The following is a 71,414-nucleotide window of genomic DNA, read 5'->3' on the forward strand; positions in this document are numbered from 1 at the left end:
GTTGGTGGATTAGAGAATCCAGCCAAAGGCCCTGGGCCACTACTACCTTCAATCTCCACTTCCTTTTTACACTTGGGTAAGGTACAGGCCAGAGGCTGGGGCTGGAACACACAGTGAAGGATGGGGGTGCACAGTAGCTGCTCAGGTGCTCACAAAGGATGAGAAGGGTCATGTGGATGACTTTCATGTCTTGGCTTCTAAGCATACAAACACCATTCCTATAACCACGGAGTTCCCCACCATGTCAGACCTGGGAGTGGGAGGCTGAGCTATGTCCCCAGAATAAGCTGGAACATCAGCCGGCCTGTCTGCTTTCCTGCCTTCTTGGCAGCCACCACACGTGCACATGTACTGGTTCAAACAGAGGCACATGTTGAGTCATGCACTGAGAACAGGTGATAAAAGAAGCAGACATGGAGGTACTTAGAAGTGAGAATCTTCTCCTGCAGCAGTGGCATCGATGGCTGTGGCGTCTACTTCCAGGAGGGGAGTGGAAGTAGTGTCCAAACTGGCAACGTTGGCTGGGCAGCTGTGGGATCTCTGTGCCTAGAGAAAGCAGTGGTATGCTCTGCTGTCATTTGAGAGAAAAATGCTTTGGGGCAGGATTTGTTGAGGAATGAGTGTTCCCACAAAAACTCTAAGCAGAAGGCTAGGGAGGACAAAGTATCATCTCATGTGGAAGAGCTAAGGATGTAACCTGTGATTAAAATATGAGCAGAAAAATGGATGAGGCCCATTAAAGGTGATTTTTTTAAAGTAAGTTACTGCTGGTGGAGAAACTATTAAAGAGGTATCTGGACATCTTGCCCAATAAAAGAAGGCACATTCTTAAGGACATTTCCATAACGATTAGGGAGTGTGGCCTTCTATTTCCAGAGGTAGCAACATTTGTGCTGATTCCATTGCACCTGCCAATATAAGGAGTGCTTGGAGTTTCGTGGGGAATTTGGAACCCTGTGAAAGCCAGTGAGGGAGATAGTTGCGTGCTTTGACTGCTGTTTCTGTGAAACTCCTGTCATGTTCTGGCACCTCCCTATTTGAGACCATCTTTGAGATTTGATGAGTGACACAGCTGGCCTCCTACTGCAACAATGGAACAGACCAGAGGGTCACTTTCCTTCATCCCTAACACCTGGCTGCACTAATTTGCTCAGCAAATGTGATGCTCCCACTTGGCACCTTAGATCTCTTTCAAGTGAATCAAAGCAGCAAAGATGAAGGGGTATTCTCTGCCAGCAATAGGTAGCTTGGTCATCCACAGCAATGCCTGATTCCAGGGCCGTGGGTGGCAGAGATGATCGTCCAGGACCGCAGCAGCCGTGTCCACATCACACAGTTGCTGAACGTGGTTCTGGCCATGATCACGCTGCCTGCACCTTCTTATTTCTTACAATGCCCCTGAGCATGAAACTTCAGGCTTCCCATAATTATGAGAGCCATTTTTTGCTTCTTGGGTCTTCCAGGAAACTGGAGCTGAGACAGGTAAAACAAGTTTCATTGCGAGGTCAGACCTGGGAAAGTGAAGGAGAGGAAGCAGGACTGGGCAGAGGGAGCTGTCGCCATGCTGAGCTGACCACATCCCTGCCAGCCCAGCAGGGAGCTCTGGAGCAAGGATTTTCCATCAGAGGAGTCCTCCACTGGGCAGAAAGGGATAGACCCTTGTGTCCCAGCCTCACTCTGCCCTTGGCTGGGGGCCCCTGGGTCTGTGTGGTCTGAGCCCAATCACCGAGGAAGTGCTGAAGGAGCTCCAGCTGGCAGTGGTCAGCTGACCACACTCCCCTCAGCTGGGCAACCAGGTGCTCCTTGAAGGGGGCTCTCGGCAGTGTCTCTCCCTGCCAGCCACAGCACTCACTGAGTGTGGTGGGAATTCAATTGCCACACACACTGGGGAGCAGCTCCTCGAAGTATCTGGTGTGCTCTCCTTCTGTGGGAAACCACAGAAGACAGAGGGGGCTGGGACACACGACAGCCCCAGCCTTGGCAGTTGGTGTCAGGGCTGCACCTGGTCCTGAACATCACCGTCCCCATCTCTCCATTCTAATATCCTCCTGCCCTCAGCTACCCTCAGCGCTACCCTCAGTGGTATTGGAGAATACAGAAATCCACTCTGAATCAGAAATTCACAAAGTGAAGACAAACTTGGAAAAAAAAACCAGGGAGATATTTTAAAGGGCCATTGGATTCAAGAAAGATAAAATTATCTCTGAAAAGAAGGAAAAATTACAAGGAGTGAATAGTTTCCAATAAAAAATTTTATAAGAAATATTAATGAAAAACATGAAAACAGCCAATAGGATGAAAGTGACATAAAGAAGGAAAAAGGGGCAGAGAGAAAAAAGTAGAAATGGCAGACAGGCAAGGAAAGAATTACATTCACATTATTGGAGTTTTTGAAGGAGGAAAACAAAACAATACAATGAAACTAAAAGATACAACTCTAATGCAATAAGGTTCTTCAGAATTTTAAAAAAGCGGAGTGATCTAAAATTATATATTGAAAGGGCTCAACGGGTACTTGTGAAAATTAACCAAGAACAAAATTAGGAAAATTAACCAAGAGACAAAACTATCGTATTTCAATGGTAAAGAAAAACTCCTCAAGGCTCCCAGGCAAAAAGAACAAATAATTTACCAAAGCAAAAAAAAAAAAAAAAAAAATAGATTAGCATCAGACTTTTAAAAATCCATCACAGAGTAAGCCAACTATGGAGTAGCATTTTTTTAAACCAATAAAAGTATGAATCAAGGATTTCATCTCTAGCCAACATGTCCTTCAAATACGAAGGTATTATAGAGAACATTAATCAACTTCTGTTTATCCCATAGATATATACAATCATTATGTATCAGAAAACCAGTTGTCAATGTACAGAATTTAGGGAATTCTGGATACATCACTCCTTCTTGAAGAATGTAATATAGAATGAGCTTCATCTAATCAAAAGGTGACTGGAAAACTTCAGCAACAGGACTGATAATGACCATTTAAAAATACATGAATGTAGATGGAATAATAAAACAATGGTGGATATGGGGATGGAAGACTAATATACAACTGTTATATAATGTGAAAAAGTAAAAATATTGCAATTTCAATGGGCAAATTGAGAAAGAGGGAAATAGGGAAAGAGACAAAGTTCACGTTGAACGTTTGGTGAATGCTAAAGTATTTGGAGAAAAACGCCTGATAAATCAGATAGCAGATGTTAAATAAAGACCATGGGACAAATGGCAATAAAAAGAAGGATAGAAAGGCTGTCACAAGAACAACAGTATAAACATTCCTAAATGCTCTCCTAATTGTTTAAACAAAAAAGCAAAGAATTCACATTTGATGGAGAAAGGAACATAGTGAATAAAACAAAATGTATGTGTTATAAAACATGACCGACAAGACCAACTATATAACTCATAGTAATAAATGCGAATGGTAGGAATTTACCTATTAAAAGAAAACTTTTCAATTTGGCTCACAAAACAAAACCTTACCATCTGTTTACAAGAGATACATCTAAACACAGTGATTTAGCAAGGCTAAAAATAAAAATATGGATGAAAAAATGTCAGGTAAATGGAAAAAGAAAGAAGACATGGGTAGCAATCCTGATATCAGGCCAAGTAGAACTTAAGCACCAAATTATGAAATATGGAAAATAACTCTTTTTTAATACTAAAAGTCATAATCCACATTGAAGCTATAACACTACGAATATTCATGCACCAAATAATACAGCAACCTCCTTTATGAAGCAAAAACTATAGATGATAAGAGACAGAGATATAAACAACCTAAAAACTGGAGCATTTACTATACCACTCTCAGGAAAAGAAAGATCAAGTGGACAAAAACTAATTAAAGAGATAGAAGATATAAATGACATATTGAATAGGGGAGATCTTACAATATGTACCAAACCATATACCCTTGTAATATAGAGTAGACCTATTCATGGCACATACACAGAAACTAATTGTATGCTAGGTCACAAAGAAAATAGTAGCTTCTATAATGTAGAAATATTATAAAAAACACTGATCACAATGTGATAAGAAAAGCATTTACTAAAAAAATAAAAGCAGAAAGACTCTTCCACATGGAAAAATTTAAAAAGAAGCCTATTAAACTACTCTTAGATGAAAGGAAAAGTACCAATTGGAATGAAACAATTTTTAAGAATAATGATATTATCATGTCACCAAAAGATCAGAGTAAGAAATGCCAAAGTCTTTTCCTCCATAAAAACAACAACAAATAAAGGGGGAAACAGTAAAAATCTACTGTTTGGAAGTCTAGAAGCTACCCCAAATTTTGCAGCAGCTGGGAAAATACTTAATCAAGAAAAACAGATTGAATCTCAGTAAAAACAGTGAGATCTGTGATGTTTTAACTTATGCTGGTCCTGTCCTTCATGCCCGAGCCCAGTGATAAACTTGATAAAAAACAGGCCACATTCCAGGTACTGACACTAGTAATGGTGGAAGCAGAATGGACTTTATTTGTAAAGATTTATCCTTAGTTGATCTCTCTGCTGGCTCCCCAGGAGATCAGCTTAAAAGTCTTGCCTTTATCTCACCTAACTTGGAATTCTCCCAGTGCTGCCAGAGTACGTTTATCAAAAACATTTATGAATAAATGTACTAGTTGCTGCTTCTAGAAAGAATGATTAACAGTAGGAAGAAACAATAAACTAACCAAAAACCTTGGGAAGAAAGATTGAAAAATAGATGCTTTGGGAATCAAAGTTTGGAAAATCTCTAATATATTCTTGAAAATCTAGAGACCACCCACATGTCTAGGGCTATGGGCATGTTCAAGAATGACCTGAGAAGGTCCCACCTCTCTCCTCTAGCTGATCACACAGCAGGGGCACGGCAGGAAGTGAAAGCTAAGACAGGGTTGAAATGTGCCAGGCTAAGTGGTGAAAGCATGCCCAATACACACACACAAAATTCATCTGCAAATAGCAGGAGATACTAAGCACGTAGAGAAATCTCTCTCCAATCAAAAATTTTTGAGAAAACATATGTTTTTAATTCTCATCATAGGTAGCTGTGGAATTTCTGATTTACACGGTAACTCTAACATTTTGAGAAACTGCTGGACTTTTTCCCAAAGTGGCTGCACAGTTTACACTTATGTCAGCAGGGTATGAGGGTTTCCATTTCTCCACATACTTGCCAACACTTGTTTATTATCTGTTTATTTTATTATAGCTATCCTAGTTGGTGTGAAGTGATACCTCAATGTGGGCTGTAGTGTTTCCCTGATGGCTAAAAATATTGAGCATCTTTTCACAAAAATCCTGACTTTTTGGGAAAAAAAAAGAGAGGTAAACCACCAGCTAATTTTACAAAAAAGAAAGAGAAAGCACAAATAAACCAAAAACAATGACAAAGGCAAAATTACCATTGAAACATAAGGAACTTAATATTATAAGAAACTAATGTGTAGACTTCTATGGAAACTAGTTTTAAAACCTTGAAGTAATGACAGGTTTCTAAGGATATACAGATAACCCAAACTGAACCCCACACTGCTAGAAAGCTTGAACATACCAATTTACAAAGATGAAATAAAGAAAGTTATTAAGAAATTATCCTCAAGAAGGCACTTGGCCCAGATGCATTTACAGGTGAATCTACTAATCATACAAAAGACCATATAATTCCAGCATTCTACTAATTGCTGCATAGTATGGAAAAGGAAGGAAACTTTCTATTTCATGTAATGAAGCAAATATAAAACTTATACCTAAACCACATAAAGATAGTTTGCAGAAGAAAACTATGAAACAATACCACTCATGAATATTAATGCAAAAATTCTAAACAAAATATTAGCAAACAGAATCAATATAAAGAAAATAATACACTATGACCAGCAATGCACCATTGGTTCAATACGAAGAAATCCATTTACCAGTGAAGCTATCTGGTCTTGGCCTTTTCTTTTGGAAGAGGCTTTTAATTACAGATTCAATCTCTTTATTTTTTTGTAAGTCTGTTCAATTTTCTGTTTTTTCTTGAGTCAATTTTGATGTATGTTTTTAGGGATTGTTCCATTTTATCTAGATTATATAACTTGTTGGTGTACATTTGTTCATAGTAATCTTTTTTTTTTTTGAGACACAGTCTCACTCTGTTGCCTGGGGTGAGTCCCATGGCGTGGCGTCAGCCTAGCTCACAGCAACCTCAAACTCCTGGGCTCAAGTGATTCTCTTGCCTCAGCCTCCTGAGTAGCTGGGACTACAGGCATGAGCCACCATGCCCGGCTAATTTTTTCTATATATATTTTTAGTATATAATTTCTTTTTATTTTTAGTAGAGACAGGGTCTCAGTCTTGCTCAGGCTAGTCTTGAACTCCTGATCTCGAGCGATCCTCCCTCCTCGGCCTCCCAGAGTGCTAGAATTACACATAGTAATCTTTTATAATCTGTGTTATTATTGCAAGGTCAAAAATAATGTTTCCACCTTCACTTCCGATTTTAGTAATTTGAGTCTTCTCTCCTTTTCTCAGTTTGTCAATTTTGTTAATCTCTTCAAACATTGCCTCTTGGATTAGTTGATTCTTTATTATTTTCTATTCCTGATTCCTTTAGTATTCATTTAGATCTATATTATTTCCTTCCTTTTGTGGCTTTGGGGTTAGCTTCCTTTATTTACTTAATTTTTTGTTTTTAGTTCCTTAAGATGTAAACTTAGCTTATTGATTTGGAACTTACTTTTCTTTCTTTTTTTTTTTTTAGACAGAGTCTCACTCTGTTGCCCAGGCTAGAGTGCTGTGGCATCAGCCTAGCTCACAGCAACCTCAAACTCCTGGGGCTCAAGCAATCCTCCTGCCTCAGCCTCCCGAGTAGCTGGGACTACAGGCATGTACCACCATGCCTGGCTAATTTTTTCTATATATATATATGTTTTTTTAGCTGTCCCTATAATTTCTTTTCTATTTTTAGTAGAGACAGGGTCTCGCTCTTGCTCAGGCTGGTCTAGAACTCCTGAGCTCAAACAATCCGCCTGCCTCGGCCTCCCAGAGTGTTAGGATTACAGGCATGGGAACTTACTTTTCTTAATATAAGCATTTATAGCTAAAAATTTCCCTCTGAGCATTGTTTTCATTGCAACCTGAAAGTTTTGGAATGTCATATTTTTATTTTCATGCATCTCAAAGTATGTTCTAATTTCTCTTGTAATTTCTCCATCAACCCATTGATTGAGTATGCTATTAAATATCCACATATTTGTGAATTTTCTAGCTTCCTTCTGTTATTGATTTCTAGTTCCCTTCCGTTGTGGTTGCAGAAGATAGTTTAAATAATTGCAATCTTTTAAGTTTATTAAGTCTTGTTATTTGACCTAACATATGGACTACCCTGTAGTTCAGGTGCATTTCTTGAGGAAAAAAATGTGTATTTTTCTGTTGGAGGGTGAAGTGCTCTTTACAAGTCAGTAAAGTTTAGTTGATTTATAATGTTGTCCAAATCTTCTATTTTCTTATTGATCTCATGTCTAAATTCTTCTATCTGTTGTTGAAATGGGGTAGGAAATCAACCATTGTTACAGAACCATCCCTTCATTATATCAGTTTATGCTTCACATATTTTGGGACTCTAATGTTAAGTTTAGGTTTATAATTGTTATATCTTCTTCATTAATTGCCTCTTTTATCCACATACAATGTCCTTCTTTGTCTCTCCTAACAGTTTTTTTCCTAAAGTTGTATATTGTCTGATATTGGTGTAACCACTCCATCTCTCCCATTGTCTCTAGAGAATGGCACTCATTGTCCCACAGCTTGTAACACAGAACTTCTATTGTTGTGAACAGGAGTTATCAATCCCACAATGGTCCTGGGGAGTCCCCATGTACCAATTCTAAACATTGGGATATTTAAGATTAATTAATGACAATTATTATTAAATTTTAAAATTATTTAAGAATTTAATAACTCTTATTAACTATCTACCCTATTTAATAAGAACTTACCTTATGATGTTGGTCCTTCAGGTAGTGAATGAGTGACAGGTTTACATAGATATTGATGTTTGATCTTGGTTAGGATTTTGTATCCAGTTATGATCACTGTCATCTCTAATAATTACAATATTAAACCTCTCTTGGAATCCCTCTTGGTACAGTCTTATTGTACACAATAGAGTAGGTCTTGTTCTCTACTTGGATATTGGCCAAGCAGTCCATTTGCATTTTGACCATACCCCTGATCTTGATATGGACTTTGTATCTGGTTTTGATCCTTGTCATGTACTGACTGCTCTGTTTGGATAGGAAAACTGCATTGGGGTTTATCTTGCTGTCTCCCTTGTTCCCCATGTTCAAGTTTTTTTTCTTTTTTTCTACTTGGATATTGGTCTGGCATTTCATTGGCATTTTGGCCATGCCCTTGAACTTGATTGGGGTTTTGTGCCTGGTCTTGATCCTTGTCTTATACTCAGGACTCATTTTGTGTAGGAGAAATGTCTTGGGATCCATCTTTGGTTTTGTCTTACTGTGCATGACAGAGTGGGACTTGTCCTGTTCAACCCGAATAGTAGGTAGATAACAATGTTTGCTATCTTGAATGTTTCTCTGACATTTTATTTTGATGTTGGTCATGCTCTTCATCATCTTAATTAAAATTTTGAGTCTCATTTCTTAATTAAAATTTTGAGTCTCAGTCATCTACTAACTCTTCAGTTTGGATAGGAAAACTGCCTTGGGATCCATCTTGTGGCTCACCTTGTTGCTCATGCTAGAGTGGGGTTTGTTCTTTCCTTGGCCCATGATCCAGTGGACTCTTCTGTATTTAGATGTTGGCCTGGCAGTCCCTTTACTTCTAGGTAATTCCCTTGATCTTGATCAGGATTTAGTATCCCATTATGATCACTGTCATCTACCTGCTGTACAGGTATAAAAATGGTCTTCAGATCCATGCTTCTGTCTGCCTTGTTGTTCACAGTTGAGTGGTTCCTGTTTTCTAGCTGGATGTCACCCTGATTTTCTCATTTCATGTTGTGCATTCCAATCATATTGGTTATATTTTTGTTTCCACTCATGACCATTGTTATCTACCCACTGTTCAGGTTGAATAGGACAATACAAACTGTAAATTATCAATGAACATGTGTCAGATAAAGGGCAAATTCATGATCATATTAAAAATTCCTTCAATACAATAAAAAATCCTCCAGTAGAAAAGTGAATATCAGAGATGAAGAGAAGTAGTCAATTTGAAAACTAGTAATATGAACAGTTAATGCATGTATGAAGTCAACTATAACCTCATTCATAGTTAAAGGAATGCAGGTCGATAAGAATACAATTCCCTTTTTTGACCTCTGAGACTGATTTCCCACTACTGATTTCTGACAAGTTCCTTTTATCTGTGGCCTCAGTTCTAGTTATCATAAGTTGAGCCATTAGTCATCTGACTTGGTAACTCTTGTTCTAGAATAACAGTGTGAGGAGCTCCATAGAACCACTCCGCACCAGACAATCATCATCAATACAAGTTCTTTTTGAAAATAATCATTGGAAGTCTCTGGCAATTGTCCTAAGGGCATATCTTTTTTTTTTTTAATCTACTGACCCTGCAAGCAACAGTGACAGTCTAAGTCATGTGAGCCACAACCCACTCCCTACTCACCACCCCTAGCTCAGCATGGTGGGAACTCCACGCTTGGCCAAGAAATAAGGATTCTCTGTCCTGCTATCTCCCTGTCAAGGAGATCTCTCCAGGAGGGAAAGGCTGCCAGCATCTCTCAATCCCGCTCCCAGGTCATGTTGCAGAGGTTGAATTCCAGGTGAGTGTGACCAAGAGGTAGGGGGCTCCATTTTTCCACCCAACACCACCTGTAAGGTGGAGGCTCTACCACAGCCTCTGCAGCTCAAGAATGCTGGACTCTCATAGCCTTTGGCACAGTTCACTTGTAGGCCAGAGTTTTCATGGCAGTGAATGCATGCCAACAACACAGGAGGCTACTGCTGTGCCCAGAACTCTGCTTATAAAACAGGACTGTCCCTCTGAGAGAGGTGGACCACTATCTCCAAAGCAGTTCCATAGAAGTAGCTCATTGGTTTTCCAAGAGTGAGAAGCAGACTATAAGAACAGAGAGCTCCAAAGTTCTCCCCAAGGAAGTGACTTTATTTGAAACATAGTGTGAGATATTTCCAGGTTAAAGGCACTCTTGGAAACAGTGGAATTCTGGTGGTAAGCAGTGAAGAGGAGGTTGGCAGTTCAATGACAGCAAAGCTATTGATTATAGAAATTGAACATACCATCTACTAAAGTAGCATTGGAGAATTTCCAGGAAAATGTTGATGATAAATTGTCATGGGAGAGGGAGTTATCTATGACATGTTTTAGTGTCACCAAATTATCGTGAAGTATGTGAACAGAATTATAACATACAGTCTTGGTGAGGGAAAACACACACATGTCAATGGAAGAAAAGAGAAACTCAACGCCAATGGGAATTTAATGAACGATAAAGGTGAAATTCTGCATCACCAGAGAGGTGCAGGATAATTCAGGAAATAATGTTGAGACAGTTTGCCGGCAGTTCAGGGGGAAATACTGATTTTCTACTTCACCCATTGTCTCAAAGAGTGTCAAGGATTTAAACAGAAAGATTGAACTCTGAAAGTACTTAAGAAAACGTGAGTGAAGTTTAGTAGAGTATTGACGTGGAGATAACATTCTGAAGACAATTGATATCATTAACCCCATAGAAATAATCAATATTTGTAGGGAAAAATCATACACTAAGAAAAACTCAGAAATTTGGAAATATATGAGTAAACAGGCATGATGGGAATAAATATATTCTATAGTATTGAAAAAACACTTGCGAACAATAAAAAGCAGATCCCCTAATAGAAAAATGAGCATGGACCATGCATATATAATTTTCAGAAAAAGTAATGCAAGTAGCTAATACAAACACGAGGACAAATATAACCTCACCCATAAGAAAAGCAAGTTCAAACAAATACACATTTACTTTCTATCTTTTTTTTAATCTTTTTGCCTATAAGACATTTGCCACTACTGATTTTGGGCATCTTGCATCTGCCATTGGTCTCTGTCTCAGTTATTGTAAAATGAATATCTGGGTCTATTAGGACCCATCTTGCTGTGAGAAAGGCTCCAGGAATCTTAGCATAGATGTCTGCCAGGTAAGGGATGAATTTGTGAGACGAGCAGAAAGAACGTGTAGGTCAGTGTAAATGAGGATACCAAGTGTTGGTGGCAGGGTTGGCATTTTGTGGAGTGTCAGTTTACAGTCGAGATCCTTTCATCTTCAGGGCCTCCCCAAACCCACATCTTTCTTTGATCCCACACTTGGCTTGTGTCATTCTGTTACCCTGAAATTCCAGCTATCACTGTGCTTTCTGGCTCACGCCAAATGACTCCATCGACCTGTCTTTCCTGAAAGGCTACTGAATCCTCCTGCCTTGGTCTATGTCCTGTGGAAAGAGAAATGACATACATCAGGACAGGTAATTACCACCCCTGACTCTGTCTCTGTCCCCTAGAGTGGACTTGATCACTCCCTTGGACTCCAGTTTTCCCATCTGCAAGATGAGGGTGTTTGTCTGGATTATGTCTGAGGGGACTTCCAACTTCCAAGTCAATAAAAGGTGGCTCAGGGCACCCGTTACAAGCTGAGAAGCACTTGGTGCCTTGGCTTGATCCTTGTCACTCTGGACTCCTGGGGACAGTCACACATGGCTGCTTAGAACAGAGTCTCCCCATCCCAGGAAGTTCTGTGCAAGGAGGGCCTTTGAAGTGGCCAAAAACTGTCCAAAGATTGTCCCCTTTTAAGCCCCTGGGTACACAGAGAGTCTGCAAATATGACATCAGGGATTGCAGTCTGAACAAAATCTCCTTAGCTGGAGAGCTTTCCATCTCTAGGAGAAGCATGGCATTAGTTGAGCTGTCCCAAGTAACTGTATGTTTCCTGTCTGCACTGTCCATTCTGTGTGTGAATTACCATTCTTCCATCTCTGGGTAATTTCAGAAATATGAAGCTCCAGAACTTCTCATATGTCCCATCATTTTTGATCTCTCCTCACCACTACATCCAGGGACATAAATGTGTTTATAAGGCAGTAGGTGGATTAGAGAATCCAGCCAAAGGCCCTGGGTCGCTACCACCTTCAATCTCCACTTCCTTTTCACACTTGGGTAATGTACAGGGCACAGGCTGGGGCTGGAACACACAGTGAAGGATGGGGGTTCACAGTAGCTGCTCAGGGGCTCACAAAGGGATGAGAAGGGTTGTGCAGACGACTTTCATGTCTTGGCTTCTAAGCATACAAACGCCATTCCTATAAAAGGGAGTCCCACCATGTCAGACCTGCGAGTGGGAGGCTGAGCCAGGACTCTCGCAGAATGTGCAAAGTCCACTTGCCGGCTTCCCTGCCTTCTTGGCAGCCATCACTTGTGCACACATACGGGCTCTAACAGTGAGGGGCACATGCTGAGTGATGGACTGAGTACAGGTGATAGCAGCAGATACAGAGACAGTAGAAGTGAGAATTTACTCCTGCAGAAGTGGCATCAATGGCTGTGGCATCTACTTCCAAGAGGGGAGTGGAAGTGGTGTCCAATTTGGCAATGTTGGCTGGGCAGATGTGGGATCTATGTGCCTGGAGAGAGCAGTGGTGTGCCCTGCTGTGATTTGAGAGAAAATGTGGGGCAGGATTTGCTGAGGAATGAGTGTGCCCATAAAAACTCTAAGCAGAAGGCTAGGGAGGACAAAGTATCATCTTGTGTGGAGGAGCTGAGAATAAAACCTGTGATTAAAATATGAGCAGAGAAATGGGTGAGGCCCATTCAAGATCACCTTGTAACATTAATTACTGCTAGTAGAGAAGTTATTAAAGTGGTTTCTGGACATCTCTCCCAGCAAGAATAAACACATTCTTAGGGATATTTTTATGGTGATTAGGGAGTGTGGCCTTCTATTTCCAGAAGTGACAACATTTGTGGTGTTCCCATTGCGCCTGCCAAGTTGAGGAGTGTCTGTAGTTTCATGGGAGTTTGGAACCCTGTGAAAATCCACAATGTAGGGGATAGTTGTGTGCTTTGACTGCCCTGTCTGTGGAACTTCTGTCTTATATTTTGGGGCCTCCCTATTTGAGGTCATTATTGAGACTTGATGAGTGACACAGTTGGCCTCCTACTGCAGATACAGAGCAGACCAGAGGGTCAATTTGTTTGACCCCTGATACCTAGGGCTGTGTGAATATGCTCAGCAAATGTGATACCCCCATCTGGCACGTTAGATCTCCTTGGAGTGACCCAAAGCAGCAAGGACGAAGGGGTGTTCTCTCCCAGCACAGGGTAGGGCTGTTGTCCACAGCAACCTCCCATTCCAGGGGCAGTGGCAGAGACGATGGTCCAGGACTGCAGCAGCCGTGTCCACATCACACAGTTGCTGAAGGTGGTTCTGGCTGCGATCATGCTGCTTGCACGCTCTTATTTCTTACACTGCCCCTGAGCGTGAATATTCAGGCTTCCCATATCTATGAGAGTCACATTTTGAAAGTGTTCTCCAGGAAGCTGGAGCAGAGACAGTTAGAAATGCAAGTTTCATTGTGAGGTCAGATCTGGGAAAGTGAAGGAGAAGAAGCAGGACTGGGCAGAGGGAGCTGTCACCACGCCACCCTGACCACATCCCTGCCAGCCCAGCAGGGAGCTCTGGAGCAAGGATTTTCCATCAGAGGAGTCCTCCGTTGGGCATGAAAGGGATAGACCCTTGTGTCCCAGCCTCACTCTGCCCTTGGCTGGGGGCCCCTGGGTCTGTGTGGTCTGAGCCCAATCACCAAGGTAGTGCTGAAGGAGCTCCAGCTGGCAGTGGTCAGCTGACCACACTCCCCACAGCTGGGCAACCAGGTGCTCCTTAAAGGGGGCTCTCAGCAGTGTCTCTCCCTGCCAGCCACAGCGCTCCCCGAGTGTGGTGGGAATTCAAGTTCCACACACACTGGGGAGCAGCTCCTTGAAATCTCTGGTGTGCTCTCCTTCCGTGGGAAACCGCAGAAGACAGAGGGGAGTGGGGCATAAGACAGCCCCAGCCTCTGCAGCTGGTGTCAGGGCTGCACCTGGTCCTCATTATCACCCTCCTCAACTCTCTGTTCTAAAGTCCCTTTGTCCTCAGCTCCCCTCAATGTTACTCTCAGCAGCTTTCCTGGTGGTGTGACACAAAACCTCATACCTCAGGGTAGGATGGTGGTATTTGTCCATCCGCAGCCAAAATAGGACAAGATGGTTACAAGAAGCCTGTTCTTTTCCTCTGTGCATCTGCACTGGTCTTCTTTAGCTCTGGCCTGACCTGCCTCTCTTACTACCAGTTCAAAATTAAGATAAATCTTTTCTGATGAGCAAAGCCGAGAAAGTCTTTAATATTAAGATAAATCTTTTCTGCACGGTTGAGCAGACCAGCTACTTGAAGCGTGTGCCCCTTAATTCTCATGAAGTTTGTTTGCAATCCTGCTTAGTAAAGCTAAGCATCATTCACCATGAGCCTTGAAAATTACAGCTCCTGCTGTACATCAGAGAAGATCTAGAGTAGGTGGCTGTCTCAGTCCTCACCCAAACTATGCTCAGGCAGGTGACAGCCAGCAGCCTCCTCCCTCGCTCAGCCTCCCTGTCCCCAGGCCCATGGTGGTCAGGACAGCAGCCAGGAGGAGAGAGAGGAAGCTGGTGTGCAAAGGACGCTCGGGATTGTTCTTTTCTCTTTCAATGCTGATTCCTCTATCATCTTTTATTTTATAGTTATGTTTCCTTCCTTTTTATCTTTGTTGCAGTAGCTAGTAGTTTGCTTATGTTCTAAATATTTCGGAAAATAAGATTTATATTTGTTCATTCGATCTATGTTTGCCTATCTTTGACTCCATATGTTTATGCTTTGTTCTTTATTGTTGCTCTTCTTTGGTTTACTCTGTTCTTTTTGTAGCATTTTGTGTTGAATATTTGATTCATTTATTTTCATATTTCATTTTATTGACGAATGCATTTAAGGCTATGACTTATCCTGTGGTCCTGTAAGTCCTTCTTTCTTTTTACCCACTTGGTCCGCCTTGTACTAAGACAGTGCATTAAATTCCCCTATTGTGAATGTGATCTTATCTATATCTCCTTGCATATCCTGTATTTCTTCTTTATCAAAGTGTTTGCTGTGGCACATGGTGCTTACATACTTGCAAGTCATATCTCCAGTGAGAATTGTGGCATTTAACATTTGAATATTTACTTCTTGTCATTTGAGCAACAAAACAAATTTCAACACAAAATACACAGTAAATCCCTGTGAGTGCACACTGATGTAAATAGACAATTGAATAAGTGAATACGTGAGGGAGAATAGACAAATCTCTGCTATAGAATAATTCCAAATAATTCATGTAGATGCTTTTCCTTTAAGGAGTATCTTAAGTAAGATGGTACCTGGTCACTTCCTTCTAGAGAGTGCAGAAAGAAAAAAGGTTTTATAAATTTATAGTAGCCTAAGTGTGCAGTGTTTGTAAAGTCTACAGTAGTGTACAGTCGTGTCCTAGGTCTTCACATTCATGCACCACCCACTCACTCACTGACTCACCCAGAGTAGCTTGAAGACTTGCAAGCTCCATTCATGGCCAGCACCCTATACAAGTGTACCAGTTTTAATCTTTTACACTGTATTTTTTTGCTGTATCTTTTCTATGAATATATATATATATATATATATATATATATATATATATATTTAGGTATACAAATACTTCCCATTGTGTTCCAATTGCCTAAACTATTCAGTATAATAACATGCTGTACAGGGTTGTAGTGTAGGAGCAACAGGCTATACCATGTTGCCTAGGTGTGTAGCAAGCTATACCACCCAAGTTTGTGTAGGTACACTCCATGATGTTCCTGCAGCCACAAAAGCATCTAACCACCCATTTCTCAGGATGTATCACTTGTCATTATGATGCATGACTGTAGTTAATAGCTCACTAGAAAAACAATTATTAAATGTATGAGAGCAAGTGGTGAATTTTATTTATATAAGAAGCACTCTTACAATCAATTAAAATAATCTAATACAAAAGGAAGTAAAGGGTATAAAAGGGCAGTTCACGGGGGAAAGAAGTGTTAACTTCTGACTCAATGTGAAAGCTGTACCATCTCATTGAACATAGGTTCATAATTCATCGTGTTTCCATTTCATTTCCTGTATCACATTGGATTTGCTAAAAACTTTAGGTAAATTCTTTCCCATCTCTGGACCTCAGTTGTATGAAATGTAAAATGAGGGATTTTTTTCTAAGGGCTCCTTTAGTCTCTTCCACAATGAAATAGGCTGAAAGATTCTATCAAAGCCATTTTCCTGAAAGTTGTGAGATAAAAATAAAAAACAGCGTGTTGAGATCATTAAAATGGGACGATGGGGGGTGCCAAAGACCCCACTGAGAAGAGATTTCTAGCCCTCACAGATTTCCAGAAGTTCATCTCAGCTACATCACTCCCATCTGCAGCATCTTCCCCAATTTACTTTACTTTTGCTTGACCCACTGCCTGTGCTGGGCCATTGCTGTAGGATGTCTGTCTCAATTCTATGGCCCACTTTCATCAAGTGAATCCACCAACATGACCTTGTTAAGAAATTAGCTCTACAACTTAGTACTAGGCCCAACATGGCCACGGAGCACTCTGCAATTTTAAAAGTCCTTCATGTTCTTTGGGACTTGGTATCTCATCTTTAATGTGAGGAGGTAGATCGTAATAATCTCAAAATGTACTTCCTGTTCAAAATTAGATGAAAGGCTGGTTGATCAGAGCAAATGCTAAGAGCTGATACACACTGGGCACCTGTTTTTACCTCCTAGTGTTGGCACCTGCTTACCCCTGAGAGGGCTGACACACGTGACTGGTTGGAGGAGCGTCTCCCTAGCCCAGTTCTAGACAGGGCATAAGAGATGGCTTGAATTTTCTTTAAGCTGACCAGAGGCTGCTCTATTGTTCTGCCTCAGGGATGACCATGGTGCCTTAGACGTGACCAGAGGGCTCCCTGCCTCAGACAGGAGACCAGGGTGCTAGTGGGGGTTAGACTGTTGGATCCAGGTGGTGGAAGCAAAGGGGGTGGGGCAGAGAATACTTGTCTTCTCCTGTTACTGAATGCTTGATATCTGCTGTACTCATGAAACCATTGTGAGTAACTCAAATGGCATTTTAGATGACCTTAATTCTGCCAGGCAGACTCCAAATCCAGTAATTTTTCCCCTTCTTCTGACTTCCTCTCCAAAGGTACCCACATAGTCAGATGTGCCCTTACAAAGTTCTAGATAGTTTGGAGTTTCATTTAAAAGGGCTCAGAAAGCTCCATGAGCTTCTGAGCTGTCCTTTTCCTTTTCCAGATGGTGTTTCTGAGGTCAGAGAGAATGTGTCCAGGTCAGTTAGGAGTAGGACTTATGTCTGGGAGATGGGGCAGTACTGCCTGTGTCTGAAATCCAGAAGGGAATCAGAGAACAGAGGGTACCCAGAAGGAGTATAATGCTGGATATGTGAATGGGGGTGAATAGATGCTCTCCCTGCCCAGGTTCACAGTCTCCAAGGTGGACAGGACCAAGACTAGATGGGGACCAAAACCAATGGAAACTTGGTCCAAAGTCTTATCTCCCAAAATGGGCTCTCACCATGATGTGAATTCCTTATTTCTTTGAATTAACAATTTCTCTTGAAACTGTAACTAATTGGAAAATAATGGCAGGCTCCAGGTATCAGGAGACACATGGTCAGGCATGAGTTGGAATCATAGAAATTACATTTGAAACCATGTGATCAAGTCAGTCAGTTTTTCAGAATGGCAGAATGAACCCTGGTCTGGGAGTCAGGGAACCAGTTCTGTCCTGGCCTTGACTTGCTGAGTAGAATTGGAAAGGCATTTCTCCCTGTACAATTAGGATAAAGCAAATGGGGAAGCTACATTTACCCACAGTCATTTTGCTGTCCTCGATACCCTTCAAGGATCGTTTTTTGTTAATCATGTGCCAATATTACGAGGGAGGCTTTGCAGGGGCAGCAAAGTGAGACATGGTAGGCCTTGTTCCTCTTTTTGAAGACCTGGGTCTCCGAGCCCTTGTCTGGTTCCAGCACTCCTTGGACAAGGCTGTCTTCCTCAGTAACAGTACCTCCCATTGCTTGGGAAGTTGGGAGAACTGGGACCCCATAACTGCACCTGAAACTTAGTTTGAGCCTGGAGGACAAATCCACTGCATGGATCACATTTGGACGTATTGCACAGGGAAGCAATGCTATGGAAGCAAGAAAAGTAGCTTCTCTTCAACTCACTCCAGATATCACTCACTCTTTCTTTTATCTGCTTTGATATCTTTTGAGTGCATGAACAGTTTTTCTCCAAGTTCTTCCAGAGTGTAGTTCCCATGGAGACTTTTGGGTAGCTGAAGACAATGGGAGCTGGGGGAGGAGGAGTGAGTCTCCTCCCCAAATGATATGAAAGAACTCCACAACTAAGAAGTTTCTAATGCCAAAAGTACAAAATAACTGTCAGTAAAAAAAAGAAAAAGCAACAAATCCCAGCACTGGGGACTCAGACACTCCTGCCCTTCCCAGCCCCACCGTAAATCTTAAAGCTTTGCAAAATCAGACCCAAAAAACCTTCTGGGGAAGCAGCGACATCATCAAGATGACAGAATAGATGGTCACCAGCTCATATCCCTCCCACAACAAGAATTCACCCACCACCGTCAAAATTCTCTCTTTGGGAGCCTCTGGATTCTGGTAGGAGTTTATGAAACCCCAGTGGAGCCCAAAGACTTAAAGGGTCATTTTGAGAATTCAGACTGACACCCAGGTGACAGATCCCCCAAGCTTGCTCTCTGGTTCAATCCCAGAAATGGCCCAATTCTCCAAGGGTCTTGTCTACAGCCCCATTTGGCCTTGAGCCTGCAACTGAAACCATCTGCTAAGAGGTCCAAAAGGAATCACACACTAGTGCCTTGGCAAAAAGGCCCCTCTGCCTGCTGACATTGGTCTCAGCAGTGAGCCTGAAATTTGCCCTCTGGCTCAGACCTAACCCCCCTCAACTGAGGTCCCAGGTCAGAGCTGTTCACACAATGACCCAGAGAGAGACTCCCCTATAACTTGCAGCCCAGGAGTCTGAGCCTCCCTGACACACTCACCAATCTCTGTCCCTCAGCAGATCTGGATTGGGCCCAGTCTCAGCTCCAGCCCCTCCCACTGCAGTTGAGGAACTATCACGTGTATGCAAGATCTGCTGAGAGATGCATGCCTGTCTGAGCCATGGACAGACACTCCAGCCTTTGTCTCACAGCAGATCCCAAGGGAACACAGTCTCAGCTCCAGCCCATCCTGCCGCAGTCAGGGAACTATCCCATCTGTGCAGGGTCTTCCTGGAAAACATGTGCCTCCCTGAGCCAATGTGATAGGCACACCCAGATTTCTTACCAGTAACCATGGATTCTAGAAAGCAATGTGAAAATATAAAGTGCTGAAAGAAAGAAAAAAAACCTGTCAACCAAGAATTCTACAGACAGCAAAATTACCTTCCAAAAATGAAGGAGAAATTAATACATTCTCAGATAAACAAAAACTGAAGGAATTTGTAGCCAGTAGACCTACCCAATAAGAAATGCTAAAGGGAGTTCTTCAGGCTTAAATGAGAGAAAACTAGACAGTACTCAAAGCCATACAAAGAAATAAAGAACACTGGTAAACATAACTACATAGAAAATATAAAAGCTAGTATTAGTGAATATTTTGGCTGTAACTTCTTTTCTTCCTATATGATTTCAAGGGCAAATGCATAAAAAATAATTATAAATCTAACAAATGGACACACAATATGACAGTAACAACACAAAGAGTGATGAAGGTACATCAGAGTAAGTGTTCATATACTAATGAATTAAGTTGGGATTAATTCAAAGTAAACTGTTATAATTTAAGATATTAATTGTAATACCCATGATAACAACTAAGAAAATAACTTTTTTAGTATACAGTAAAAAAAGATGTGAATAAAAATGGCACACTAGAAAAAAATCAATTCATCAGAAAAAAGCAGTAATGCAAAATGGAGAAGAAAAGATATAAGACATAGGGAGAATGAACAGCCACCTAGAAATCAGTCCTTCCATGGTAGTAATTACTTAAAATGTAAACGAATTAAGCTCTTCAATTAAAAGGCAAAGATTAGCATAAAAAAACATGGTTCATCTATACACTTTCTATGAGAGACTCACATTAGATTCATAGACATGAATAGGTAGAAAGTGAAAGGATGGAAAAAGATATTCCATGCAGATAGTAATAGCAAGAGAGCTGAGGTAGCATGTTAATATCAGACAAAATAAACTTTAATTCAAAACTTATTATGCCAGACAATAAGAACATTATATATTGATAAAAGTGTCAGTTCATCAAGAAGATAAAACAATTAAATGCATTTACCAACAGAGCTAAAAAGATCTAAAGCAAACATTGACACAACTGATGGGAGAAATAGGTAGTTCTAAAATAGTGGTGAAGACTTCAAATCCTCCTTTTAATAGTATATGGAACAACTAGATATAACATTAACACAGAAATAGAGGACTAGTGGCCAGGAGCTCACACCTGTAATCCTAGCACCTTGGGAGGCCAAGGTGGAGGATCACTTGAGGTTAGGAGTTCAAGACCAGCCTGAGCAACATAGTGAGACCCCACTTTATAAACAACAGCAAAAAAAAAAAAAAAAAGAAAAGAAAAATTAGCCAGGTGTGGTGGCACATGGCTATGGTCCCAACTACTTGGAAGGCTGAGGCAGGAGGATCACCTGAGCCCAGGAGTTTGAGGTTGTTGTGAGCTATGATGATGCCACTGCACTCTAGCACAACAGAGCAAGACCCTGTCCCTCGCACCCCCCCCCAAAAAAAAGAAATAGAGGACTGGAACAGTGCTATAAATCAATTAGACCTCATAGACATAGAGAGTGTATACTGCACAAAAACAGTAGAAAATACATTCTTCTCAAGTGCACATGGAACATTCTCCAGGATAAATGTGTATTAGGCTATGAAACAATTCTCCATATATTTACAAAGACTGATAGCATGCAAAGTATCTTCTGCAACCACAGTGGAATATAACTAGAAATCAATAATGAAAAGAAAGCTGAAAAATTCACAAATATGTGGAACTAAACATCAAACTCTTAAACAACCAATGGTCAAAGAAGAAATCACAATTGAAATTAAAGAATACTTTGTGACTAATGGAAATGAAAACACAACATACCAAAACTTTATGGGATGCAGAGGGAAATTTATACCTGTAAACACCTACATTGAAAAAAAAAATAAAGTTTGGAAACTAATAACCTAACCTTACATGTAAGGGAAATAAGAAATACAAACTGAACCCAAAGCTAAGAGTAGGAGGGAAATAATAAAGTTAAGAGAGGAGATCAAAGAAATAGAGACTAGACAGAAACTAATGAAAATTTTAATTCTCCCTTTTCCAAGTTTTATGTGTTTTATTTCTTTTTCTTGCCTTACTGCTCTATCTAGGACTTTCAGTAAAAGCCTCCCTTACAGCTAGAGATGGTCATGAATTCAGCCAATTAGATGCAAGTAAAGAGTGCAATTTCCAGGTCATCTTCTTAAAGCCAAGGCTTTTTCCACTCTTTCCTGATCCCACAGGCTGGAATATAGATGTGGAAGTCAGCCATCCACAGCCATGAAAATAAGGACAACATCCTTCAAGACACAAAAGCAACATCCTGGGAAATGGAAGAGCAACAAGGTGGAAGGAACCTGGGACGCTGAGAGGTCTTGAGTTGCTGAGCCACCTTGCTAGCCACAGACTGCCCACACTAGGCTGCTTCCTAAGAGAAAAGAAAGCATCTTATTAGAGCCACTCTATTTTCCCTCCTTCAGCCACTTAATCTTTACCCTAATTCAAACAAGAGTTAGTTATTTTGTTTTTGTGAATAGTGAATCTGCAGTCTGAATCTTGTTTCCTGAATGGTCCAAATTTTATTCATTGTTTTGGAATTGACATTTCTCTTAGCCAGAATTAGATATAATGAGGTCTATATCTGGGTTTTCTTTTGTTTTCTATTGATTTGTCAGCCTGATTCTTTATTCTTCTAACAAAACCAACATATTCATTATTGTCACTTTTCAATACTTTGTTACCCTCAAATTAATCTTCATTTTCAAATTTCCATGTCCATTCACAAGGTATTATTCTTCCACATGAACTTAAGTATGATTTTTAAGCTCCTGAACTTCTACCTCTACCACCACCCCACAGTAAAAATGAGTTTTGAGTGTGGTTCACTTAAAGAGTACATTGAAGAGGCAAATATTGGCCACTCAGGAGCACAATATATAAACCTTTCTTAAGTACCTCTGAAAAGTTTCATGGGTTTCTTTTTTTAAGTTTTTTAAAGAGGGATCTTGCTAAGTTTATTCATAGGAATGGTATGCTTTTTGTTGATATTATAAATAGGAAATGTTTTCTATGGCATTTTCTAACTGATTGTTGCTAGAATATGATAAAAATATAATTTATCATCACTATATGACTTAATCTCTTAGCTTCAATCTTTTTACAAAATTAGAGAAATTAGAGAAAATATGTATAATGCCCAGCTGAGAGCATTTTAATGAAAAATACACATGACAATACGTATAATCTACTAGGTATAGGACCTGAAACAGAGTAAATACTATACTCAATGTTTGTATGTATTTTATATTTGTCAGGCCAGAAACTTAGGCACTGCTCCTGCCTGTACTCCAAGATGCCCTGGTATCAAAGCTCTACTGCAGTTCAGGCTCTCCCTGGACAATGGGGAAAATCCAAGGCTCATTTGCTCCTGGAAGGGGCAAAGGGGTGCAGTGTTCCATATTCTCCCACCCCAAGCCTCTGCTACCCACTTCCACTCACAGCAGGAGCCCGGCACAAAAAGAAGAGTTTCTTCAGATCCAAGAATAGCAGGGTGAGACCATTATTCCCAGAATAATTATATCAAACCCCTTCAATTTATATAGACAACTGAGGCTCAGAGACGGACAGAGAGTTGTCTCATGTCACTCAACAACTCGGGAGGCAAAGCTGGGGTCAGTACTCAGGTCACCTGACTGTCAAGCCTGTGTTCCTTACACTTCACCCAAACTATTCCTCCTCCTGAAGCTTTGGCCTTCCCTGAGAGCTTCCTTGTCCAAGGGCACTGGGGCAGGTGGGTCAACAGCAGAGCTGTGAGGTCATTCAAGTTTGCACAACATATTTGCCACCCCATCTTCACTGCTCGAGTCTGCCCTGTCCCCAGCTTGGCTGTCTCCAGAGAATACTGTTCCCCCTAGTCATTGACACCAAAGTATCAAGGACTTGTGTCTTGCCTCATCATTCACATCTTAAAACAGAAACTGGGAAAAGATATTGCTTGACCTAAAGGAATGCTGTGTTAGTGGAGGAATCTCAGCCACCAACCAGTGAAATTCTTAACGAGCAAGGATTTCCCAGCATCCATAACATCATTCTTTCTATGTCTTTGTGGAAGGATACAGATCCCTTGGAAACATTAAAGAGAAGGAAGGTGGGAGCTATAGGTATAGCCACGAAGGTTGGCTGGTCACAGTGGCAGGGCTGACAGTAGCCAGGTCAGAACTGATGGTGGATTGGGAAAGAAAGGACTTGCTTACAGTTTATGCAATACTTTTTTTGTTTTTTGTGTTTTTCCTGATCCTAGGCCAAAGGTAAGATTTCCAGATTTCCATTTCCTGGTGAAATCCAACAGGGCAGGAACAAGAGTGCTTGGCCTGATTATTGGATTTCTAATATTAAGCCCTAGGAATTGGCCTCTTGCTGCTGCTCTTGATCTCCTTCACCCGTGGGTCCCTTTCCCCTCTCCACTGGGTAGAGGGAGTCTCAATTCTACACCCATCTCCTCAGAGAATGCAGGAACCCTGAAGTCATGGAAGCCAGAAACAAATGGAGCAGAAGGGGGTCTTTATTGGACAGTGCATGAGAGAGGCTGCTCAGGCTTGGGCATCCTGAATGAAGGACAAACAGGCAGGATGAGGATGAGGAGGGCTCCAGAGACCTAGGATCCAATGGGGGCCTGCAGCCCTGGGGACTGGACAGGTGCAGCAAGGACAGATTCCACCTGGTGAGAGAGAAGAGAGAGATGAGATTCTGCAGGTCAACTCTTTCAGAGGCAGTGAGGAGGCAGGGTCACCCTTCTCAGCACCCCACTTGTAGCCTCTGAGACCCTTTAGTCACTCAGTCTCTCTGTCACCTCCCCATATCCTCCTCCCACCAATATGGGATTGTTTCCCACCACTCAGCTGTCTCCTGTGTCCTCAGGAGACCCCTCTCCCCCCAGCCAGTGCTCACCTCATTGGGGGTTCAAACAGGCCCTCCCGCAAGAGCCCTCACAGCACTTCTTGGACCCCGGACACTCGGCGTCGCTCCCGCAGCGGTTGGGGGGGTTGAGCATGGCGCAGCGGATCAGAATGTTGGGGCAGGAGCCAGGCTTAGTGAGGCCTGGATGTTTGACTGGATCTTGCCCTTTGACTAGATCTTCAGCTTTTCCTTTAAGGGGACCTTGTCCTTTGACTGGAACATGACCTTTGCCAGTGCCTTGACCTTTAACGGGAACTGTTAAAAGAAGAAATGGGCCCACATCAAGACCCAGTATGCTCCAAATACTGTGTCTTTCCCCCAGGTCCAGCCACTGCCCACTGCAGCATCCCCCAACCCATGACCTGAGGTGCACCCAGCTAGCTGGGGTAGCTGCACTCTCAGAAGTCACTTCCCTTCTCTCTGGGAAAGGGTCTACAGGACCAGAGTTCCCTGGAGTGTTTCTTCCCCCTCCCTCCACTCTAAGTCTCTCAGGAGCGGAGGCCAGTCAAGGGTGACACCCAGCAGTGAGAAGGACACATTGTCATTTCTGAGGAAATTTAGTGGAGAGGGAAAGAGCCCTGTGCCACATGCCAGAAGACCTGAGCCCCCTTCTGGCACTGGGAATTGCCTTGACAATTCCTCACTTCCCTCTATGTTTCAGTTTCCTCCTTTTGTAAAATAGGGGTCCTCAGATAGCATGATTTCTGACATCCTGTTGTTTCTTAACCTCCTCTTAGAGCGGCAGTCCCCAACCTTTTTGGCACCAGGGACTGGTTTCATGGAAGACCATTTCTCCATGGATGGGGAGGTACTGGGGGGCAGGTAGAGCTCAGGCGGTGATGCAAGTGATGGGGAGCAGCTGTAAATACAGATGAGGCTTCAAAGCTTCACTCCCTCACCCGCCGCTCACCTCCTGCTGTGTGGCCTAGTTCCTAAGTTTCATAGAACACACTTTTCCACAGATGGGGGTGTGCAGAGCTCAGGCAGTGATGGGGCCGGTTCCTAACAGGGCATGGACTGGTACCGGTCTGTGGCTGGGAGTCTCAGAGGACTGATTACTCAGGTGCTTTAACGAAGCAGAAAAGCAGGGGACAGAGTCCACACCCACGGCCCAGAAGCCTGGGGCTCATTACTTCGTTGCACGTTCTGCACAAGTATCAACACCTGAGGCCAAGGCCACTTAACAACATTTCTTCCGCAAACAGTCCTGATATCTCCATCACTGGGTGGAAAGCACGTGGAGTCTGCTGGGCGACTTCCTGCTTTCTCTGGATATAATGGCAATGGCCAGGAAGCTGAAGCATGGGCTCCAGTTCTGCCTACTGCTCCAGAGGTGCTCACTGTCCGGACCCAGGGGCCCCTGAAGAGCCTCTCCTCAACCCAACCCAGCCCCATCCGATCGCCTGTCTACTCACCTCCTCTGACAGCTGCCTCTACTGCCAGCATCCCAAGGATGAGGAACACCGCCAGGACCAAGAAGCTGCTGGTCCTCATCTTGTCGGGAAGGTGTTTGGCTAAGAGCTGAGGCCAAGGCCAGCTTTATGTAGCCCCAGCTTGGCCTGGCACCAGGGGTGGGGCTGAGGTTTTACAAGGGAGCAGATGTTTCCTCAGCTCTACCAGGAAATATCCACCTCCATCCTGGGAGGGACCTTGGGGCTTTCCCCAAGGATTATTCACAGGGAAATGTGACAGATAATATGTCAGTCACATCACCCCTGAGAGCCGCAAGAGCTGCTCCACTTTCTCATGCAGAAGTAGTGCTGGCTGGCCCTTACACACCATTGCAACCAAAATCTTCATAGTTTGAAAGACTATGAGTCCCCAGAAGACAAAGGAATCACCTAAGGTTAATCATCAAGTCACTGGTAGATCCAGTCTTGATTTCAAAACCCCATTATGCCCTGCTCCTAAAAACCCCACCCAGACCTACCCTATCATTGCACCTCTCCCAGCATCAAACTGGAATCTTCCTTCATTCTTCACTGGTCTTGAGAAAAGCTGTGTCAGGAAATTTTGCCTTGAACGTCTGATGACTCATTGTTGCACTTTGCCATTTCATAGGTGGGCTCTGAAGTGTACCAGGAAAGTGACTGGAAGGGAATTCTAGGTCAGAAAGGGGATGATGCCCTTGAAATCACAGTGGGCAGAGAGAAAACACTCAGATGAGTAAAGGGAAGAAAGCACAAGTCATCTGTCAGGAGGGCATCTACAGTCCACACGTCCAGCATGCTTTCCCTTCTCTTCGAACAGCACCTTGTTTCTTCTGAAGAATTGTCGTCTCTTTGTACCATCAAGTTGTGAGTCTAATGGGGACTGCTAATCATGAATGCCTGACCCCCGGCCACAGGTGTCTGTGTGAGGCTCTTGTCTGGTCTACTGAAGTCTTTTATTTGAATGGGCAGTAAGGGGAAGAAGGAAGTCCCTGCTTTTGGTAAAGGTGGGACCTTTGTGTGAACTAAGGAATTCCAGGAGCTATGGTTCCAATCTAGGGGTGGAGATCAATTGTCTGAGAACAAACCTAATAAACTGAGAAAAGCAGAGAAAAGATGATAACGAGATTCTGAAAGCACCAGCAGCCTTTTCCTCTCCTTCACCTTGACAGCAATAATTCCCACACCCTTCCCACAGGTGGGTTAGAAGCCAATAAACTGGCCTTCTGCTTGAGGAAGTCTGACTTAGCATTCTGTCATTGCCACCAAAAGTTCTGAGCAATAGAAATGAATACCCAGATGCTGGGTGTTGTCAGGGATGGAAGCTGAGGTCTGAAAGTCATTGAGCTGAGGTGGGGGTAAGGCAAACTAACTGTTAGACAGTAAACCATTGGTTAAATCCCACCCTTTGTCTCTTTAGACTCAGACCCCCATGCCCACCAAGACTGAAACTTCAAGGGAGATAGAAATATCAGAATGTTAAAGTCTGTTGGCTATCTTAAAAAAAAAAACACTCATTGCACAGTAAACCATATGAACAAAAAAGTGTGTAGAATATGCCTATATTCTTTACAAAATAGCATTAAAACGAACAGCTAGGTAACTAGCTGTATTTACTAATATTTATCATATCTATGTCCCATATTCCTCCTCAATTGCTTTACTCTCCCTCCTCCCCAGAGATAACCACTTTCCTGGATTTTATGGTAATCAGCCCTTGCTTTCCTTTATAGTTATACCATCTCTGTCTGTAGTCTGAACTACAGATTCAATTTTGTATACTTAAAAAATTTATGTAAGTGAAATCTAAGGCATCATCTTCCCATATGTCCTATTTTGCTTAACATTATGTTTTTGAGGCTCATCCATTTTGAAGCCTACACCTGTAGTTAATATATTTTCATTGCTGTATAGCATTTTATTATATAAAAGTATAAAAATGTATCTATTCATTCTACTGTTGATGTACATTGGCTATTTCTAGTTTTTAGCTATTATAAATAATATTGCTATGAACAATCTTGTACATATATTTTGGGGAACATAAGTATGCATTTCTTTTGGGCGTATAGCTAGGAATGGAATTTCTAGATCACAAAGTACAGATCACAGAGCATAAATACATTCAGCTATTGTAAATATTGCAAATAGCTTGCCAATATCATTGAACCAACCTACACTACCACCAGTAATGTGTGTCAGTTCCAGTTGCTCCTTACCCTTGTCAGTACTTGGTATGGTCTGTTTCATTAGCCATTCAGGTGGGCATCTTGTGGGATTTCCCTGTGATTTGAATTTGCGCTTTCCTAATGACTGGTGAAGTGGAGCCCATTTTCACATTTTTACTGTCCATTTGGTGATCCTTTTTTTTATGAAATGACTATTCAAGTATCTTGCCCATTTTTAATTGGGATCTCTGTTATTTTCTTATTGTTTTGTAGTAGAAAAGAAACTCTTATGTATTTCTAGTAAGAGTCTATATTTGTGCAGCCTATTTGAAAAAGAGTTTGGCATCAGCTAGTAAAATTGAACATACATATAATCCATGGTCCAGCAATTACATTCCTAAATATGTAATTAAGATAAATATGCCCACATGTTTACCAAGAAACATGCACAAGAATGTTCACAAAAGTTAAACAGAAAACAACAAAGTACTGGAACAGCTCCTATTACCAGTAATAAGATACTGGATAACTATGTTATGACATATTAATACAAGGAAATATTCTGTAATTGTGCAAATAACTGAAATACAGCCATGCACAATATGACTATAATTAAAATAATATTGAATAAAAACACAAGTACCAAAGATAATATTTGGAATTATATTCTTGTCATAAAGCTCAAACCCAAAGAAAACTAAGGAATTCATTATCTAGGCATATTTACATATGTAGTAAAGCTCAAAAAGGGGCACATAAAAATGAGGGAATTCAGGATAGTGGCTAACTCTGAAAGTGAGAGAAGAAAACATTCTGGATGGGTGAGAAGGACATGGATTGGTATAAGTTATTAGTTAGTAACATTTTAATTCTTGGATTGCTTGGTGAGTTAATGGGTGTGTGTGTGTATGTGTGTGTGTTTTAAAGCTGCAGAGAAAATCATTTACAGATTTCCTTAACTTTCAATAAGCCCACATTGCTGCATTATTAGGTTGTTTCCAATCTTTTGCTGTTACAAACTATATCACATGTGAACTTTCTTGGCTCTCTTTCTTGTGGGCTAGATTCCCAGAAGTAGAAACGTTGTACTTTGCTAGTATGAATGTTGAATATATTTAAAATTTTGATAGTATTGTCGTTATTTCCCTGGATAGAGGTCGTACCATTTTGTACTCCCACCAGTAGAGGATGAAAATGCCTGTTTCCATCTAGCCTCATGCACAGAGTATGTGTCTAATTTTTAGATTTCTATCAATCTTATAGGCGAGAAATGATACCTCGCTGAAGTTTCTAACTAGCATTTCTCTATCATGAATTATAATACTTTAAGTATCTTTTCATATTTTAAGGGTCACATTTTTTTCTGAAAACTTTTTATTTCCTTTGTTCATTTTTAATTGATTTGTTAGTCTTTTTCTTCTCAATTTAAAAAGTATTTAGTATGAGAGAAAAAAATTAATTCATTTGATTTCATAAAGCTTTAATACTTCTACCAGAATCATAAATGTATCGTGCTCTGGTGCAATTCACATGAACCTTGGTTCCCACCACTTGTTCCCACAACCTTGGCCAGTTAAGTTCTTTGAGACTCAGTTCTTGCATCTTAATTGTAAGTCTATAATCTTGCTGGTTTTTTTCTATTTATCCCATCTGTTCTTTATTCCTCTGCTCCTACTTTTTGTGCCCTTTTGGTGTTAATTGAATATTTTTATTATTCCATCTTATTTCCTCTATTTTCTTTTTAGCTACTTATCTTTGTATTATTTTTTGGTGTTTGCTTAACATATGCCTGGTCCCTTCTGTTCACAGATCTAGGAGGTTCAGGATGGAGTCCTTCAGGACGTAGCTATAAAAATTGGGGCACTGATCCATGGCATGAACCCCTCCTGGGGAGATACAGGGTGCTGTGTTTCTTATGCCTCTTCTCTGCACTGCACCTGAGATCTGACGCCCCTGGATGTGGTTGAACACCCATCGGAAGCTGCCACTTTTTAACTGTGGTTTAAAGAAACACAGATGCAAGTTCTCTCTGCTTCCAGAACTGGGAGGTTTAGGATGCAGTTTCTTGAGTGGAAGCTGTAAACCTTTGGCAGTTGATATGTGAACAAACCCCATTCAGGAGGAATTAATAGACCTAGTTATCACTAATGCAAGCCGGAGGAGAAAGCTTGTGCAGCGCCTATCTGTTTCTCAGGCTGGCCACAGGTTAACCCTTGTCTGCCCCTTTAATTCCCCAATGCAAGTTCATTGAAGCGAGGCCACTAAGTAGCCACTGGAAGAGTATGTCATAAACCCTTTCTGGGGAGAAACATGGAGCTGCTTCTTCTAAGCTTCCTCTCTGCTGCTTCTAGGGGATGAAGTCCTCTGACAGTCCGTGAAAAAAATGGGCAAAAGACCTGAATAGACATTTCTCCAAAGAAGTCATACAAAGAGCCAAAAGATATGCTAAAACTGCTCAGTATATCACCGGGGAAATGCAAATCAAAACCACAGTGAGATATCACCTCACCACAGTTAGAATGGCAATTATCAAAAAGAGAAAAATGACAAATGCTGATAAAAATGTAGAGAAAGGGGAACTCTTATACCCTGTTGGTGGGAATGTAAATTAGGATAGTCGTTATGGAAAACAGTATGGAAGTTCTTCAAAAAACTGAAAATAGAATTACCTGTACAATCCAGCAATCCCTCTAGTGGATGTATTAACACATCCCAAAGAAATGCAGTCAGCATGTCAGAGAGACATCTGCACTCTCATGTTTATTGGAGCACTGTTCACAGCAGCCACGATACAGAATCAAGCTAAATGTCAACCAACAGACAAATGAAAAAAGAAATGTAGTATATAAACGCAAAGTGATTCTATTCAGCCATAAAAAAAAGAATGAAATTCTCTCATTCATGGCAACATGAATGACACTTTGGAAAAACCATTCCTACAACATAATCAGTAATCAGAACACATTTAAAACTTCAAATTACACGTATGGAAGTAACAGCCAATTTTCAATGAAGATTTCACTTACACTATTGCCTCTACCCTTTTCAGATAGCAAAATAGGGTTCAAAAATATGTGTGTAAAGAATAGAAAAGAGAGATGGAGAGCATAGGATGGAAATAAACTCATTCTTTGAAGAGAATGTCCATATTAAGTGTAAAAATTCCAAAAAAGAGTACTGGTAAATCCAGCATTTGCTAGAGTTCCTGGGCTCCAGCACTTCCCGCCTACTGAGAACACCTTACATTACTAGAGCACGTTTGTCACAATGAATGAACCAGTATTGGAACACTATTATTAACTAAAGTCATAGTTAATATGCTTTGTTGGTGTTGCCTACATTGTTTTTCTTGTTCCAGGATCCCATCCAGGATAACATGTTTCATTCACTTCTCATGTCTTCTTGGCTGTGACAGTGTCACAGACTTTCCTTGTTTTTGAAGACCTTGACAGTCTCAAAGAGTACTGCTTAGCTGTTTTATAGAATGTCCCTCAATTGGGATTTCTCTGATGTTTTGCTGATGATGAGAGTTTGGTTATGGGTTTTTTGGAGGAAGACCACAGAAGTAAAATGTCCTTCTTATCACATCATATCAAGGGTACCAACTTTCAAATGACTTCTTCTTGATGATGTTGACCTTGACCCCTGGCTGAGGCAGTGCTGCTCAGTTTTCATGCTATAAAGTCACCCTTTTCCCCTCTCTTTCCACACTGCACTCTCTGGAAGGCAGTGACCATGCCCAGCCATTACTTAGGAAACTCCATAAGAAAAAGTAACTACATAAATTATTCTATATCAGAAATTTGTCTATTCTCCCTCATTTATTTGCTTATTCAATTGTCTATTGACATCAGTGTGCTCTCACAGGGATATACTATATATTTTGTGTTATAATTTGTTTTGTTGCTCAAATGACAAAAAGGAAACATTTAAATGTTAAAAGCCACAGTTCTCACTAGAGATATGACTTATAAGTATGTCAACACCATATGCCACAGCAAACACTTTTATGAGGAAGAAATACAAGACATGCAAGGAGATATGGATGAATGAACACTCACAACAGAGGAATTAACACACTATCTTAGTATAAGACAGAACAAATGGACAAAAAAGAAACAGGATTTACAAGTCCAGAGGACAAGTCATAGATTTAAATGTTTGCATCAATAAAACAGAAATACTGAAAACAAATAAATCAAATATTCAACACAAAAAAACCTAGAAAAGGACAGAATAAACCAAAGGAGAGCAATAATAAAGACAAAAGCATAAATATATTCAGTAAACACTAGATATAATTAATGAACAAAATTTTATTTACTAAAAGAATTTACAAAGTAGACAAACTACTAGCTACTGTAACCAAGATAAAAAGGAAGCATAAATAAATAAAAGATGATACAGGAATCACAATTGAAATAGAAAAAAAAAATCCTGAGACTCCTTTGCAGACCATCTTCCTTTCCGTCCTCCTCGTTGCTGTCCCGACCACCACGGTCCTGAGGATGTTGAGCCTGAGCAAGGCACGAGGTTGCTGGTTGTCACCTGCCTGAGTGTGGCTTGGGTGAGGGCTGAGACAGCTATCTTCACTGATATACACTAGGGGCTGTAATTTTAAAGGCTCGTGGTGAATAACGTTTCAGCTTTACTAAATAAGACTGCAAACAAACATCATGAGAATTAAGGGGCAAATTAAATAACTGGTCTGCTCAACCATTCAGAAAAGATTTATCTTAATTTTGAACTGGTACTAAGAGAGGCCAGGTCAGGACACAGTTAAAGGAGAGCAGTGCAGATGCAAAGAGGAAAGAAATAGGCTTCTTTGTGTCTTTTTGTCCTATTTTTTGGGGCTGTGAATGCACAAATACTGCCATCCTACCCTGAGAAGGGTATGGTTACCCCGAGGGATGAGGCTTTCGGTCACACCACCAGGAAAGCTACTGAGAGTAGAGTTGAGGGGAGCTGAGGACAAAGGGACTTTAGAATGAAGAGTCAAGGAGGGTGATGATGAGGACCAGGTGCAGCCCTGTCACCAGCTACAGAGGCTGGGGCTGTTGTGTGCCCCAGCCCCCTCTGTCTTCTAGGGTTTCCCACAGAAGGAGAGCACACCAGAGCCCTGGAGGAGCTGCTCCCCAGTGTGTGCAGAGCCTGGATCCCAAAGCACCAGGGGAGCGTTGTGGCTGGTGGGGAGAGACGCTGCTGAGAGCCCCCTTCAAGGAGCACCTGGTTGCCCAGCTGTGTGGAGTGTTGTCAGCTGACCACTGCCAGCCGGTGCTCCTTCAGCACTTCCTCAGTGTCTGGGATCAGATCACAGAGAAGCCAGAGCCCCAGCCAAGGGCAGAGTGAGGCTGGGAAGGCTCTATCTCTTTCTGCCCAGTGGAGGAATCCTCTGATGGAAAATCCTTGCTCCAGAGCTCCCTGCTGCACTGGCAGGGAGGCGGTCAGGGCAGCGTGGTTATGGCTCCCTCTGCCCAGTCCTGCTTCCTCTCCTTCACTTTCCCAGGTCTGACCTCACAATGAAACTCACACCCTAAACAGTCTCTGCTCCAGCTTCCTGGAGAGCCCAAGCTGCAAAAAGACCCAACCCAACCCAACCCAGTTCACAGAATAATGGGAAAGCTGATGATTCAAGCTCAGGGGCAGTGTAAGAAATAAGAGCGTGCAAGCAGCGTGATCGCAGCCAGAACCACCTTCAGCAACTGTGTGATGTGGACACGGCTGCTGCAGTCCTGGACCATCATCTCTGCCACTGCCCCTGGAATGGGAGGTTGCTGTGGACAACAGCCCTACCCTGTGCTGGGAGAGAACACCCCTTCGTCCTTGCTGCTTTGGGTCACTCCAAGGAGATCTAATGTGCCAGATGGGAGTATCACATTTGCTGAGCATATTCACACAGCCCTAGGTATCAGGGGTGAAAGAAATTTACCCTCTGGTCTGCTCTGTATCTGCAGTAGGAGGCCAGCTGTGTCACTCATCAAGTCTCAATAATGACCTCAAATAGGGAGGCCCCAAAACATAAGACAGAAGTTCCACAGACAGGGCAGTCAAAGCACACAACTATCCCCTATGTTGTGGATTTTCACAGGGTTCCAAACCCCCATGAAACTACAGACACTCCTCAACTTGGCAGGTGCAATGGGAACACCACAAATGTTGTCACTTCTGGAAATAGAAGGCCACACTCCCTAATCACCATAAAAACATCCCTAAGAATGTGCTTATTCTTGCTGGGAGAGATGTCCAGAAACCACTTTAATAATTTCTCTACTAGCAGTAATTTATGTTACAAGGTGATCCTGAATGGGCCTCACCCATTTCTCTGCTCATGTTTTAATCACAGGTTTTATTCTCAGCTCCTCCACACAAGATGATACTTTGTCCTCCCTAGCCTTCCGCTTAGAGTTTTTATGGGCACACTCATTCCTCAGCAAATCCTGCCCCACATTTTCTCTCAAATCACAGCAGGGCACACCACTGCTCTCTCCAGGCACATAGATCCCACATCTGCCCAGCCAACATTGCCAAATTGGACACCACTTCCACTCCCCTCTTGGAAGTAGATGCCACAGCCATTGATGCCACTTCTGCAGGAGTAAATTCTCACTTCTACTGTCTCTGTATCTGCTGCTATCACCTGTACTCAGTCCATCACTCAGCATGTGCCCCTCACTGTTAGAGCCCGTATGTGTGCACAAGTGATGGCTGCCAAGAAGGCAGGGAAGCCGGCAAGTGGACTTTGCACATTCTGCGAGAGTCCTGGCTCAGCCTCCCACTCGCAGGTCTGACATGGTGGGACTCCCTGGTTATAGGAATGGCGTTTGTATGCTTAGAAGCCAAGACATGAAAGTCGTCTGCACAACCCTTCTCATCCCTTTGTGAGCCCCTGAGCAGCTACTGTGCACCCCCATCCTTCACTGTGTGTTCCAGCCCCAGCCTGTGGCCTGTACATTACCCAAGTGTGAAAAGGAAGTGGAGATTGAAGGTGGTAGCGACCCAGGGCCTTTGGCTGGATTCTCTAATCCACCTACTGCCTTATAAACACATTTACATCCCTGGATGTAGTGGTGAGGAGAGATCAAAAATGATGGGACATATGACAAGTTCTGGAGCTTCATGATATTTCTGAAATTACCCAGAGATGCAAGAATGGTAACACACACAGAATGGGCAGTGCAGACAGGAAACACACAGTTACTAGGGACAGCTCAACTAATGCCATGCTTCTCCTAGAGATGGAAAGCTCTCCAGCTAAGGAGATTTTGTTCAGACTGCAATCCCTGATGTCATATTTGCAGACTCTCTGTGTACCCAGGGGCTTAACAAGGGGACAATCTCTGGACAATTTTTGGCCACTTCAAAGGGCCACCTTGCCCAGAACTTCCTGGATTGGGGAGACTCTGTTCTAAGCAGCCATGTGTGACTGTCCCCAGGAGTCCAGGGTGACAAGGATCAAGCCAAGGTACCAGGTGCTTCTTAGCTTGTAATGGGTGCCCTGAGCCACCTTTTACTGAACTGGAAGCTGGAAGTCCCTCAAACATAATCCAGACAAACACCCTCATCTTGCAGATGGGAAAACTGGAGTCCAAGGAAGTCATCAAAGTCCACTCTAGGGGACAGGGGCAGAGTCAGGGGTGGGAACTACCTGTCCTGATGTATGTCATTTCTCTTTCCACAGGACATAGACCAAGGCAGGAGGATTCAGTAGCCTTTCAGGAAAGACAGGTCGATGGAGTCATTTGACGTGAGCCAGAAAGCACAGTGATAGCTGGAATTTCAGGGTAACAGAATGACACAAGCCAAGTGTGGGATCAAAGAAAGATGTGGGTTTGGGGAGGCCCTGAAGATGAAAGGATCTCGACTGTAAACTGACACTCCACAAAATGCCAACCCTGCCACCAACACTTGGTATCCTCATTTACACTGACCTACACGTTCTTTCTGCTCGTCTCACAAATTCATCCCTTACCTAGCAGACATCTATGCTAAGATTCCTGGAGCCTTTCTCACAGCAAGATGGGTCCTAATAGACCCAGATATTCATTTTACAATAACTGAGACAGAGACCAATGGCAGATGCAAGATGCCCAAAATCAGTAGTGGCAAATGTCTTATAGGCAAAAAGATAAAAAAAGATAGAAAGTAACTATGTATTTGTTTGAACTTGCTTTTCTTTACTCATGGGTGAGGTTATATTTATTTTCATGTATGTATTAGCTACTTGCATTACTTTTTCTGAAAATTATATATGCATGGTCCATGCTCATTTTTCTATTAGGGGATCTGCTTTTTATTGTTCGCAAGTGTTTTTTCAATACTATAGAATATATTTATTCCCATCATGCCTGTGTACTCATATATTTCCAAATTTCTGAGTTTTTCTTAATGTATGATTTTTCCCTAAAAATATTGATTATTTGTATGTGATATCAATTGTCTTCAGAATGTTATCTCCATGTCAATACTCTACTAAACTTCACTCACATTTTCTTAAGTACTTTCAGAGTTCAATCTTTCTGTTTAAATCCTTGACACTCTTTGAGACAATGGGTGAGGAAGAAAATCATTATTTCCCCCTGAACTGCTGGCAGACTGTCTCAACATTATATACTGAATTATCCTGCACTTCTCTGGTGATGCAGAATTTCACCTTTATCATTCATTAAATTCCCATTGGCATTGAGTTTCTCTTTTCTTCCATTGACATGTGTGTGTTTTCCCTCACCAAGACTGCATGTTATAATTATGTTCATATACTTGATGATAAATTTGGTGACACTAAAATGTGTCATAGATAACTCCCTCTCCCATGACAATTTAACATCAATATTTTTCTGGAAATTCTCCAATGCTACTTCACTAGATGGTATATTCGATTTCAATAATCATTAGATTTGCTGTCATTGAACTGCCAACCTCCTCTTCACTGCTTACCACCAGAATTCCACTGTTTCCAAGAGTGCCTTTAACCTGGAAATATCTCACACTGCATTTCAAATAAAGTCACTCCTTTGGGGAGAACTTTGGAGCTCTCTGTTCTTATACTCTGCTTCTCACCCTTGGAAAACCAATGAGCTACTTCTATGGAACTGCTTTGGAGATAGTGGTCCACTTCTGTCAGAGGGACAGTCCTGTTTTATAAGCAGGGTTCTGGGCACAGCAGTAGCCTACTGTGTTGTTGGCATGCATTCACTGCTGTGAAAACTCTGCCCTACAAGTGAGCTGTGCCAAAGGCTATGGGAGTCCAGCATTCTTGAGCTGCAGAGGCTGTGGTAGAGCCTCCACCTTACAGGTGGTGTTGGGTGGAAAAATGGAGCCCCCTACCTCTTGGTCACACTCACCTGGAATTCAACCTCTGCAACATGACCTGGGAGTGGGGTTGAGAGATGCTGGCAGCCTTTCCCTCTTGGAGAGATCTCCTTGACAGGGAGATAGCAGGACAGAGAATCCCCATTTCTTGGCCAAGCGTGGAGTTCCCACCATGCTGAGCTAGGGGTGGTGAGTAGGGAGTGGGTTGTGGCTCAGATGACTTAGACCATCACTGTTCTTTGGAGGGTCAGTAGATTTTAAAAATAAATGTATGCCCCTTAGGACAATTGCCAGAGACTTCCAATGATTATTTTCAAAAAGAACTTGTATTGATGATGGTTGTCTGGTGCGGAGTGGTTCTATGGAGATTCTCACACTGTTATTCTAGAACAAGAGTTACGAAGTCAGATGACTAATGGCTCAACTTACGATAACTAGAACTGAGGCCACAGATAAAAGGAACTTGCCAGAAATCAGTAGTGGGAAATCAGTCTCAGAGGTCAAAAAGGGAATTGTATTCTTATTGACCTGCATTCCTTTAACTATGAATGAGGTTATAGTTGACTTCATACATGCATCAACTCTTTGTATTACTAGTTTTCGAAATGACTACTTCTCTTCATCTCTGACATTCACTTTTCTACTGGAGGATTTTTATTGTATTGAAGGAATTTTTAATATGATCATGAATTCGCCCTTTATCTGACACATGTTCATTGATAATTTACAGTTTGTATTGTCCTATTCAACCTGAACAGTGGGTAGATAACAATGGTCCTGAGTGGAAACAAAAATATAACCAATATGATTGGAATGCACAACATGAAATGAGAAAATCAGGGTGACATCCAGCTAGAAAACAGGAACCACTCAACTGTGAACAACAAGGCAGACAGAAGCATGGATCTGAAGACCATTTTCATACCTGTACAGCAGGTAGATGACAGTGATCATAATGGGATACTAAATCCTGATCAAGACCCAGGGAATTACCTAGAAGTAAAGGGACTTCTAGGTCAACATCTAAATATAGAAGAGAGTCCACTGGATCATGGACCAAGGAAAGAACAAACCCCACTCTAGCATGAGCAACAAGGTGAGCCACAAGATGGATCTCAAGGCAGTTTTCCTATCCAAACTGAAGAGTTAGTAGATGACTGAGAACAGAACAAGAGTCGAAATTCTAATTAAGATGAAGGGCATGACCAAAATGAATATAAAATGTCAGGGAAACATTGAAGTACAGAATAAGTCCTGCTCTGTCATACACACTAAGACCAAACCAAAGATGGATCTTAAGACATTTCTCGTATCCAAAATGGTCATATAGACAAGAATCAAGACCAGACACAAAACCCCAATCAAGTTCAAGAGCATGGCAAAAATGCCAATGAAATGCCAGACCAATATCCAAGTAGAAAAGAAAAACCACTTGAATGTGGGGTACAAGGCAGACAGCAAGATGGATCCCAACACAGATTTCATATCAACATGGAACAGTCAGTAGATGACAAGAATCAAAACCAGGTACAGAACGTCTTTTTTTCCTTTGGGTAGATGCCCAGTAATGAGATTGCTGGATCAAATGGTAGTTCTACTTTTAGCTATTGGAGTATCTCTATATTACTTTCCACAGAGGTTGTGGAGCCCATTCTACTTAGTGAAGTATCACAAGAATGGAAAAAGGAGCACCACATGTACTCACCATTAAATTGGTATTAACTGATCAACACTTACGTGCATATATAGTAGTAACATTCATCAGGTGTCAGGCAGGTGGGAGAGCTGATGAGGGGATGGGTATATTCACACCTAATGGGTGTGGTGCAAACCATCTGGGGGATGGACACGCTTGAAGCTCTGACTCAGGTGGGGCAAAGACAATATATGTAACCTAAACATTTGTACCCCCGTAATATGCTGAAATAAAAAAAAACAAATACAAAGTCCTAATCAGGATCAAGGGTATGGCCAAAATGCAAATGGAAGGCTTGGCCAGTATCCAAGTAGAGAACAAGACCTATTCCATGATGGACAATAAGACTATACCAAGAGGGATTCCAAGATACATTTAATATTGTAATTATAGAGCACAAAGATGACAGTGATCATAACTGGATACAAAATGCTAACCAAGATTAAACACCAATATCTATGTAAACCTGTCACTCATTCACTACCTGAACAGTAGGACCAGTAGCAAGGTAAGTTTCCTGTCAAATAGGGGAGATATTAGGATCTATCCATATGTTTAGAACTGGCACATGGGGACTCCCCAGGACCATGTGGGATTGATAATGCCTGTCCACACCAATAGAAGTTCTTATCACAAGCTGTGGGAAGATGAACACCATTCCCTGATGAGGACAGCACCTGGTAGCAGCAGAGAAGGATGCCTGGGCTATCACTGGGTCCTAGAATTCCTATCCTTAGTGAAATATTCCTCATGGATATATTTTGTGCACACCTATCAGATGAAAGTATTTTTGAACATGTACCAACTCTGTATGCATACTTGTAAGTTTATGATATACTCTTGTTAATGCTTATTCTTTAGATTAGTAAACTTTAGTTTCTTTCTTATGTTGGTATAAGATATTATAGCAGTTAATATTTTCCTTCTGCACACCAATGCATGTTCCGTTCTTTCGTCCCTGTTAGGGTTCAGCTATCCTCCCTCACAGCCCACAGGCCCAAGGATTGGCTGTTATTTCTCTCAGAGTACAGGACAGAGATGAGGAGAAAGAAAGATCCCTGTACATGACGTGGAAGAGGAGATGGAAAGGAAGGCACATGGGATGTTGAGGGACTCAGGCGCCCATTGGACATTTGCAATGTCAGCAGAGGGAAACTGAATCCCCGAGAAGGAAAATGATGCATCCCTGGCTCCTTTGCAATCTGTAACATGGCGCCTGAAGAGAAGGCTCCAGCTCATGATTAGTGGCCTGGAATTCTAATGTGCAGGGGCTGGGCCAGCTTGAGCTGAAGAGGGGAAGGGAATACTTCGTTAAGGATGTCTGTGGCTATTCTATGTTTATGAGGGATTTTGGATTGTAATTTAATTTTTTTGTAATGTCTCTCCCAGTTTTTAGTATCAGAGTTATCCTAGGCTCATAAAACAAGTTGGGAAGTATTTTCTTGCCTTCTGTTTTCTTAAAACATGTGTGTAGAATATATAATTTCTAAATGTTTGATAGCATTCACCTGCAAAGCCACCTGGACCAGCAGTTTTCTTCTTGGAAAGATTTTTAATTACAAATTCACTTGCTTTAACATAGGAGTTGAGTTTTCAGTAAAGAGCCAGGTAGTATAAGATTTCAGATATTACATGCCTTGAGATCTTTATCATAACTCTTCATCTCTATTACTGTAGGACAAAGGCAGTCATACATAATACTTACAAATGGATGTGGCCATATTCCAATAAATCTCATTTATAGAATCAGAAGTGGGACCACTATGAGACTAGTGCTAACCTAGTCTTATAGGCCAGGAATCAAAGTTCCTACTGAGAGTTCAGTGAGCTTGTTAAGTGTGCAGAATAATGTTTTTCATCAAAATTGTAAAGCTTTTGGCCTCAGCCTAGGGTTTGTTTGCATTGTTTTGTTGCTAATTATTTGCTTAGTAACTTACTTGGACTAATTTTTTAAAGTCTGTACGATTTGTCTTGTGCAGCCCCTGAAATCTTGTTCTGTTAGCTTAGTGGTCAACTAATGATTGGACAGAGATGATCTTAAATGCTGTAAACCAGTAAGTCACCTGGACTTTTCCAAGTGGTTCTGTGTATGTGTTGAGGCATATTTTCAACATTACAGCAGACAGTTTACAAGTCTAGCTGAGCTTTCACTTCCTGCTTGCAGAGAGCCTGAAATTCAGACAGAGGAGAGTTCCGGTCCGTTCTCAGGTCTTTCCTTAGCATGCGTACATCACTGAGGCAAATGTGCAACCCTATGCAGGTGTGGGACCTTCTAGATTCCCACAAATATGACAACGATTTCCAAAAGTTCCTGGATATCTCATGTCCCACTTTTCCCTTTCTTGTGTTTTGATCAGCTCCAGTTGAGCTCACTGTCTCAAGTAGTTGTGATGTCCAAAAATTGCCCCAGGGATAGCACTGTCCACACAGAGCAAGCTCTAATTCGGGTCAGAAAAATACCTGCTCTGAGAAAGGAGCATTTTTAGAGAGCTGACATACAGGTGAAATCCACGACAATTTTCTGGAGATGGAGCTTTTGAGGGCAGAATGAGGAACTCAGAAACTAAGCTGCTGGTTTTCACAGCCACTGTCATGCAAGTCTACTAGTTTTCAAGGCTACCACACAGCTGGGGATGGGAATAAGACAAGTCCTGTTGCCATGAAGCTCTCTGGTCTTGCTGATTCACCTGTTTTTTTTTTTTTCTTCAACACTCATGTATTGTTGCAAGCCTTTAGTTAAGTTCTAGCATTCTGAAATGGTTGATTTTGACAAGAATTGTTAACTATTCCCGTCTCTTTCAGGGAGATTTTACTCCCTCTTTCTGAAAGTGCTTCCCTTCTATAGTGGCTTGCTATCAAATTAAATAATTACACTTCTGATCCTGTGTCATTATTTTTCCTTTTATCATGAATAGATAATTGATTTTTCACACATTCTACTGCTGAGATGAAGATAATCATACAATTTCCCCATTTATTTTGTTAACAACATTTTTTTCAATGACAATTTAGAATGTGAAACCGGCCATACATTTTTGAAATGAACACCTACTTGTTCAGTATGTATCACCATTTTTTATAGGACAAAATTCACTGAGTAATATTTTGTGTTGGATTTTTGACTTTATATTTATAGCAAAATTAGCACGTAGTTTTCCTTTTGTGTAATATCCTTGTCATGTTTTGGTATAATAAAATTGCACTGAATATCAAGATGCTTTGAAAACAGGATGGTCTTATGTTGATGTGTAGGGCTGCAAACGAACACTTTAAGAATAAAAGTGCAGACACTTTAACTTATTGGTATATTACAATAATTAGAAAGGATTTTTTTTCTATAGTTAGACTGGAGCTCAGTGAGGACTGGCCCACCTAGAACTAAAAGATGGCATCAGAAATGCATAGCAAAAAGACACAAAGCCAGGAGGTAGCCACAAGTTTGCACTAGAAAGAAGAGAAGGAGTGGTAGCACGCCTAGTAGGTATAGCACACCTAATCCAGAGAGCTTCTCCTCAGCATCTCTCTGCCTCCCACATAAGGTTCCAATTCTCCCACGTGCATTCATAAGCCTATTACTTACGATTATTTACACAGGTATTTTCCAAGTCAGCAAGCAAGTAGGAACAACATACGCTTTTACAGGAGTGCAGAGAAAGCCAGAATGGTTATTTGGTCTGGGGTTCACATTCCAAAATGACTGACCTCATTAGACTTTTTTTTTTTTTTTAAGATTTCTTCGTTAGACTTTTGACTTTATCAAAATATGAAATTTCTGCATAGTCATGGAGACATAAAGACAGGAGTTAAAGGAGAAGACATTAATTATGCAACTGAGATTTATGTGCCTGTAGTGCACACCGAATTGATATCTTCTAGGAATCTAGAAGTTATCTTGCTAATACCACATTATTTTGCTTTTTCTTTGTGGCTGAGTGTGTGACTCGAATGTGAATGTGTGGAAAGTAAACACCTCAACTACACTCACATCTGAACACTTGGGAGGGGTGGGTTTCAATTGTTCTGGATTCAGAGTGGGAAGTGTGGAGTTGGTCAGACCTGATGCATGTCCCGGGAAAGACAATTCCCCACTGTCGCCTCTAAACCGCTGTATAAAGTAAGAGCGGCGAAAGGCCAGGTCAGCCCTACAGCACCCTGAAAACAGAACCATCCACTGGGCTCTAAAAGGTGACATCCCAGAGGTGATTTCACATTGCCTCTTCCTGGGAGGTGAAAGGAAACAGCTAGTACTTCCTGGTCAAGTTGAGGCACTTTCCACATCGTGCCCGGAGAAGCACGGTTCCCCCTGCTGGTGGGACCCAGCGCTGATAGAAACAGGTCCAGCCTCTAAGTGCACCCACACACTTTTCTGGCATTATGAAGCTGAGCAGCCTCTCCCTGCTCGCTGTGACCGTCCTCCTTTGCCTCCACATGGCCCAGCCTAGAATCTGGAAGAGTCCGGGTAGGGCTTGTGTATTATGTGTGTGGTTGGGGTTGGGTAATATCTCCTCTGAGGAGTCCCTGGTGCGAGCTGTCCCCGATTCCTGGAAGCGTCGCATCAGTGCCCCCACTCACCTTGTGGCATTTTTCTCCAGCTGAGAAGAAACTTGGATATTGCCCAGAGTTTACTCCTTCCTGCCCTTTTACTTTGCTTCCTTCGTACTTGAGTGATAAAGCTTGCTGGGGGGTTAAGAAGTGCTGCTACTACGGCTGCAGATATCAGTGTATGGACCCGTGGGAGACTTTGGACTGAGGTGAGCAGCCCCGGGTCTGCCGGTCTTGCTGTGGCCCCTGAAACCTTCCTGCAGAACTATTTGTCTTAGAGGGAGTTGAGAACTGCCCTGGGCCCCTGGAAATCATTGCAATCAGAGCTTTTAAATTGGATTGGGCCAGAGATTTGCCTGCAGGACAGTAAAGAGAAAGATCCAACAGGCCCTCTTTCTTAGAAAATGGCACCATTTATTTCATATCTCAGGCATCACACTTCTCCTCTGTAGAATTGAGACATTTGGACAAAATTATCTCTAAGCTCCAACTGTTACTGAATTTTTATTATGATTATTTTCAGTCCTTCCGCCCTTTCTTTAAGTTTATAATAATGAAGCACTTTCCTATTTACGTTCAAATTGTAAGGTAAGGGGTTATAAGATTTTAATTCCTAGGATGGTGTGCCTAGAATCCCTGGTCCCCAGTGGCTGATTCCTTGGCAGCACATCTCCGTGCTCTTGGGAGGAGAATACCTGGCAGGATACAGGCAAGGCTTAAGGACACAAAACCATGTCTGTTGCACAGTCTGCATCTTCCTATATGTCTGCTTCTCTCTTCTCTCCCAAGGTGGAAACCTCTTTTTAACCAGGCCTGTGGAGACACTAGTGCTGCAGGCTCAGACACGGATAACTGGTCTCCAATTCTTCCATGCTCCTCCCAAGCCCAAGGCTTGCTTTTGGCAAGAGTTAAATGCTTACTAATATAACAACAAAACAAAGAAATAAAGCATCATCTATTTGAAACTCCATGAAAACCTCTAAGTCTACTGGATTGATCTCTTCTCTCTCTCTCTCTTTTACCCCTTTATGGTTTTTCCCTTACAATCTGAAAAAAAAAAAGGTTGGGGTTACTCTTTCAGGGTGGTGAGGGAGCAGGGAATCCCAGCATTCATGAACACCCCATGGGCAGGTGATGTACACCCCCACTGCCACCAGGGTACCTGCGCAGAGCAGGAGACCATGGGCCCAGTGCCCATTGCTGTGGCTGAGCAATCTCACTCAACCACAGTTCCTGTGGGACCTGGGCAAAGCACACACCCATAGCCTTCAGCGCCGACTGCCAGGGCAGCTGAACTGTCACCACTGCCACCATGTGGGAGGCCCTGAGTGGGGTGACAGCCAGCACAGCCAATGCCTTCAGATCTGGGCAGACTGCACACCATGGACCCATACCCTCCCGTGCAGGTGTCTGGATGCTGTACCCTGAGTGCACCCTGCCCCACCCACACACCCTGCCCCACAGCTGCCTCAGCCTGCACACATGAACACCTCACCCCACAGTCCTACTCTATCCCACACAGGTGCCCTGACCCACAGGCCTTTCTGTCCTGGGGTTGTGCTCTACCCTGAGCATGAGCTGTGACCTGTGAGACTGGTGAGACTGCTCCGCACCAGAGTCCTGTTCCATCCCACAGGCCCACTCCACACCAGGGGCCCATTCCTCCCCACAGGCCCACTCTGCCCCATGGGTCTGCTCCACCCCTTCAGATCACTATACCCTGCATGTCTGCTACACCCTGCCTCTGCACCAGACCGTGCATGTGCCTTGCCTCTCCCACAGGCCTAGCACTTTGGCCACCCAGGTCTGCACACATGCACACCATACCCAGTGGACCTTCTCCATGCTGCATGCATACCCTATCTTGCTAGCCAGCCCCATGTCACTTGCACACCTTACACTAGGGGCTGGCCCTGCCATAATGGCCTGGTGACAATGACAGGGGAACAAGGGAGATTTGGCAGAGCAGCAGTGTTAAAGGCTCACAGTGCACCTGCCCCTCTCCTGCCTGATCAAGCTTCCAGAGTATGACCCAAGCATGCCATCCAGGGATCCATCCCTATCTTCACTGGGCAACAGAGGAGCCAGCAGAGAAGAACAGGTGTATCATATCTGCTATCTGTCTTGAGCTGAGAGAAGTGGCCCCAAATGAGAAGGAACCAGCATAAAAACTCTGGCAACATGAAAAAACAGGCTGTCTCAACACCCAGAAAGGATCACAATAACTTTCCAGTAATGAATTCCAACCAAAAGGAAATTGTTCAAATGACAGATATGGAATTTAGATTATGGATGGAAAATAAGATGAATGGAATTGAGGAGATAGTAGAAAATCTTCTCAAGGAAACCAAAAACGTAATCCAGGACATGAGTGAAAAATTCACTAAAGAGAGAGATAACATCAGAAAAGGGATAACAGAACTTAAAGAAGTGAAAGAGTCATTTAGGGAATTTCAAAATACAGCAGAAACCCTTAAAAATAAACTAGACCAAGCAGAAGAAAGAATTTCAGAACTTGAAGACAAGGATTTTAAAGTAACCCTGTCTGTAAAAAAGGTAAAAACAAGAACAAAGAAGAATGAACAATCACTGTGAGAATTATGGTATTATGCAAAGCAAGCGAATATAAGAATTATAGATACCCCTGATGGAGAAGAAGAAAAAGTAATAAGTGTGGAAACTCTATTTGAGAGAGTAATAGAGGAAAACTTCCCTGGTATCACTAAAGGTTTAGATATCCAGATCCAAAATGGTCATCCAACATCTGGAAGATTCATAGCAAATAGGACATCACCAAGACACACAGTCATCAGCCTGACCAAAGTCAAAGTGAAGGAGAAAATCGTACAAGATGTGAGAGGAAAGCAACAAGTTACTTACAAAGTAAAACCCATCAAATTAACAGCAGACCTCTCAGCAGAAACTTATCAAACAAGAAGAGATTGAGGTTCCATTTTTAGTCTGCTTAACAGAATAACTGCCAGCCAATAATTTTGTATTCTGCAAAACTAAGTTTCATAAACAGAGGAAAAATAAAGTCTTTCACAAACAAGCAAGCACCAAGGGAATTTGTTACCACTAGACCTGCCCTACAGGAAATGTTTAAAGTGCTCTGTACATGGAACAGAACAATCAATATCCACCAGTGTAAAAACACCCAAAAGTTAAAGCTCATAACCCATAAAACAGTAACCCAAGGGAGAAAACAAAGCAACTAGGTATCATTCAACTTGATGAACAGAAGTGTCTCACATGTCAATACTAACATTGAGCATAAATGGTATTAATGCCATATTTAAAAGATATAGACTGGCTGAATGGATGAAAAACACACCCCAAGTATATATTGTCTCCAAGAAACTCATCTAACTCACAAGGATTCTCATAGACTCAAGGTAAAGGGATAGAAAAAAAATATTCTATGAGAATGGAAACCAAAAGTGATCAGGAGTAGCTATTCTTATATCAGATAAAATAGACTTTAAATCAACAATGATTTTTAAAATGACAAAGATGGTCATTATATAATGATAAAGGGAGCAATTCAGCAAGAAGATGTAACAATCCTAAATATATATGCACCTAACACAGGAGCTCCCAGATTCATAAAACAAATTCTACTAGATCTAAGGAAAGAAATAAACAGCAGCAGCATAACTGCTGGGGACTTCAAAACTCCACTAACAGAACTAGACAGATCACTGAGGCAGAAAATCAGTAAAGAAACACTGGACTTAAATGGGACTCTAAAATGGACCTAACAGACATCTACAGAACATTCTACCCAAAACTGCAGAATACACATGCTTCTCATTAGCATAAGGAACATTTTCTAAGATAGATCATATGTTAGCCCATAAAACAATTCTCAGCAAATTCAGAAAAACCAAAATCATCCCATGTAGCTTCACAGATCACCGTGGGATAAACTTAGAAATCAATCTCAAGAGAAACTCTAAAATCTACACAAAGTCATGGAAATTAAACAACTTACTGCTGAACAACCATTGGGTCAATGACAAAATTAAGACGGAAATAAAAAGATTTTTTGAACTGAACAACAAACATGATACAAACAACCAAATCTATGGGATATAACAAAAGCAGTGTTAAGAGGGAAGTTCATAGCCTTAAATGCTTACATCAAAAAGACAGAAAGATCACAAATTAACAACCTACTGTCACACCTCAAGGAACTAGAAAAAGAAGAACAAACCAAACCCAAAGCTAGCAGAAACAAGAAATAACAAAGCTCAGAGCAGAACTAAATGAAATAGAAATAAAAAAAAAAAGAAAAAGAAAGAAATACAAAGCATCAACAAAACAAAACAAAAATTGGTTCTTTGAAAAAATAAACAGAATAGATATACCTCTAACTATATTAACCTGAAATAGAAGAGAAAGGACTCAAATAAGCTCAATCAAAAATGAAAAAGGAGACATTACAACTGATACCACAGAAACACAAAATATCATCCATGACTACCATGAAAACCTCTGTGCACACAAACTAGAAAATCTAGAGGAAATGGCTACATTGTTGGAAACACACAACCTCTCAAGTTTGAATTTGGAAGAAATAGAAATCCTGAATAGACCAGCAACAAGTAATGAGATTGGAACAGTAATAAAAACTCTCTCAACAACAGCAACAACAACAAAAAGCCCCAGACCAAATGGATTCACAGGCAAATTCTACCAGACCTACAAAGAATTGGCACTCATCCTACTGAAACTGTTCCATAACCTTGAGAAGGAGGGAATCCTTCCTAATTCGTTCTATGAAGCCAGTATTACCCTGAAACCAAAGCCAGGAAAGGACACAACAAAGACAGAGAACTACAGACCACTATCCCTTATGAACATAAATGCAAAATCCTGAATAAAATACTAGGAGACCAAATTCAACAGCACATCAAAGTAATAATCCACCATGATCAAGTGGAATTCATCCCAGAAATACAAGGATGGTTACATATATGCAAATCAATAAATGTGATTCACCATATAAACAGAATGAAAAACAGGATGTGAGGGAGATCTGGCTGTGACATCTGTCACCCCATTGATCGCCAGGGTTGATTTGGCTGATCTGGCTGGCTAGGTGGGTGTCCCCTTCCTCCCTTGCCACTCCATTTGCATCCCTCCCAAAGCTGCATGCTCAGTCAAAGAGGAGGACCTTTCCTGATAGAGGAGGACCATTCTTTGCTCAAGGGTATAGGAGTAGCTGTACTCCCCTGCTAGAACCTCCAAACTCTCAGAACGAAAAACAAAGACCATTAATCATCTCAACAGACGCAGAAAAAGCATTCAATAAAATCCAGCAACCTTCATGATCAAACCCCTCAATGAACTAGGCATAGAAGGTATATGTCTCAAAATAATAAAAGCCATATAAGACAAACCCGCAGCCAACATAATGCTGCATGGGGAAAAGTTGAAAACATTCCCATAAGAACCAGAACAAGGAAAAGAAGCTCACTACTTCTATTCAACATAGTACTAGAAGTCCTAGCCAGAGTAATCAGGCAAAAGAAAGAAATAAAGGGCATCCAAATTGGGAAGAGGAGGTCAAAGTATCCCTGTTTGCCAATGATATGGTCTTATATTATAAAACCCTAAAGACTCCACCAAAAGACTCCTAGAATTGATAAATAAATTCAGTAAAGTCTCAGGTTACAAAATCAATACATGCAAATCAGTAGCATTTCTATACATTAATAACAGTCAAATCAAGAACTTAATACCATTTACAATAGCTGCATGAAAATAAAATACCTAGGAATACACTTAACCAAGTAGTTGAAAGATCTCTAGAAGGAGAACTACATATCTCTGATGAAAGAAATCATAGGTAACATGAACAAATGGAAAAACATCCCATGCTCATGAACTGGAAAAATCAACATTGTTAAAATGTCCATACTGCCTGAAGTGATTTACCTATTCAATACAATTCCCATCAAAATTCCAAAGTCATTTCTCATGGACCTAGAAAAAAAAAATCCTAAACTTCATATGGAACCAAAAAAAAAGACCCCAAATAGCCAAAGAAATGCAAAGCAAAAAGAACAAATCTGCAGGCATCGTATTACCTGACTTTAAATTACACTACAGGGCTATAGTAACCAAAACAGCAGGTACTGTATAAAGCTAGACACATAAGCCAATGGATCAGAACAGAGAACCCAGAAATAAAAGCATATAGCTATGACCAACTGGTTTTTGACAAAGCAGACAAAAACATACACCAGTGAAAAGATGCCCTATTCAATAAATAGGGAAAACTGGATAGCCACATGCAGAAGTTCATTGATTGATGAATAGATAAACAAAATGTAACATATACATACCACGGACTATTATTCAGCCATAAAAAGGAGGAAATCTTGGCCAGGCATGGTGGCTCATGCCTGTAATCCTAGCACTTTGGGAGGCTGAGAGGGGAGGATCGCTTGAGGTCAGGAGTTTGAGACCAGCCTGAGCAAGAGCAAGACTGTGTCTCTACAAAAAATAGAAAAATCAGCCCAGCGCACACCTGTAGTCCCAGGTACTTGAGAGGCTGAGACACAAGGATCTCTTGAGCCCAGGAGTTTAAGGTTGCAGTGAGCTATGATGAGGCCACTGCACTCCACCTGTGGCAACAGAGTGGGACTCTGTCTCAAAAAACAAAAAAGAAGAGCTAGGAGAGCTGAAAGTGGTTACCTCTGGATATCAGGAATCAGGGTAAATGGAAATGATATGGGAGATTCCCCTGGTTTTACACTTTACATTTTATACTATGTATTTATGTTATTTTGATAATACTTAAAATTGAATTTCATATTATTAAAAAGTAGAAAATAAATAGCTAGAGTAGTCATAACTGCTTCCTGGTTTACTTTCCTTTAAGGAAGTACTTGCACCTTTGTCAAGCTCAGTGGAAGGTACAGGCGGGGCCTGGAGGATCGGGTTTCCTGAGTCTTAGGAATGAAATTTTTCAGTGTCTCACAATTTCTAATAAGGGCATTGATTCAGTTTTTGTTGTTCAGCCAGGCACACTGTGTCAGAACACTATGTTATTGTGACTTAACCTGCCAATGACAGAAAGACACACACACACACACACACACACACACACACGGAGTCTCACCTGTTGATGTGCTGTAATGAGCAGAATGTGTTCGTACATGATGGATAAATGAGGAATAAAATCACCAGAATATAAAAATGTGTTAACATACATAGTCTGTCATAAGGTGACTGTGTCCTATGCTGCTGTGTAATACCAACTGAATGCCAAAAAATGAACATGACATCTCTGGAGTGACATACAGAACACACACACTTCATCTCCTCCCTCTTACCTCAGTTTACCTATAAGCCTTGCTGTGCACAAGTGTATACTGTGCTGTTCTCCTGAGTTGTGTTCTCTCCTTGATAGAATTCATGGAAACAGGAATTCAAGATAGGATTTTTTAAAGTAATACCTTAAATATTGAGGAGCAGTTTGAAATAATAAAATCTTTTGAAGGAAATGAGCCCATGTGATATCACTAGAACAATGAGCCAGACGTTGCACAGCATCAGAGATGAGAATGCCAGTTACCATGATACATCAGTTATTGCCAGCTTCAAGTAAGAAGCATGGTGGCTCACGCCTGTAATCCTAGCACTCTGGGAGGCCGAGGGGGGTGGATCGCTCAAGGTCAGGAGTTCAAGACCAGCCTGAGCAAGAGTGAGACCCTGTCTCTACTGAAAAAAAAAAAAAGAAAGAAATTAGCTGGACAACTAAAAATATATAGAAAAAATTAGCCGGTCATGGTGGCGCATGCCTGTGGTCCCAGCTACACATGAGGCTGAGGCAGAAGGATTGTTTGAGCCCAGGAGTTTGAGGTTGCTGTGAGCTAGGCTGACGCCACGCCACTCCAGTCCAGGCAAGAGAGTGAAACTCTATCTCAAAAAAAAAAAAAAAAAGTAAGAGTGGTAAACAGTTTCAGTGGATTAAAGGTCAAGATTTTAATGTCAAAAACATCAGGACAGAACTTTGCAGTTACACAGTTTCCTTTAGAGTTATACAGCTTCCTTATCAAAGGAAGGAACTGGCAAAGCAACAAAAGCGGATTTCTATTTTTAAACTAGTATAGAAGTAAAAGAGGCCAATGACTTCTGGCATAACAATGTTGAGTCCTACGAATGATGATGTCTTTTATTTCACCTTTTGTCCATACCTCAAAAACCACTGTATTTACCATACCCACTCCCACCAAGCAAACTCTCCATCTTTTGTCAAAGTAAAGTGCTATATTTACTATGGAATTTCTTTATTTAGAACTAAAGATATTTAAAACCATAGTGTTTTCACTGGGTGTGGGTTTTGTTTGATGTATTACTTATGAGAATGCACAAGTTTTGAATCTACTACTTCAATCCTGTTTTTCTCATAAGCCCTGCTATTTTTAGTGGGTGAAATTCTGTAACTAAATGGTATTTGGGGATATATATTCCATGTTTAGGAAAAATATATCTTTGCTTCCATTCCTTGTCTGTTTTTAGCTAGGCCATCTTGGTTCAAGGCTTTCCACTTATTGAAGCACATTAATAAATGATGCCCCAAAAATTGTGAACATAGCAATCTGATTAATATAATTCACAAAATAACATATTGAAGAGAAAAATTCATATATTTATCTTAATTGATACAGAAAAGGAATTTGATAAAATTTAACACCTTTCATGAGAAAAATTCTTAGCTAACTAGAAATAAGAGAACTTTCTTAACCTGATTTAACAGGACATGGGATAAATTCCACCAGGTCACACAGCACAGGGTAAGGAATAGGCTTTACTGGGGGAAACCAGCAAGCTAAGGATCAGCACCCCTAGGCATTGGGTACCTCAGTACTCCCATCAGCCCACATTGAGGTATTCTGAGGCCATGTACAGCTAGCTCATAGTCACATGGTTATGCAGGACAACAGAGTTTCTTAACCTCTGTACTATCAATACTTGGAGACAGATAATTCCTGCTTGTGGGGAGCTGTCGTGTGCATTGTTGGATATTTATCAGTGTCCCCAGCCTCTAGACTCTGGATGTCAGAAGCACATCTGCTCTGATTGTGGCAGCCAAAAATATCTCCAGACATTGCCAAAGTCCCCTGGGAGCAAAATAATCACCTTTTGAGAATTACTGCAAAACAGGAGCATTGTCCCCCTGCTATTCTACCCTCTTATAATATGAACATGAGAAGCTCCTTGTGGGGCTTGCCTTCCAGACAGTCTGGATTCAAGGTGCCAGTTGTTCAAAGGAGAGGCAATTCTTCAACACCTACAGACTTTGGGCCTATGGGAATTATCAGTTCCTCCTAGCCAGGGGAGGAAACTACTAATAATATGTCCCATGGAAATGTTAGTTCAGGTCCTCGGATTCTCAACAGGAAAAGCATAGGAACTAGGTCCCAGGCAGTTTTTGCCCAGGCAACCAGGGGAGCTCCTAGAATCTCTTTTGAGTAACTCTGATTGTCACACTATACTAATGAGGACATATACCAGAAACTTTCAGAAAACATCATACTTAATAGTGAAAGAATGAAGGTGTTCTCTGAAAGATCAGGAACACTAACTACCACCACGTTTATTCACCAATGTACTGGAGGTCCTATCCAATGCAGTAAGACAAGAGAAAGAAATATTAATAAAAGAAATATGCATTAAAAGGGAAGAAGAGAAAGGCCAATTTTTGCAAATGATACAATCGTCTAATAGAAACACAAAAGAATCTACAGATATAGTTTGACAATTTTTCAAGATTAGGTGACACAAAAATCAATATATGAAAGTCAACTGCGTTGCTATACACTAAAAATATTAGCTAGAAAAAATAATATCATAGAAGCAATAAAATATAAAATATCTAGTAATAAAGGCAACTTATGGAATGGGAAAAATATTTGCAAGCTATGTATCAGACAAGAGGTTAATTTCCAAAATATATAAAGAACTATAATTTAATAGCAAAAATATATACATGATAACCCAATTAAAAATGGACAAAAGGACTTGAATAGACATTTCGTCAACGAAAACATACAAATGGCCAATAGGTATATGAAAAGATGCTCCATGTCTCTAATCATCAGGGAAATGCACATCAAAACCCCAATGAGATATCACCTCATACCTGTTAAGATGGCTATTATTTAAAAACAAAACAAAACAAAAAAAACACTGCCAGGCTGTGTGAACTTAAGTGATTTATTTTCCCTCCTGTGCCTCTTTTTCTTCTTCTGTAAGACAGTTTGGTCCTGACAGCGCCTGATGGTCAATCAGGTCTTCTCCTCATGTGAAGAAAGAGGGTCAGTTTTCAGATGTCTGTACTGCAGCCAGGAGACCTTGAGGAGAGCCCCAAACCCCTCCCTGGAAAAGTGGACATTTCCTGATACAGCTCCGGGATTGCAGCCCTCCCTTGCCATTGGTCAACCTCCAGCCCCACCCACTGGCATGGTGAGTGCAGCCCTCCCTTGCCATTGGTCAACCTCCAGCCCCGCCCACTGGCACACCCAGCCTGGACCATACAAATGTAGGCTCAGCCTCAGCTCCCAACCAAGCACCTTCCCGGCAACATGAGGTCCTACAGCTTCTGGTTCCTTACAGCGTTCCTGGTTTTTGCGACCCTGGCGCTCGGGGAAGCAGTCAAAGGGGGTGAATGGATATGGTGGACCTGGGTGGGGCTGGGCTAGGGAGAGGCCCTGAGGGGCCGTCTGGGGCTGTAGGCAGTGCTGGACCCTCACCTCAACCCGTGGCTTCCTCCACCAGGTAAAGAGAAGTGGGGAAATTGCCCAGCCGAGAAAGGAAGCTGCATCAAGTCCGGTCCGTCCCAGTGTCATGCCGATAATGACTGTCCTGGGGACAAGAAGTGCTGCTTCCTGAGTTGTAGCTTCAAATGTGTGAGTCCTGACAGGATCAGAAAGGAAGGTAAGGAGCCCCTGCATACCAGGCCTGGTGCTCTCACTTCCCCTGCCTCTGGCCCATGGAAGCACGGAGGAATTAGTGCTTTTAGGCGGTGTGGGGAGGGATGGTTAGAGTTGGCAGGGCCCTAAGAGATCAACAAGTCTGAACATCTCCATTGCACAAAGGGGGAAATGAGGATGAAGATGTGTCAAGATCATCCCCAGAGCCAGGAGGGGAGCCCAGGCCTCCAGGTTCGTCCCCTTCCACAAGTATCCTCAGTTATTATGCTGTGTCCTTTCCACCTCCAGGTATCGGTCAAATGGCACCTGTTCCTCAGGGTGCTGAATCTTGGAATGTGGGACAAGAAGCGAGCCCCCAGAAGGAATGGTCCTGAAATCCTTTTCCCCAAAGAGAGGAAAGAGCCTCAAAGAGTCCAGACCCCAGTGGCTAGCTTTTCCTTCTCTGCCCAATGCTCATTCCCTACCTGCATGAATGGACCCCGCCCCCTGCCATGAATGAGATCAGTGCCCTTATAAAAGACACCCCAGAGAGTTGTCTTGCTCTTCTGCCATGTGCAGACACAGCTAGACGACTCTGTCAGAGACCAGAAATGAGCCCTCACTAGATGCCAAATTTGCTGGCACCTTGATCTTGTACTTCCCAGCCTCCAGAACTGTGAGAAATAAATGTCTGTTGTGTATAAGCCAGCCAGTCTGTTGTGATTTGTTATAGCAACCCAAATCGACTAAGACAACCTAATAGTTAAAAAATAAATTCTGCAACATTATCAAAACAAATGAAATATAAAATGCCTACAAATAAACATACCTAGAAATGTACGGAAATTTTCTGAAAAAATCTATAAAACTACTAAATGATATTTTAAAAGCTATGAATAAACAGGCTAAAATTTTCCACAATAAAAAAGAATTTTAAAAGATATGCTCTTCCCCAGACAGGAAGTCTCCACAAGATGTCCATCTTGGCCAGCATAATTTAAACCTGAAATATAATTAAAACCAAAACCCATTGGGTTTTGCAACCCGTAATGAAATAATCGATTCAGACAATGATCATTCATTTATGGGATGCCATGTCATCACCCATATGTGGAAAAACACAAGTTTACAGTGTGATGAGTAGGGCACATCACATAAAATACATTAATCTGTCTTTACAACATGAAAAATGGGTAGGCCAGATCTCCATTTCTCTTGCTGTGATGCAGTGTGAGGCACACAGCACCACTCATGAAGGGTTCTTGCCAAGACAGTTGAGAATGAACCTCATCAAGTCTCTACAGCTAATCTGCATCTATGGGAAATATGAAAGACAAACAAGATGAAAGAGATCACAGGAAAGCAACATGGGACGTTCTAAAGAACAATTCATCTGTTTTGTTCAACAAGTAAGTAGCATGAAGGAGGAGGAGGGAGAAAAGGAGGACAAAAAGGAGTCAGAGGGATTGATCTAGATTAAAATAGACACTTCAGAGACACCTTATAACAAATGCAATGTGTGCACATATTTTGGATTCTGATTCAAACAACTGTACAGTCATTTTTGAGACAATAAGAAAAACAATGCAAATAGAATAGTGCCCATGAACTGATGAGTGGTGAGTACTACTCAGCCATTAAAAGGAATGAAATAAGGTCTTTTGCAGCAACTTGGATGGAACTGGAGGCCATTATCCTAAGTGAAGTATCTCAGGAATAGAAAAACAAACACCGCATGTTCTCACTTATAAGTGGGAACTAAAGAATGGGTATATATGGTCATAAAGAGCTATAATAGACATTAAAAACTAGGAGGGGTAGAGTAGGAGGGGCTGAGGGATAAAAATCTACCTGTTGAGTACAATGTACACTATTCTGGTGACAGGTACACTGAAAGAATCCACAATCCATCCATGTAACAAAAAACACTTGTACCCCCTAAATTTTTTGAAATAATAAGAAAAAAGAAATTACTGTTAATTTTGTTAGGTGTGACAATGGTTTTGTGATTGTGTGAGAAAATGTTTTTAATTTTTAGAGCTGCATAGTGAAGTATTTAAGGGTAAAATATAAGATGTGTTGGATTTGCTTTAAAATACTTTATCCAAATAAGGGGTAGGGTTATACATGAAGGAAATGTAAAACGTTCATTGTTAAATCTGGATGATAGGTATACAGGGCTTCATAAACACATTTACTGTTCTCTTGTGTATTTTTTTTAATTTTATGATAAAAACAATGGATTTATTTTTGTAACTTAATAAATTATCATTAAGTTCATATGAAAGAATGAAATACTTGTAACATGGAAAATTGAAAATGTAAACTGATGAAGGGCAGTGGATACCACCAGTCACTAAAACACATCGTAAAGCTACAACAATGACGTCATTGCGAGCGTACCCCATTTCATTGTGCTTCGCTTTATTGCACTTCACAGTTACTATGTTTTTTACAAATTGAAGGTTTGTGACAACCCTGCATCAACCAAATCTGTTGGCACCATTTTTCCAACAGCATGTGCTCAGTTCATGCCTCTGTGTCACACTTTGGTAATTCTCACAATATTTCAAACTTTTTCATTATTATTATATCTGTTATAGTGACCTGTGCTCAGATCTTTGATGTTACTATTGTAATTGTTTTTGGAACTGACCAACCATTCCCCCATCTCTCTCCCTCTCCTCTGGCCTCCTTATATCCCAAAAGACAACAACATTGAAGTTCAGTAAATTAATAACCCCACAATGGCTTCTAGATGTTCAAGTAAGAGTTTTCTCACTTTAAATCGAAAAAGCTAGAAATGATTAAGCTTAGTAAGGAAGGCACATGGAAAGCTGAGATAGGCTGAAAGGTAGGCCTCCTGGGACAGTTAGCCAAGTTATAAATGCAAAGGAAAAGTTCTTGAAGTAAATTAAAAGTGCTACTCCAGCAAGCACACCAATGATAAGAGAGCAAAACGGCCTTCCTGCTGATACAGAGAAAGTTCGAGTGATCTGGATGGAAGATCAAACCAGCCACAACATTCCTCTAAGTCAAAGCCCAATCCAGAGCAAGGCCCTAACTCTATTCAATTCTATGAAGGCTGAGAGAGGTGAGGAAGCTTCAGAAGAAAAGTTTGAAGTTAGAAGAGGTTGGCTTATGAAGTTTAAGGAAAGAAGCCGTCTCCATAACACAAAAGTGCAAGGTGAAGCTGCAAGAGCTGACGTAGAAGCTACGGCAAGTTATCTAGAAGATCTAGCTAAGATAATTGATGAAGATGGCTACATTAACAACAGATTTTCGATGTAGATGAAACAGCCCTATACTGGAAGAAGATGCCATCTAGGGCTTTCACAGCTAGAGAGAAGTCAATGCTTGGCTCCAGAGGACAGACTGACTCTCTCGTTAGGGGCTAATGCAGCTAGTGACTTTAGGTTGAAGCCAGTGTTCATTTACCATTCCAAAAGTCCTGGGGCCCTTAGGAATTATGCTAAATCTACTCTGCCTGTGCTTTATGAATAGAACAACAAAGCCTGGATGATAACATATCTATTTACAGCATAGTTTGCTGAATATTCTAAGCCCGTTGTTGAAACTGACTTCTCAGGAAAAAAAGATTTCTTTCAAAATATTACTACTTATTGACAATGCACCTGGTCACCCAAGAGGTCTGATGGAGAGGTACAATGAAATTAATGTTGTTTTCAAGCTTGCTGACACAACATCTATTCTGCAGCCCATGAATCAAAGAGTAGCTTCAACTTTCAAGACTTATTATTTAAAAAGTACATTTTTAAAGGTTATAGCAGCCATAGATAGTGATTCCTCTGATAGATCTGGGCAATGTAAGTTAAAAACCTTCTGGAAAGAATTCACTGTTCTAACTGCCATTAAGAATGTTTATGATTCATGGGAGGAAGTCAAAATATCAACACGAACAGGAGTTTAGAAGAAATTGACTCCAACCCTCATGGATGACTTTGAGGGGTTCAAGACTTCAGTGGAGGAAGTCACTGCAGATGTTGCAGAAATAGCAAGAGAACTAGAATTAGAAGTGGAGCCTGAACTTGTGTCTAAATTCCTGCAATCTCATGATAAAACTTGAATGGATGAGGTGTTGCTTCTTATGGATGAGGAATGAAAATGGTTCCTTGAGATGGAATCTACTCCTAGTGAAAATGTTATGAACATAGTTGAAATGAGAACAAAGGATTTCGAATATTACATAAACTAAGTAGATAAAGCAACAGCAGGGTTTGAGAGGATGGACTCCAATTTTGAAAGAAGTTCTACTGTGGGTAAAATGTCAACAAACCACATTGCACGTGACAGAGAAGTCTTTCATGAAAGGAGAGCGTATGGAAGTGCTATCTTATTTTAAGGAATTACCACTGTCACTCCAACCTTTAGCAACCACCACCCTGATCAGTCAGCAGCCACTAGCATTGAGGCAAGACCCCCCCTCAGCAAAAAGATTATGACCTGCTGGAGGCCTAGATGATCATTAGCATTTTTAAGCAATAAATTATTTTTAATTACAATATAGACATTGTTTTCCTAGATATAATGCTATTGCACATAGTAAAAAGGGATTTGAGGATGAAAAATGCTATTATTGCACACTTAATAGACTACAGTATATTGTAAACATAGCTTTTATATGCACTGAGAAACCCAAAAATTTGTATGACTCACTTTATTGTGATACTCTGTTTACAGCAAGAACCAAGCCCACAACATCTCCAAGGCATGCCTGTGCTGGCATAAGAAGAAACAATCAAAGGAAAAGAACAGAAAACCCAGAAACAGCTCCTGTTACATACAGAACTAGAGCTTTTTTTTTTTTTTTTATCAAGTTCAATTTGTAATCAATGGCAAAAGTTTGAATTATGCACTAAATGGTAATGGAATAATTGCTTAATAACATAGCAATTGTCTCACACCCTATGCCGAGATAAATTTCAGATAGATGAAAGAATTAACATGTCTTTCAAAAATCACAAAGTAATTACAAGTAAATATAGTGAATGTTTGTCTAACATCAGAGTCAAAAGCCTTTTTTCAGCATAAAAATAAAGGAAGAAAATATAAATGCAAAGAGTGAATTGACTACCCCAAAATTTAAAACTTTGGCTCAAAGAAAAAAAACCAAGGAAACAAATATTTGCAATACAGGATTCAAGTAAGTATTTATCACACTTGTCTCATTTAGTTTCAGAAGTATGTTATAAAATAAATATTATCTCTATCTCCATTGTATAGAAGAATAAACTGAGGTTTAGAAAAATTAAAATCACACAGCTAGAACTTGGTGGCACCAAGATTCAAAACCAGGTCCGCCTGATTCCAGTATACATCCACTAACCTCTTTACCATACTACCTCTTCTGTGTGACAAGTTAATAATATCCTTAATCTGTCAACAGTTCTTAAAACTCAATGATAAACATAAAAGGATCCCCAATAAAAATGGGCAAAATACAAAAACAGGCAATTCACAAAGGAAGAAATACAGTCAGTATAAACATATGGAGAAATATTCACCATCACCAGCATTCAGAGGAAGGCAAATTAAAATGAGACGCTGCTTTTCATTAGCAAAGATTTTATCTACCAATTTTTTTAATATCCTGTATTTGGTGAGTGTATTCATTAAGGATCTTTGGTTGCAAGCAATACCCCCTGAATTTTGGACTGTTCTCTTCAGAGTACTGCCTCCTCTGTTTAGGACTCTCTAACGGACAGGTGGGCAGGTTAGGGGTGGGGAAGAGTCCAGTGGGTCTAACCTGGATCAAGTGTGCTCACCTGTAATAGGAGAAGTACCTGGCGATCAGCAGCCAACCAGAATTACAAGAGTTGAGGAGCAATGGCACTACCAAAGGCAGAGATGCTAGACGGACAGAAACAACAGAGGTCTATTGCAGGGCAGGGAGAAACTATTTCACACTCATTTACTTCCTTTCTGAAATCTACTTTGACCAGATATAGCCAAAGCCTGGAAAGATGATCACACTGTTTGACCTAGCATTTCTACGCTGACAAATTTACTCTAAGAAAACAGTCAGAGAGGTGACCCAAAAATGTGCATACAAACATTATAACAGCTTTATTTATGAAAGTGAAATATAGAAAACCATATTTCATAATAGTGGACAGACCATATGTGTTTTAGCATATCGAGCTTACAAAACATCATCTAGTCATCAGAAAACATGATGTTTAGAGATGTTTAGAGAACATTTCACGGCACAGGAAAATGTCTACAAAATAATCTTAATTGGAAAAGCATTTTGTCCATGAACATGTGTAATTTATAATAAGGGGCAAAATAGCTCATACATTTTTCCCTCCAAAATAAAACTGCCAAGGAGGTGCCAGAATTCCAAAAGTAGCATCAGATCATAGAAGACAGAGCCCCTCCTATCCTGAGAGTTTAGAAGACAATGCGAGAGATTCAAGTTAAACCCAAGGAAGAACTTCCCGACTGTAAAGGCTGCCCTGGACTGGAATGAGTAAGACAAGCCCTGGAATGTCACCTTCCTTTCTCAGGCTCTATTGCCCTGCTTTCAAGGTCCAGGAACTGAATGGGGGTAGAGGAGGCAACCCAGCTCAGTCAGGAATTAGTTATGTGTTCCTGGGCCAGTCCCCTCCAATCTCAGGCTCACAGTTTCCTCATCTTTCAAATGGGAGGCTGGGCGTGGTGGTTCATGCCTCTAATCCTAGCACTCTGGGAGGCCGAGGCAGGAGGCTTGCTCGACCCCAGGAGTTCGAGATCAGCAAGAGTGAGACCTCATCTCTACTAAAAATAGAAAAATCAGCCAGATGTTGTGGTGCACATCTGTAGTTCCAGCTACTCAGGAGGCTGAGGCAGGAGGATCGCTTGAGCCCAGGAGTTTGAGGTTGCAGTGAGCTATGATGACACCAGTGCACTCTACCCAGGGCGACAGAGTGAGACTCTGTCTCAAACAAACATGTGGAAGGGCTGAGAGGATGGACTTGATCTCCTCCAGTGCTGACATCTACTAGGATTGGATGGCGTTTCTGTCTGGGACCTTAGGATGTTGAGCCATCTCTCTTCCATCAAAAGCAGGAGCCAACATCTCAGATGTGAAATCTAAGGTGGGGGTCCCTGGATGAGATAACAATTTTACTCAAGATCCCTTGGAGCCAGACAAGGGGTCCCAGTGGCCACCTACACCTGCTGTGACCAGCAAACTTAGCCAAACCAAAAACCACACTCCACCCACCCCCAGCAGCCAGGCCAGCCCCAGGCAGAGAGCAGTTCTACCAGATGCCACTGCAGGTGACCTCAGCAAAGGCGGAGTGAGAAGGAAGAAGTGGGGAGGACTCCTTCCTCCCCTAAGTTGCTCTGGCCTCCCTGGGGCTGCACGTGTTACTCTGGGGGTCCCTGGGCCTTGATCTTCTTAGGTTCCAGCAGCAGAAACATGAGGTTTTGGAGTCTCTTCCTCCTGGTGGTGCTCCTGGCTGTGGGGGGCCAGCTGCCTGCTGCCTCTGGCCGGAAGAAGGGAGGTGAGTGCGGGTACATCCCCTGATCCAGGTGGTTTCTATCTCCCTGGGGAGAGCAGGTGTTTGGGGTAAGGCAGACAACTCACTGTGTGTGTGTGTGTGTGTGTGTGTGTGTGTGTGTGTTTGCTTCTTAGTGCTTCCAGGAGCCTGTGCTTTCATTTGTGCATCTTTGTGCCTGTCCACCTGTCTGTGTCTGCGAGTATCTGTAAAGGGCTTTCTGACACTTTCTCAGTGCTTGTCTTAGCCTCTCCATGCGTCTGTGTGTGGGGACACACGTGTGCCTGTCTCTGTGTGAATGTGTGTCTTTGTGCCTGCTAGTCTGTGCCAGGCTGTCTGCACACGTACACTAAGGAATGGCTGCATCCGTGTGTGTGTGAGCTTGTGTGCCTGTACCAGTGTGTACATGGGGGGTGTGCTGTCCGTGCCTGCTTCTCCGTGCTGTGACCAGGTCAGTGGGTCCATGGTGGAAAGGACTTGGGGAAAGGACTTGGGAGTTGAACAGGGGGTGGAGCTTCTGGGATCTGTTGGGAGAAATCTCCGTCCCTACCTCTCTTATCCCCCCACCTCCCGTCCGGATTCCTACCCCGACAGGGCCCTGATGCCTGGCCTCTGACAGGTGAGGGAGGGCTGCCCAGTGGTTAGACAGGTGCCTCCTGATCTGGGTGAGGCCTCCACCTCCCTCCCCGTCTGAGGCTGGAACACTCTGACCTACATTCACCCACACAGCCCTGGCCTTGCATTGGAGGAAGGGGACAGTGATGGGAACAGGCTGAGGAAGGAAGGATATTGGTAGGTTCCAAGGCCAGACCCTCTGTTGGCTGTGATTCACGCACCATCACCCCATAACCCCTCAGGGATGCTGTGAGGTTGGGACTGTTTCATCACCATTGTGCAGATGAGGAAAACTGAGGCATAGTGGGAAACCACCTGCCTAGGGCCAAAGACCGACTCTGAGTTAGTGTAAAGACAGCCTGCGAATGCAGGTCTTGGAATCACAAAGGCTCACCTGCCAACTTACCCCTTGTAGAATGGGGCCCCTTGCCTCCCTCTGAGCAGCGAATGGTGTCTCGAGGAATGAGGGCCTGCACTTACTGTGTGCCGGGCCCTTTGGGGAGCCACTGGGGGACCCTGATACTCAGCCTGGCTGCTTAGAGGTGACAGCTGGTGCAGCAAAACCTGAGCCTGCTCAGGGTCTCTCTGTGTGGCCAGGTGTGACACACCTGTCTCTCCCCTAGTTCACTGCATCCCGCCCTTCCCCAATTTCTCCCCCGTGAGCCTGGCTCTCGGTACAATTCCAGACAATGGAGGAAGGTGACAGGGCTGAGGGAAAGGAAGTCCCAGTTTGTGGTCTGTGGAAGCCCAACCACCTCTGTTTACAAGACACACCCCCTGCCCCTCACTCTGGTGTCTGGGTGTCTCTCACACAAAGAGCCTGGCACAGGCCCTGATGAACAGTAAGTGCCTGATTGAATGTTTGGCAGTTATGTAGACTGGGGGCATGTCTGTGTCCGTGTAGCCCTGTGCATATGACTCTGTATGTCTAGCTGTGTGTATGCGTGTCTATGTCTCTCTGCTCATACACATGCCATGTATACTTACATACATGACTGTGTGTCTGAGGGTATCCATGTGTATGTATCTCTGTGTGTAGACATGTATATATGACAGTATGCTTATATATTTGATGAAGAGTTTATGTCCCAGTTCATATGTACATATACAACTGCCTGTGTTTATATATGTGTGTGTGTTTATAAATATACTGCATATATCTATAAAACTATCTGATGTGTGCCTGATGTGTGTGTCTTAGGTTGAACTATGTAAAATTGCTATTTTTGGAGATCAAAAACTTTGACTACCTGCAATTTCCTGTGGTGAGGCCTGTAGCTAACTGTGTGTATGGATCTCAGTGTGCCTGCGTATTTGACTGCGTGTGTGTGTCTATGTGTGCGAGTATAGATACGTACCAACTGTGTCTGGGTCTGATTCTCTTCCTCTCTGAGTGTACACGTCCATGGCGCCTGCATCTGTGTGTGTGACTGGTGTCTCTGTGCACACGGCTGCGAGCAGGAAACTGGATTTGAAGGGATGCCTAGGAAGGGCAGATGAACAGAGTGTGACTGCCCGACCCTCTCACGCTGTCTCTACACACTCCAGGCTTTTATTCCCACCGCCACACTGCAGCTGTCCCGGTCCTCCCCGCCTGAAATGCCAGCTCTCAGCCCCTCTCCACCCGTTTGTTCCCCAAGGCTCGGCTCTGGGCCCTGCCCTCGATGCAACTGTGAGAGCAGGAGGCTCCCCTGGGCCCACTCTTTGAGGCCTGAGCACCCCTGGCTTGTGCGTCCAGGGCTAAGCCCTGATCCTCAGGCAGTTTCCCAGGGCCCCCCGCATCACCGCTTCCACCCAAACCCCCGCTCCACCCCTGCATCCGAGGGGCGCTCTCACAGGCGATGCCGCCCTTTCTCCAGCAGGGGGCAGCAACTCAATTTGAGCCAACCCAACCGAACGACTGATACTGATTTTGAGCACTCAGGGTGTGAGCAAGGTGGCCCCCAGGCAGGGGGCTGAGGGGCACAGGGTGGACATAGAGCGAAAGTCACAGCCCTGGATCCAGCCGCCGGGAGGGTTTCCTGAACCCCTTCTCTGATGCTAGACGGAATGGAAGGCCTGGGCCCTGCTCCACCCCTGCGGCTCTCAGCCAGCCAGAGCAGAGGGTCGCAGGGGTCAGAGGCAGCTCGGCCCGGGTGTCCTAGCCCGAGCCCGTGGGGGGCTGGGCAAGTCACTGCCCCTTGCAGGCCTTATTTCTTGCTCTGATGGAAGAAGATGCTGGTCTCCAGCCTTCTGTGTGAAATCTGGAAATGGCCCAAAATCCCAACAAGAAGAGCAGTTAGAGAAGCTCTGGGACAGAACATTCTATAGCCATTTGGCGAACACCTCAGAGATGGAGTTAATCCCTGACCGCGGACACGGTGCCACTCGCAGCGATGATGTGCGCAACAACAACGCGGATGTGGCCAAACGTGGCCGTGGCGGTGCAGTGGATGGCGACAGCCGACACAGGAACGACGCTGGGTCTCACTCCAAAGCCCTCTCTTTCAAACAGTCACCGAGCCCCAGTGCTGTGCCCCACGTGCCGTGATACAGACTGACAGTGCGCCAAGCGGGCAGGGTGTCTGTCCTCACAGTCTCCGGGGAAGCGACAGACGCAGGCAAACCGAGGCAGAGTCCCGAACCCGGAAGGGAAGACACTTTGGGAGTGTGGGGGGTGGGGCGTGATGGGGGCGGACCTAGTTAACTTGGGGCCAGAGAAGTAGGATCTTCTGAGGATGTGACGTGTCAGCCGAGACCCGAGGAGCTGACCGGGCGGACGGGGTGTGGGACAGCGCGCCGGGCCAGCGGCGCAGCCACCGCGAGAGCCCTGCGGAGAGACGGGCTCGGGGCCGAGCAGGAAGGAGCCGTGCACGGGGAGGCCGGGAGATGGACACGACCAGGCCGAGCACGGCACGGCCTGATTGGCCCCCGTGGAGATTTTGAACTTCACTCTTTCCTATCCTTTGTGCCATCTGAGAAAGGAGTCTAGCTTCCCGTTATTTCACGGCCAGAACACTGAGGCTTGGAGTAGTTAAGAAAACAAAACAGAAACTTGCCAAAGTACACGCGAAAAGTAAGGGATGGAGAATTCAGATATTGTGAGTCCCAGGTCAGTGCTTGTTACATGACCCTGAGCTGCCTCCAGCTGCAGGATTTGGGGGTTCTCTTACAGAGAGAGCAGGGGCCTGCCCGCCAGAGGATGGGCCCTGCGTCATATCGGTGCCTGATCAGTGCCAGGAAGACAGCCAGTGTCCCTCAACCATGAAGTGCTGCTTCCAAGCTTGCTTCCGCCACTGTGTCCCCCGGATCTTGGGTAAGTGCCCATCCACCTTTGCTGATTGCCCGAGCCCCAGGCCCCAGGGCTGGCTGGCACAGGCAAGCTCACCCAGGCCCCTGTGTTGCAGTGAAACGGGGCGGCTGCCCTGAGGACCAGCTGCAGTGCCTGAGCCCCACGGAGCACCTGTGTAACAAGGACTCAGACTGCTCAGGCAAGAAGCGGTGTTGCCACACCTCCTGCGGCCGGGAATGCCGAGATCCTGCCAGAGGTACGGCTGCCGGGTGCCTGCAGCAGGTGCCTTCCCTGTTTCCTGAGTACCTGGGCCGGTGCCTTCCCTCTCCAGGGCCCAGCTCTAAGATTTTCTTCCAGATCTTCAAGCTTAACCTCCCCAGAAGCCAGGACCTCCCAAGGCCAGAACTGGGGAAATGGATAGGTATGGGAGGGGTCTCCTTAGGGAGATGGAGGAACTTGCTGTATCAACGGGACCACATCCCTAAGCTGCTCTGGATTTCAGTTTGCCCTTTAAGGAGGAGAGGGAGTTAGTAGGGACCAGGGCTGGGCTGATGAGGCCTGGATGGGGGAAATCAAGCCCAAAACCCAGAGCCCTATTGTGGGAGGGGGTTAACCCTTTCTTCCTCTCTCCTCAGGCTAATTCTGGTTTAGGATCCATGGGTCTGCACTGCAGGTGGGAGCAGCAGAAAGAGTTGATGATGGGAATCCTGGGGCCTCCCATCCCTGCCAGCAGCAGTTCCAGCCTTGTGATAGACACTGGCCTGCCATCAGCTCCCTGCAACCCAGCCACTGAAGGCCTCTGTAGCACCCAGTACCCTGCACCACTGCCACACTCAGCTGCCCACCCTTCCCAGCACCCGCTTTCACCTCTCTCTGCACATGTTGTTTCCTCCACCTAAAATGCCCAATTCAGGCAGGCCCTTCTTTGTAGAGCCCCATCCCCAGCCCCAGGCAGCCCAACTGCCCAGAACGTATGTTCTAGCAGAGTTTTCCAAACATCAGTCTGTTCACATACACCTCTTTCACGATTCTCACCGTATCTGCAAACCGGTGTTGTGATATGTTGCATCCTGCCTGTACTATTTACTCATGTTTTTCTTTAAATGACTCACTTTTGTATGTGAATAAACTTATTTCCAACGAAAAGTTGATATCATTACTATAAATGGGATAAATGAGATCACTTGCCACAAACAGAATGTAACTGTGGGAAATAAATGCAATGAAAACAGCTCAGTTCCATTAAAGTAAATCATGTCAGATTAAATGATACTAAATAATGTCATTAAACTCTAGCTAGATACGGCCACCTGCCAAGACTGAGCCTGAAGCCTGCTCTCCATCTCTGTTTTAATAAATGGAGATTAGCAAGGGTTAAAGAGATGTTAGGGATGCATGTAGGGAGAACTTATCCCTTGGGGTAATGAGAAGAATTGAAAAGAGAAAAACTTTCTCACTCCAAGAGTCATTGTGTGATGTTGCATCCAGGTACACACTGAGACCATTTCGATATGCCCCAAAGCTGGGGAAACATTGCTCAAGCAGTTAAGACTTCATTGTTATGGAGGGTCTCCTGCCACCACTGGGCCTCCATCCACCTCGCTTGTCTCAATTTCTCCAGGGCCCCATCTGTAGTCAGGGTCTAATGAGTGTTTCTTGGGCGTCAATAAGGGAAAGGTAGCCATCCTAAGGGACATTCCTGGACCCAGACAGCCAGATTCCTGACTCTCCCTCTTACCTAGGACATGCTTTGAGCAGAGAAAGGGGGCAGGCAAACTCCTCCCTGCTCTATCTGCTGGGCCTCTTGTGTCCTGATGGACTCTGGGGTTGGAAGGTCAACCATGGAGGCAAACTTGAAAATCCTGAGTCTTCTTTCCCTTTTCTCTGGACCTTGCAGTGTTATCTCAGGTGAGTCCTTCACCACACTGCGTTTCTGCTTCCCCTCTTGGAAGACGGAAAGAATTCTACTTCCTGACCACTGGTCCTTCTGGGATTCAAATGCCTGAACTATTGACTCAGAAGTGGCAAATGCTAACTGTATAGATCCAAGAGGAAGGCTGGGAGAGGAGGAGAACTATCTAGGAGTCACTGACTCCATGTGACCTTGGATATTTCTCTTCTTCATTCTGGGCCTCAGTTTCCCCATCTATATATAACCTCAGGTAGTTAACACAGACAATACAGTGGACTGGATTATTTGCCCACAATTGCCCCTTCCCTTCCCATGCATACCGTGGCTTCTCTGGGGGCGGGTGAACATCCCTGCCCCCCAGTAACTGGGGTTTGGCTATGAGGCTCATTTTGCTTAATGGGACGTGGGTGGACGTGATGGTGTGCCAGTTTCAATACAAGGTCCCAGTCTTCTTATAGCTTCCACCCTCCGCCATGGGAAGAGTTTGCAGTCTCAGCATGAGAGACATGGGGCAGGCCTGGGATTTCCCAGCCAATCTCAAGCTTTTGAGAGAGACATGAATGTTTGCGGTAGGAAGCCGTGGAGATTTGGGGGGAGATTTATCACAGTAAGAGCTGACTAATTCAGACACTGATTATTAGTCTGCAATGAATGCCCACTTTATGCCTCCCCCTTTAAAACATCATCTCATTTATCCATCCCGTAGAAATAGCAGCTTTGAGATAAGTGACTTGCCCAAGACCCCCAGCTGAGAGGTGACAGATCTGGGATTCAACCATACCATGTTCCTCCTTAGATGTTAATAAAAGCAGCAACAGTTAACAATTACAGGGCTTATCCTGCGCCAGATGTTGTTTTAATTACTTATATATATAATCTCATAAAATCCTCACAGCCTTGCTAGTAAGTTTCATTAATTTTCTCCATTTTACATATGGGAAAACTGAGGCACAAAGAGGATAATTTGGCCAAGGTCGTACAGTTTATACATAGTAGAGCTGGGATTCAACCCCACACAGTCTAATCCTAAACTACATCCTTACTAACTACACTAATCAATTACATTTAGTCTTTGAAGATTCCTTTCAGCTCTAAAGACTCTGTTTCCACATCTGAAAAATGGGCATCACAAAAACCCCAAATGGTTAAGTGACCAGGCTCAATTCTAGAAAACTGGAATCCAAGCCTGCTGGTGATGGCTTGTTGCCCTGGGTTTCTTTCCTCCTGCATCAGGAGGAAAATTAAGGGGCCCCAGCAGGAAGCTCCCAGGTAAGCCAGTTATGGGCATATATGGTCATAAAGTGATATAATGGACATTGGAAACTAAGAAAAGAGGAGGGTGGGAGGGGTGAGGGATCAAAAATTATCTATTGGGCACAACGTACACTGTTCTGGTGGCATGTACACTAAAAGCCCTGACTTCACCATTATACAATTTATCCATGTAACAAAAAACCCTGTACCCCATAAATCTATTGAAATAATAATAAAAATTAAAAGACAAGGTCTCTCTCTGTCACCCACACTGAAGTGCAGTGGTATAATCATAGCTCAGTGAAGCCCAGAACTCCTGAGCTTTGATCCTCCTGCCTCTTCCCCCCAAGTACCTGGGACTACATGTGTACGCCACCACACCAGGCTAATTTAGGCTAATTTTTTTTTTTTTTTTTTAGAGATAGGGTCTCTCTATATTGTCCAGACTGGTCTCAAAATCCTGGCCTCAAGTGATCCTCCTGCAAGATTATTATTTTGAATTCTTTGTCAGGTAACACAAACAACTCTATTTTAAGAGTTGATTTCTGGATATTTATTTCATTCCTTGTAGCAAAAAATAAATAAATAAATAAAAGACCTGGCTGCTAAGTGCCCCCCATGGCTATTTAGGGGCCCTGAGCTCTGATCTAGGTCCCTGAAATGACAGGAGGTGAAAGGTCACAGACTGTGGTTTCTCTGGCTACAGATGGCAACATCTACACAGTCCATTCTAGAGTCACCTGCTCAGCTTCTTGGCTAACTTGCTACCTGTTCCATTAGGTCTGTGCACTGGCCTATGCAGTACCAGCTCTGTGCTTGGCTGCCAAACTCCAACTCAGTCAGCTCCATCTCTATTACCTGTCTCACTGCCCTTCTGGAAAGTCTCCTGGGAGAGTGGACACCTGGCTCCTTTTGCAGATTCCAACCTTGCTTTCCTCCTCACTCATTCAATAAATGTTTGCTAAGCACTTAATATAGGCTCTAGGCCATGCCTTCACAGAACTCATTGCACTAGTGGATGAGACAAAGCTCTAGTTAGATAGTGGCATGATATATACCAGCTAAAGAAACCTGGGAGGCTATAGGAGTCCAAAAGGGACCTAACTCATTGTGGAAACCAGGTAAGGCTTCCTAAAGGAGGCAATATCCAAGTCAAAACCTTGAGTTTTAGCAGGAGTTAGCCAAGTATGACACTGCTAGGGTTCATTCTCCCCTTCTTCCTTACCAATAGCACTGTCCCCAGCTGGAAATATTTGCCCCACCCAACCTCCAGGCTACTAGAGTGCTGGTGACATTCTATATTTTGACCTGGGTTTCAGTTACATGGATGCACAAATTTGTTTAAAAATAATAATTTAGCTGTAACTTCATATATGTGCACTTTAGTATAAGAACATTATATTTCAATTTTTAAAAGTAAATTTAAATTTAAAAAATTTGTTCCTAGGCTCCCTTGCAGCTAAGGATGGCCATGTGACCCAGGACTGGCCAATCAGAAGTAAAAGAAAGTCTACTGAGAGGGGCTTCCTGGAGAGCTATTGTTTTCCTAACTAATGAAGCAGATTCAGCCTTTTGTCCATCATCCATTTACCCTGTGTCCTTCCTGAGGCATGGCTGATGCAGCCAGAAGAGCCATCTGGCATGCTTGAGGACAGTCTTAGTTAGGTCCCACCCAAGCAAATCTTGAGATAAAGATTCATATCTTTATATAATGCCTTGGAAACGTTTCCAGGAAAAATGGGTAGAGAAGTGCACCAGGAAGAGAAGAAGCCTGCAATCGTATGACATCAAGTGAAGTCCCATAGGGGAGTTCTAGAGACAAGTGTACGTGGGACACATAAATTCCCAGGGACTTTAGGCTCTCACTGTGTGTAGCCAAAGCAGACTCTAGCAGCCTCAGGGAAGCCCCAGATACTAACTGTCAGGAGGAAAAACTCAGGAGCCAAAGTGCACAAAAGGGGTAAAAGGTCCCCAAGGGGTTATAGGTAACGATGAAAGCCACACAAGAACGGTGAAGGAGGAAGTTACAAGGAACCCACATCTTCAATGCCATTCGTGGCAGCTGCACCTGCTCTGGCCTGCCAAAAAAAGTAAACTTCTCTTGAGTAAAGCCATTGTGTTTCAGTTTCTGGTCCTGCAGCTAAATTAAATCCTAATGGATACACTGGGTAAACAAAAGGCAGGAAGAGTTGTTCATGGAGAGGGAACAGCATGCGTTGAAAAGTAGATGTTGTCCCCATTTTACAGATGAGGAAAGGATCCAAGGAGACACTTGGCCCAAGATCACTCCAGAGCAACTTAGTGGCAAAGGCAGGATTCAAACCCAGTGTATTCAGTATATATTGCTGTGTAACAAGTTGCCACAAATGTA

General features: G+C 42.7%; 3 protein-coding genes, 1 long non-coding RNA gene and 2 pseudogenes across 4 annotated transcripts; 4 read left to right on the plus strand and 2 right to left on the minus strand.

The window, feature by feature from the left end:
• Window positions 1-8,138: 8,138 nt before the first annotated feature.
• Window positions 8,139-11,353, minus strand: LOC123622238 (annotated as a pseudogene).
• Window positions 11,354-24,000: 12,647 nt separating this feature from the next.
• Window positions 24,001-25,953, minus strand: PI3 (peptidase inhibitor 3). The gene is made up of 3 exons (XM_045529144.1): window positions 25,829-25,953; window positions 24,405-24,668; window positions 24,001-24,174 (listed from the first exon to the last, which is right to left on the minus strand). The coding sequence occupies exons 1-2, from the start codon at window positions 25,905-25,907 to the stop codon at window positions 24,406-24,408; spliced, it is 342 nt and encodes a 113-aa protein (XP_045385100.1). The 5' UTR covers window positions 25,908-25,953; the 3' UTR covers window positions 24,001-24,174; window position 24,405.
• A 12,267-nt stretch (window positions 25,954-38,220) lies between these two features.
• On the plus strand, window positions 38,221-42,156 carry LOC123622239 (annotated as a pseudogene).
• Window positions 42,157-43,342: 1,186 nt separating this feature from the next.
• On the plus strand, window positions 43,343-44,528 carry LOC123622627. The gene is made up of 3 exons (XR_006729561.1): window positions 43,343-43,475; window positions 43,609-43,767; window positions 44,348-44,528. It is a non-coding gene; the product is annotated as an uncharacterized LOC123622627 (long non-coding RNA).
• Window positions 44,529-54,153: 9,625 nt separating this feature from the next.
• On the plus strand, window positions 54,154-55,185 carry WFDC12 (WAP four-disulfide core domain 12). The gene is made up of 3 exons (XM_045529145.1): window positions 54,154-54,238; window positions 54,353-54,511; window positions 54,796-55,185. Exons 1-3 carry the CDS (start codon window positions 54,160-54,162, stop codon window positions 54,879-54,881), a joined length of 324 nt encoding a protein of 107 aa, XP_045385101.1. The 5' UTR covers window positions 54,154-54,159; the 3' UTR covers window positions 54,882-55,185.
• Window positions 55,186-61,738: 6,553 nt separating this feature from the next.
• WFDC5 (WAP four-disulfide core domain 5) lies at window positions 61,739-67,023 on the plus strand. Its single transcript, XM_045529146.1, has 4 exons — window positions 61,739-61,997; window positions 65,761-65,901; window positions 65,993-66,133; window positions 66,513-67,023. The coding sequence occupies exons 1-4, from the start codon at window positions 61,913-61,915 to the stop codon at window positions 66,515-66,517; spliced, it is 372 nt and encodes a 123-aa protein (XP_045385102.1). The 5' UTR covers window positions 61,739-61,912; the 3' UTR covers window positions 66,518-67,023.
• The last annotated feature ends 4,391 nt before the right edge of the window (window positions 67,024-71,414 follow it).

The sequence above is a fragment of the Lemur catta genome, chromosome 17, assembly GCF_020740605.2.
Source record: "Lemur catta isolate mLemCat1 chromosome 17, mLemCat1.pri, whole genome shotgun sequence".
Classification (NCBI taxonomy): domain Eukaryota; kingdom Metazoa; phylum Chordata; class Mammalia; order Primates; family Lemuridae; genus Lemur; species Lemur catta.

What these genes read in the sequence shown, in the direction of transcription:
- PI3 (XM_045529144.1), bottom strand. Translation starts at nt 25,907, where the DNA reads ATGAGGACCAGCAGCTTCTTGGTCCTGGCGGTGTTCCTCATCCTTGGG. An exon ending in AGAGGCAGCTGTCAGAGGAG is followed by an intron (nt 24,669 to 25,828) that starts GTGAGTAGACAG and finishes TTCTTTTAACAG; the next exon opens with TTCCCGTTAAAGGTCAAGGC.
- WFDC12 (XM_045529145.1), top strand. Translation starts at nt 54,160, where the DNA reads ATGAGGTCCTACAGCTTCTGGTTCCTTACAGCGTTCCTGGTTTTTGCG. An exon ending in CGGGGAAGCAGTCAAAGGGG is followed by an intron (nt 54,239 to 54,352) that starts GTGAATGGATAT and finishes TTCCTCCACCAG; the next exon opens with GTAAAGAGAAGTGGGGAAAT. An exon ending in TGACAGGATCAGAAAGGAAG is followed by an intron (nt 54,512 to 54,795) that starts GTAAGGAGCCCC and finishes TTCCACCTCCAG; the next exon opens with GTATCGGTCAAATGGCACCT.
- WFDC5 (XM_045529146.1), top strand. Translation starts at nt 61,913, where the DNA reads ATGAGGTTTTGGAGTCTCTTCCTCCTGGTGGTGCTCCTGGCTGTGGGG. An exon ending in CTCTGGCCGGAAGAAGGGAG is followed by an intron (nt 61,998 to 65,760) that starts GTGAGTGCGGGT and finishes GTTCTCTTACAG; the next exon opens with AGAGAGCAGGGGCCTGCCCG. An exon ending in CTGTGTCCCCCGGATCTTGG is followed by an intron (nt 65,902 to 65,992) that starts GTAAGTGCCCAT and finishes CCTGTGTTGCAG; the next exon opens with TGAAACGGGGCGGCTGCCCT.